At 44.5% G+C, this 70,823-nt stretch overlaps 4 protein-coding genes across 4 annotated transcripts; 2 read left to right on the forward strand and 2 right to left on the reverse strand.

Annotated features, from left to right (window-relative positions):
- Window positions 1-5,402: 5,402 nt before the first annotated feature.
- LOC119623789 (PRAME family member 17-like) lies at window positions 5,403-8,254 on the reverse strand. The gene is made up of 3 exons (XM_073008147.1): window positions 7,955-8,254; window positions 6,989-7,567; window positions 5,403-5,961 (listed from the first exon to the last, which is right to left on the reverse strand). Exons 1-3 carry the CDS (start codon window positions 8,239-8,241, stop codon window positions 5,403-5,405), a joined length of 1,425 nt encoding a protein of 474 aa, XP_072864248.1. The 5' UTR covers window positions 8,242-8,254.
- Window positions 8,255-25,855: 17,601 nt separating this feature from the next.
- LOC103225978 (PRAME family member 17) lies at window positions 25,856-28,712 on the reverse strand. The gene is made up of 3 exons (XM_037995731.2): window positions 28,426-28,712; window positions 27,460-28,038; window positions 25,856-26,433 (listed from the first exon to the last, which is right to left on the reverse strand). Exons 1-3 carry the CDS (start codon window positions 28,710-28,712, stop codon window positions 25,875-25,877), a joined length of 1,425 nt encoding a protein of 474 aa, XP_037851659.2. The 3' UTR covers window positions 25,856-25,874.
- A 25,756-nt stretch (window positions 28,713-54,468) lies between these two features.
- Window positions 54,469-59,991, forward strand: LOC103225576 (PRAME family member 17). Its single transcript, XM_037985444.2, has 4 exons — window positions 54,469-54,523; window positions 56,881-57,192; window positions 57,581-58,159; window positions 59,302-59,991. The coding sequence occupies exons 2-4, from the start codon at window positions 56,906-56,908 to the stop codon at window positions 59,858-59,860; spliced, it is 1,425 nt and encodes a 474-aa protein (XP_037841372.2). The 5' UTR covers window positions 54,469-54,523; window positions 56,881-56,905; the 3' UTR covers window positions 59,861-59,991.
- A 7,256-nt stretch (window positions 59,992-67,247) lies between these two features.
- On the forward strand, window positions 67,248-68,627 carry HNRNPCL1 (heterogeneous nuclear ribonucleoprotein C like 1). The gene has a single exon (XM_037985445.2). It carries the CDS (start codon window positions 67,566-67,568, stop codon window positions 68,463-68,465), a length of 900 nt encoding a protein of 299 aa, XP_037841373.2. The 5' UTR covers window positions 67,248-67,565; the 3' UTR covers window positions 68,466-68,627.
- The last annotated feature ends 2,196 nt before the right edge of the window (window positions 68,628-70,823 follow it).

Genomic DNA, 70,823 nt, shown 5'->3' on the forward strand with positions numbered 1-70,823 from the left:
TTTGCATTCTTTTCTTTCAGCATTGGATATTTTATATTCTAGAACTCTCTTAAAATGTTCACCTATGGTGACCAATTCAGTCATATCAGTAACTGCTTTTTTTTTTTTTTTTGTATGATGGAGTCTCCCTCTGTTGCCCAGGCTGGAGCGCAGCAGCGCAATCTTGGCTCACTGCAAACTCTGCCTCCTGAGTTCAAGGCTTCTCCTGCCTCAGCCTCCCGAGTAGCAGGGACCACAGGTGCGTGCCACCATGTCTGGGCAACTTTTGCATGTTTAGTAGAAATGTGGTTTCACTATGTTGACCAGGCTGCTCTCAAACTCCTGACCTCATGATCCGCCCACCTTGGTCTCCCAAAGTGCTGGGATTACAGACGTGAGCCGCCGTGTCCGGCCTTTTGTATTTTTAGTAGAGTTGGGATTTCACCATGTTAGTCAGGCTGGTTTTGAACTCCTGACCTCAAATGAGCCACCCACCTCAGCCCACCAAAATGCTGGGATTACAGGTGTGACCCACAGTACCTAGCCTGGGAATTTCTTATGTGATTTTTTTTCTTTCTTTCTTTTTTTTTTTTTTTTTTTTTTGAGACGGAGTCTCGCCCTATCGCCCAGGCTGGAGTGCAGTGGCGCGATCTCAGCTCACTGCAAGTTCTGCCTCCCGGGTTCACGCCATTCTCCTGCCTCAGCCTCCCGAGTAGTTGGGACTACAGGCGCCCACCGCCTCGCCCGGCTAGTTTTTTGTATTTTTTAGTAGGGACGGGGTTTCACCGTGTTAGCCAGGATGGTCTCGATCTCCTGACCTCGTGATCCACCCGTCTCGGCCTCCCAAAGTGCTGGGATTACAGGCTTGAGCCACTGCGCCTGGCCTGTGATTTTTTTCTTTTCCTTTTTTTTTTTGAGGTGGTGTCTCACTCTGTCGCCCAGGCTGGAGTGCAGTGGCACGATCTCGGCTCACTGTAACCTCTGCCTCCCGGGCTCAAGCGATTCTGCTGCCTCAGCCTCTGCAATAGCTGGGACTACAGGCGCCCACAACCAGGCCTGGTTAATTTTTTGTATTATTAGTAGAGATGGGGTTTCACCTGTTAGCCAGGATGATCTCGATCACCGGACCTCATGATCCGCCCACCTTGGCCTCCCAAAGTGCTGAGATTACAGGAGTGAGCCACCACGCCCAGCCTATGTTATGTTTTTCAATCAGGTCACCAAGCTGTGGTCGAAGTCCATTAATGAGTAAAGTTGTCCTAGCCCTTCAAGTTCTAGCGGGAAATACTCCCTAGTTATTATTATAAGACCAGAATGTTTTACAAAGGAAATTACCATTCTAGACTTGGAATCAAAAACTGACACATCTGTCTTCTGTTCACATGGTGCAGTCATAAACCACTTGACTGAGCATGGCGACTCAAGAGTAATCCCAGCACTTCTGGAGGCCGAGGCAGGAGGATCGCTTGAGACCAGGAGTTAGAGACCAGCCTAGCCAACAGAGGGAGTCCCCATCTCTATAAAAATGAAACAAATTAGCCAGCTGTGGTTTTGTGCATCTGTGGTCTCAGCTACTCAGGAGGCTGAGGTGGGAGGATTTCTTGAGCCCAGGAGGTTGAGGCTGCAGTGAACTATGATCCACCACAACCCTCCAGCCCAGGTGACAGAGGGAGATCCTGTCTCAGAAAAAATCAATCAATCAACAAATAACAATGGACCAGTCAATCTTATGTGGGAAGGCAGTGGGGATTGTTGTATCTTTTGGGCCATTCCTGGAAGTATCTCTTGAGGGGATGATAATACTTTCTTCAGGCTTTTTTCCACCCTGCTGTAGTCGTTCATTTTTAGGCTTTCCCAGGTCCTAATACATGTGTGTCAACTGATACAAACCAGGTAACCCAGAGTCACAGCCTCCTGCGAGGATTCGAATTTACTCAGTAGATCGGGTGCAGTGACTCACTTCTGTAATCCCAGCACTTTGAGAGGCTGAGGTGGGAGGATCACTTGAGGCCAGAAGTTCAAAACCAACCTGGGCAACATTGCAAGACCCTGTCTCTGAAAAAATAAAAAACCAACAGAAAATAATGCTAAGTAGGCTATGGAGAAATGAGAACCCTGGTACACCGTTGGTAGTTATGTAAATTAGTACAGCTGCTATGAAAAACAGTGTGGAGTTTTCTCCAAAAAATAAAAATAAAATTACTATATGAACCATAAATCCCACTGCTGGATATATATCCTAAAGAAAAAAGAAATATATCTAAGAGATATCTGCACTTCCATATTATTTTTATTTTTCTTTATTTCTTTTTATTTTTGTGAGACTGAGTTTTTACTCTTGTTGCACAGGCTGAAGTGCAGTGGTGTGATCTTAGCTCACTGCAACCTCTACCTTGGTTTAGGTGAGTCTCCTGCCTCAACCTCCCAAGTAGCTGGGATTACAGGCGTGTGCCACCATGCCCGGCTAATTTTGTATTTTTAGTAGAAATGGAGTTTCATCATGTTGGTCAGGCTGGTCTCTAATCCTGACCTCAAGTGATCCACCCGCCTCTGCCTTCCAATGTTCTGGGATTACAGGTGTGAGCCACTGTACCCGGCCTGCACTCCCATATTTATTGCAGCACTATCCACAATAGCCAAAATATGGAATCAACCTAAGTGTCCATCAACAGATGAATGGATCAAGAAAATGTGGTGAATATACACAATAGAATATCATTCAGCCGTAAACATGAATGAAATCCTGTCATCTGCAGCAACATGGATGGAACTGGAGGGTGTTATGTTAAGTGAAGTAAGCCAGATACAGAAAGACAAACATGGCATATTCTCACTCATATTTAGGGACTAAAAGACATGAAACTTAAAAATAGAGAGTAGAATGATGGTTATCAGAAGCTAGGAAGGATAATGGGAAACAAAGGATAAGAAGGGCGTGGTGGCTCACATCTGTATTCCCAGCACTGTGGGAGGCCAAGGCGGGCGGATCATGAGGTCAGAAGATTGGGACCATCCCTGCTAATATGGTGAAACCCTGTCTCTACTAAAAATACAAAAAAATAAATATTTAGCTGGGTGTGGTGGCATGTACCTGTAGTCCCAGCTACTCAGAGGCTGAGGCAGGAGAATGGCGTGAACCTGGGAATCGGAGCTTGCCATAAGCTGAGATTGCACCACTGCACTCCAGCCTGGGTGACAGCCTGGGTGACCTGGGTGACATGGGGCAAGTCCCACATGGGGCAAGTTCCATCTCAAGAAAAAAAAGGGAGGCGGGGGATGGTTCATGGGTACAAAAATGTAGTTAGGAAGGAATAAGATCTAGTGTTCAGTAGCACCATAGGGCAGCTCATGTTGACAATAGTTCATAGTAAATTTCTACATAATTAAAACAATGGAATTGGAATGTTGCTTACACAAAGAAATGATAAATTCTTGAGATGGTGAAAACCCGTGTTACCCTGATTTGAACATTACACATTTTACGCTTGTATCAGAATATCAGGCCAGTTGTGGTGGCTCATGTCTATAATCCCAGCACTTTGGGAGGCCGAAGCGGGTGGATTACCTGAGGTCAGGAGTTCGAGACCAGCCTGGCCAACCTGGTGAAACCTGGTCTCCACTAAAAATAAAAAAATCAGTCAGGTGTGGTGATGGGCTCCTGTAGTCCCAGCTGCTCAGGAAGCTGAGGCAGTAGAATTTCTTGAACCTGAGAGGCGGAGTTTGCAGTGAGCCGAGATTGTGTCATTGTACTCCAGCCTGGGTGACAAAGGGAGACTCCACCTCAAAAAAAAAAAAAAAAAAAAAAGAAAGAAAGAAAGAAAAAAAAGAACATCAGATGTACCCTGTATATATACACAATATTTATACATCCACAACAATTTTAAAATTAAAAAAATAGTAAAACTAGGCACGGTGGCTCATGCTTGTAATTGCAGCACTTTGGGAGGCCAAGATAGGAGGAACACTTGAGTCTAGGAGTTTGAGATCAAGGAGATCAACACAGTGAACTCAGGTTCACCTGAGTGAACCATCAGAGAGCTTCCTGGCCCACATGGGGCAAGTTCCAAAGAGATTCTCAAGGCAGTGCAGGAACACTGCCTACAGGTCAGTGCCCTGGTGTCTCCTGTTTCTTGATAAGGAGAGAAGGGAGATGTTATAGGAAGATATCTCATTGATATGAATTAGCTTTCCAAAAGATGTGTTTTTGTATTAATGTGCACTAGAAATACTTAGAATATGTAATATGCATTTTTCTAAAAGGGAAATTGGACACCTTAATTCAGTGAAACCCACCAGCCACCGTGAGGACAGGCAAGGGTTGGTGATGTTACGAGGCTCCTGCAATACGCGCTATGGCCATTCCCTTCCAGGTCAGGGGGCAGCCCCTGGTGCAGTGAAGCTGTTTCCTGGCATGGCCAGTTTTCAGGAACGGATTCCTCTGGATCTGCCTGTTAGGAGTGAGCAGGGTCTCGGTATCTGGGGAGCAGTGAGGGCCCCTGAGAAGAGGGTAGATTGCAATGGCTCATCATCATTGCCCACACAGAATGTTCCAGGCCCCAAGTGTGCATCTCTTGTGAATGAACCCAGTGAACAGGCATGGGAGAAAGCAAGGAAGAAATAGATGACTGAAGAGGGTAAAAAATGGATGAGAATTAATCAGAATGACCACATTTCAGTTTTGATGCCTTTATTTGCTGTAGCTGAACCTCAATCACAGAAAACTTAGTACCTTTCATCAGCAACTAGAGATTTCTGATGTATAAATAGCTAAAACGGATTGATCAATCATGGAAGACACCAGAAAGTTTCCATTCAGGTTCCATTTATTTTTGACATTTTCAAACAACCATCCTTGCGGGGGTAACTCCTGCATCACTCTAGAACTTCAGGTTCCATTTCTGAGTCTAGGAAACAGGTCCCTGAAGGCCTCATCGATGCCAAGTCAGCATTTTCACCCAGTCCTGCCCCCAGCTGAGTCGCCTTTGTTTTTCCGCTCACAGTCAGCACTTGCCTGAAACCCATGGCTGTGTGCTTCCTTTAAGATGCACCTCACCGGGCACGGCTGCTCTTGCCTGTAAACCCAGCACTATGGAAGGCCAAGGTGGTCAGATCACTTGAGGTCAGGAGTTCGAGGCCAGCCTTTACCAACATCATGAAACCCTGTCTCTACTAAAAATACAAAAATTAGATGGGCGTGGTGGCACACGCCAGTAACGCCAGGTACTAGGGAGACTAAGGCAGGAGAATCACTTGAACCTGGGAGGTGGAGGTTGCAGTGAGATGAGATTGTGCCACTGCATTTCAGCCTGAGGGAGATAGCGAAACTCCATCAAAAAAAAAAAAAAAAAAAGGCACCTATGTCCTAGATTTCAGTGTCCAAGGGTCCAGAAGAAAGCTTATCCATCCCACTAACCAGCTCTTCCCTAGGAGCAAAGATGGAAGTCAACTCTCCCAGATGGCCATGAGCCACAGGAAGGGCAGGGAACGGGACCAAAAAAGATCCTCTTGGGCTGCCTGACTTCCCTGAGCGTCTGCATCAGCTCAGCCCGAATTGGGGCAAGGATCTCCCAGTTGACATGACCCCTGTTGTCAAGACTCTCCAGAGGGGCAGGATACAACTCCAGGCCTAACTTGCTCAGCCCGCCTGTGTGACGCAGCAGGTCTTTCAGAGCATTCGTAGAGGTCTCATTTCCACGAAAGTAGAAGGTGGTGAGCTGGCAGCAGCGGCTCAGGGCAGGCAGGAGGACCCTGAGTTGGGAGTCCTGGATCCGACAGTCCTTTAAGTTGAGGATCTGGAGAGTAGCAGCAACTTTCTCTAGCAGAGCTCCAAGGGGCTCAAGATTGGTGGTCCACATTAGGATATGAATCAGATGCAGCTCCTTTAGCTGACTGAGGCTTGGGTACTGAGACAGACACTGCATGTCCGGATCAGTTAGGTAAGCATGACATAATGCAAAGGTCCCCAAGGGGTTCTTGAGGCACCTAGGGAGAGCAAGAAGTTAGTTTTGGGCAATGGTGCCAGTTAGAGGAGGGGGGTGGGAAACAATCTCAGTGGTAAACTTGAAGTGGGCATTGAGTAATTCTGCACCTTACTACAGCACAGATGTTATGGTAACCTGCAATGGGGAAGCCTGTTTCACCCAAACCCAAGTTTGTTCCCATCATCAGATGATGGTCTGCATGCAAGGTGCTGTCTGATGAAGACTCAGATCATTCAAGGGGAGTTCCATTTTAGGCTCAGTCCTTTTCACCCTTGTTTGTGTGATTGGTTCAAGGCCACAAACTCCTTAAAGCCTCTTTACTTCATCTTTCAGCAGACAACCTCATCTCTGGGCCAGAGGAGCCCAGTGGGAGATGTGCACAAAGAACTCGGCTGAGCAAGGTCTACAGATATCAGCTAGGGGGCTACCTGCCTGCAAAGGTTCCCTGGCATGTCTGTGTCTGTAAACCACCTATCACTTTATACCACTCTCATGCCTACTCCCTCACCTCTGTCCAAGAAGCATGCTTTTCCCATGCCAACTACTTTTCCTGGAGTTCAATAGAACCTTTTAAAGACAGGAAATTAGAGACAGGATCATTGGCATTTACTAAGCTGTGAGGACAGAGCTTCTACTGTGAAACGGACACGTTTGATGCACTTTCCCTTCTTTCACACTCTCCTCTATATGAAGAGTAAGTTTCAACATATTAACTTTAAACACACTTCCTAGAAAGGAATTCACAAATGCACCCTCCTTAGATCTGAACCCCTGACTAACTAGCTCCCTACATGTCTCTCTGTGTCGCAACTACCCCAGGCCATCCCTCTGCCCTTATTTGAGCCGTTCTGTGATACCCACTTCAGGTTATAGAGCACTGAACAGCATAATGTGTTGATATCCTAGCCTCCCATTCCCTGTGACATCACCAGTGGCTGGTACACAGTAGATGCCCACTAGCGTTCACTGTGAAAAAGAACAAAAGTCTGTGGTATGGTCTACAGAGAAAGCTCACCATCCTTTCTTACCTGAGCAGGTGCTCCAGGTGCTCTTTGATATTGCTGATCTTTCTTATATAAAGCATCTGGGGGTAGGACAGGCAGAGGAATGTAGAGTCCAAGTCAGGAATGAACTGCTGGAGGCCGCTCACGTATAACTCACCGTGGTAACCGAAGGCCAAAAAGAGTTTGCGAAGATTGTTCATCCGGCTCAGGTAAGGGGCAAACTTTCCTGTTTTATTTAAAGAGCACTTTCTTCTGACTTCCAACTCCTGGATACTGTCTGGGTATATCCTTTTCAATAGATTTCTGAAACTTGAAGTGGGCATTGAATAATTCTGCACCTTACTACAACACAGGTGCACGAGACCTCTTCTGTAGCGGACCCACCCACAGAGGTAGCTCAGGCATTCATCCAGCGCACTGTCCTTTAGGCAGAGGTCTATGAACACCTTCAAGGGCTGGTGCTCTCCCATCCTTGGACAGTCCTCCACTGTCTGCCTCTTACTCATGGCCTCTGGGGAGCAGAACAGGGCCCGGGCTCCAGACCATACGGTCCAGAAATTCTCATCAACATCCCGCAAATCCAGCACTTGAAGTTTCCATCTCCTGTGAGTAACATGGGGGAAAAGCTCAGAATGAGCAAGGACCCACCCCTGACCTGAACTTCCCCTCCACATTCAGGACATCAGCTGCTTCTGCCCTCAGTGCTCCCACTTCTGTCTCTTCTCCATCCCGTTCCCCCTTGGATTCTCCCTGGCACCCACTTCTAGTACCTTGACCTTCCACTGGGAGGAAGCAGGTTCCCGTTTCCTCGGTGGACCCTGTATGGTGAGCAGTCCTTTCCCAGAGGAGCTGGGCCATGGCCAAGGCCTCTCATGGGCACCATCAGAAGCCTCTGAGCCACCCTAGCTCCCCAACTCCGCCACACCTGAGCCAGCTGTCCCTTCCCTGGATGCCTGGGCCCTTCCCACCAGGCCACCTGAGTCACCTTACCTGGGCCGAACCTTCTGGGCCAGCAGTGTATCAAGTCCCTTCAGCACAGCTCGCAAGGTCTCCAGATGAGGTGTCTTCATCAGGGATCCCAGAGGGAGGCGGAGGAAGGGCCAGGCCTGCACCATCAGCTTCAGGGTCTCATAATGTCTCATGCTGAAGGCCTCCATGAACATCAGGGGGAAGACCTCCCTGGGCAGCTCATCCAGGGTGAAGATGGTCAAGAACCGGTTCCTCAGCAGGCTCTGCCCTGCCAGCTCCAGGAGTCTGGATGGGGACTGGAGGGTCATTCTGACAAACCTGTAAGGAAAATCTCTAGAGGACAATCCAGTGAAAAGGCAAGTTTCTCAGGCCAATCCCCTGCAACCCCCACTTCTAGGGCCAAAGTCATTTCTCCAGCATGTGTGAAAAAGCCCTCAGTTTACTCCAATTCCATTCTGTAATAAGTGACACAGATACCAAGAAGAGTGTGTCCCAACCTCTAAAGAGCAGGCAAGATCTTTCCTAGTCCATGATTATTAGCCACTGCTCCACTGAATTCATAGCACTGTGAAATGTGAAGTTCAGATCTCATGCCCAGCTAATCTTTTATTTGATGACTTTTTGTAAAGACAGTGGGTTTCACTATGTTGTCCCTGCTAGTCTTGAACTCCTAGACTCAAACAATCCACCCCGCTTGGTCTCCCAAAGTGCTGGGATTACAGGCATGACCCTGTGCCCAGCCTCATTATTGAAAACTTCAGTGAGAAGCTTTAAAAGCCATGCGACGGTGTTATGCATCATTCGCAAGACACAGATGTTTCCAATACACACCTCTTACACATCTTAAAAATGAACCACTTTGGCTGAGTGCAGTGACTCACACCTGTAATCCCAGTACTTTGGGAGGCAGAGGAAGGTGGATCATCTTAGGTCAGGAGATCGAGACCAGCATGGCCAACATGGTAAAGCCCTACCTCTACTAAAATTAGGAAAATTAGCCAGGTACAGTGATGTGTGCCTGTAGTCCAAGCTACTAGGGAGGCTGAGGCAGGAGGATCACTTGAACCCGGGAGGCAGACGTTGCAGTGAGCTGACATTTTACCACTGCACTCTAGCCTGGGAAATAGGTTAGATTCACCAAAAAAAAAAAAAAAAAAAAAAAAAAAAGAGAGAGAGAGAGAGAGCGTGCGAGAGAGAATACATTTGATTAGACTTCTTAAGCCCCACCCAGTTAATCCTCGTTGGATTTTTGGCTTTCTTCTAGGTTAACAGATTGAATTAGATATTCATCCACCGAAGTGAAAGATTTAGGGATAAGATGAAAGCCCAGGACTAATTCACTGATTCACTCCACAAACGTGGAGCTTTACTAATATGTGTCCTTCATAGTCTTGAGTGTGAGATAGGGAAGGGTTGAATCTCTTCCTGACATTAGACAGAAAGAAAAAATCTTGAAAACATCTTCGTTGAGGGACCTTGGCCACATCAAATGTATCAAAATATTTCAGAGTTAAAACAGTTTTACAAAGACAGACATGACAGTCCCTAAGAAAACACAGTAGAAATCTTCATGTATCCAATGATCACCTGGGTGGTATAATTTAATATTTGTTGGAGTAGGGGGAGCTGATGCCCAGGCTAGAGTGCAGTTGCACAATCTTGGCTCACTGTAACCTCCAACTTCCAGGTTCAAGCGATTCTCATGCTTCAGCCTTCCACATAGCTGGTATTACAAGCATGCACCCCCACATCCATGTCTCCATTCAGGTGGAAGAGTTACAGTGAGGATGTGATTTGTTTAAAATTAAGGTCAAAGATCGTCTTTGGTTAAGATTTTTTTTTTTTTTGGACAGGATCTTACTCTGTTGCCCAGGCTGGAGTACAGCAGTGGTGTGAGCATGGCACACTGCACCCTCAATCTTCTGGGCTCAAGCGATTCTCCCACCTCAGTCACCCAAATAACTGGGAATACAGATGCATGCCACCACGCTCGGCTAATTTAAAATTTTTTTTTTTTTTTTTTTGTAGAGGCCGACCTCCATTGACTCACGGCTGTAATTCCACCAGTTTGGGCAGCCAAGGCAGGTGGATCACTTGAGGTCAGGAATTCAAGACCAAACTGGCCATCATGGTAAAACCCCACTTCTACTAAAAATACAAAAATTAGCCAGGCATGGTGACAAATGGATGTAATATCAGCTACTCAGGAGACTGAGGCATGGGAATTGCTTGAACCTGGGAGGCGGAGGTTGCAGTGAGTCAAGATCATGTCACTGCACTCCAGCCTTGGCAACAGAGTGAGACTCCATCCCCCCTCAAAAGAAGAATATTTGGTAGAGAAGCATTTTTGCCATGTTTCCCAGGTTGGTCTCAAACCCCTGGGCTCAAATGATCCTCCCACTTTGGCCTCCCAAAGTGTTGGGGTTACAGGCATGAGTCACTGCTCCCATCAAGAATTATGAAATGACATAAACCAAAGCACAATCACATTTTTTGAAATAAAGACAAAACTGCATTTAGAGGGAAAAATTCAAACCTTCAAATTGCTCATATGAGAAAAAAACAACAACAAGATATAACTCTATCCCATCGTAGGCTGCACTGCCACCATCCCAGACGGGCTGACTGTAGGTCAGATGGGAGTGTCCTTACAGAAATTAGGCACTTACCAGATGCGGACTGAGTTTGCAGGGTGCTCAGACCTCAGGAAGAACCAAGCAGTAACTCCAGGCTTGAAGACTTTGGGTCTCTCCTGTGGGTCTTCAGAAGCTTTTATTGACCTTTCTAATCACAGCTCCCACCCACGCCCCTCCACCTATCCACTGCTAGCTTCCAATCAACAAGTGATATCTGACTGGATTTCTGAAGCTCCACCCAGTTAATCGTGATTGTGTTTTTGGCTCTCTTCAGATTAATGGATTGTGTCAGATATCTGTTCATTTCAGATAACCATACTAAATTCATGAATCATGAAATTGACAGTGTTAGGGGTAGGGTAGAAGTCAAGAATTCATTCATTCAAGGCTGGGTGAGGTAGCTGATGCCTGTAATCCCAGCACTTTGGGAGGAAAAGTTGCGTGAATCACCTGAGGTCAGGTGTTCAAGACCAACCATGCCAACATGGTGAAACCCCATCTCTTCAAAAATACAAAAATTAGCCGGGAATGATGGTGGGTGCCTGTAATCCAGCGACTCAGGAGGCTGAGGCAGGACAATTGCTTGAACCCAAGAGGCAATGGTTGCAGGGAGCCAAGATTGCATCACTATGCTCCAGTCTGGGTGACAGAGGGAGACTCTGTTGAAAAATAAAATTTATTCATTCATGAACTCCACAAACTCTGATGGAATTTTACTAATATGTGTCCTGCGTAGTCCTGAGTTGGAGGCAGGGAAGGGATTGATCTGTTCTGGGCATTAGACAGAAAAAATAAAATCTGAAAGTAGTGTTGTCAGGAGTCTTTGGCTACATCAACATTATAAAAATGACTTATAGTTAAAATAGCTTTATAAAAGCAGAGGAGTCGTCCCTACAAAATCAGAAAAAAAAAAAAACCACCAGGTATTGAATGGTCTTGTGGGTTTTATATCACCTAAGGTAGCAGTTTATTCGCTCATGCTGGTGAAAGAGAGGTGCCACTGAGGGTGTGAGTGGTCTCAGGGCTTAGGTTAAGGCTTCTCTGGAAGAAATTGAAACCATACCTATAAACTTTATAAATTTAATCAAAGATGAAGGGAGGGGGAGAAACCAAAATAAACCAAGCTTGCAGCGCATTCAGCATTCATCATGAGGTCAGCTTGCTCTCTGACCTGCTTCCTCATGGTTGCTGGCAGCCTGCTGTCCTAAAATCATGTAGACCTTAGATTACAGTTCCCCTTAACTGCCCTCCAGATAACAATTTAAACATTGTAAAACAGTAACTTTTTCATTTGACATATTCTTTCAGGTTCTGCATGTCAGTGAAACTACTGATGCCAGCTGAACTGAAGGGCCCTGCAAGGCACCAACTCACCAAAGACTGCAGTTTTGACATCCTGATGACTTCATACCTCTTACGGCCACCAAAATATACCAACTTTCCAGCCCCTTGCTATCCATGATCCCCTGAAAACCCCGAGTACTCCTTGGCGAGATGAATTTGAGGATCTCCTCCCAGCTTCTCATTCAGCCACCCTGTGATCATTAAACTCTCTGCTGCAAACCCTGCTGTCTCAGAATATTGGTAAGTTCCTGTGCAGCAGGCATAGAAACCTGATAGTTTTGTAATAAAGTCATGTCAAAATTTCAAAGAGAAGTTAGGGTGGAGGCTGGGCAGGGTTGAGCTGGGTGTTTTAATGGGATCTTGGGAGAGAACGAAGACTTGGTAAACATGTTGGGGGTTATTGAGGGGGTGGAGGAGGAATCTATCCGACATTGCACTGATACTGCTTTGGTTTTGATGCTTATGACCAAGGATGAGTCTTTCAAAACAATTTATGTAATCTTCCTTATTTTTCCTTTCAAAACCTTTGTCTTCCTTTACCTCCTTGGATAATCTCACATTTATTCCCATTGCTTTGCTCATTTCATAATAAAAATCCTTTTTTTTTTTTTTTTTTTTTTTTTTACAGAGTCTCTTTCTCTGTTGAGCAGACCCAATATTTTGTTGCCACACAAGATGAGTAACTTGGTTTCTTGAGAGAAAGGGGCAAAAGGATCCCATTCCTCACCAGCTGGGAGTGATACGAAGGTTATGGTTATTCTTTGTCATATCTGCACCTGCATATTGCCAGTGAAAACCTGCAGGTCACATTGGGCAGGCTTCCAAATTAACCACTTGTGGAAGGTCTTAGGATTGCCTTACATCCTGTCCCTGAGTAAAGAATCTGACCGTGAGTTCATGAGTGCCTCAAACTCTTCAAGTACTGATGAAAACTTCACCTACATACAGTGAGAAGGACATTGATTTGATTCTGATCATGAAGGTTTGCTGGTTGTCTTGCAAGGAAAATGTTTTAGCCTGTTGTGTTGTCATCTAAAGCCAATGATCGTAGCCTCTGTATTATACCTTCCAATGGAAAAAGCAAATTCAAAAAACAACTCTATTTGAGCCTTGCCAGGTCAGTAAAACAAAAACGAAACAAAACACTGATGGGAGGAGTCCCATTCCCATCTTTTAACCTTTCTCACAAAAGCATTCCAACTTGTAACAGATTTTGGGACACACCCACTTTGTGAATGTGTGTCTTTCAGGTCGATCCTCACATTTAGCTTCCAATAAAGATTCATTAATTATTTCTGTCTCAACAGTCTCAGCTTCTATTGACACCAGGTTGCATGGTAATGGTTTGGATTGGGGTGGGAAGAAAAAATATTTCTGTGAACTTTATAAAGTAATCCTCGCATGCCATCTCTATTGAAGAATGAATAGGGGCCAGGCACGGTGGCTCATGCCTGTAATCCCAGCACTTTAGGAGGCCGAGGTGGGTGGATCATGAGGTCAGGAGATGGAGACCATACTGGCCAACATGGTGAAACCCCATCTCTACTAAAAATACAAAAATTAGCTGGGCGTGGTGTTGGGCACCTGTAGTCACAGCTATTTGGGAGGCTGAGGTAGGAGAATTGCTTGAACCCAGGGGGCAGAGGTTGCAGTGGACTGAGATTGTGCCACTGCACTACAGCCTGGATGACAGAGCAAGACGCCATGTAGGGGAAAAAAAAAAAAAAGATTCATTAAGAGTTAACCGGGCCAGGTGTGGTGGCCCACGCCTATAATCCCAGCACTTTGGGAGGGCTAGATGGGTGGATCATGCGGTCAGGAGTTTCAGACCAGCCTGACTAATATAGTGAAACCCCCTCTGTACTAAAAATACAAAAATGAGCCAAGCATGGTGGCGTGTGCCTGTAATCGCAGTTACTCAGGAGGCTGAGGTGGGAGAATCACTTGAATCCAGTAGGCAGAGGTTGCAGTGAGCCAAGATCACGCCACTGCACTTCAGCCTGGGTGAGAGGGAGAAAAAAAAAAAAAAGGCCGGGCGCAATGGCTCGTGCCTGTGATCCCAGCACTTCGGGAGGCCGAGGTTGGTGTATCACCTGAGGTCAGGAGTTCGAGACCAGCCTGACCAAAATGGAGAAACCCCATCTCTACTAAAAACATGACATTAGCTGGGTGTAGTGGCACATGTCTGTAATCCCAGCTACTGGGGATGCTGGGGCAGGCGAATCACTTGAACCTGGGAGGCAGAGGTGGCAGGGAGGTGAGATCGCACCCTTGTACTCCAGCCTGATCAATAAGAGTGAAACTCTGTCTCAAAAAATAAAATAAAATAAAATAAAATAAAATAAAATAAAATAAAATAATTAACTGACAAGGAGATTGGAGACAAGGTCCAAACCTGTCTCCCCAATCTGGGGATGGTGGAGTAAGCTCCAATGACCTTTTCCGCTGCTTTCAGGTGATGCCAATTCATACAGTCTGCCAGGCTGTGTTAACAATTAAGGAGTTAAACCTTTTTCCCATCGGACATGCCTAAACGACTTGGGCTCTGTGTCATCATCCCTAACAACTTAAGCAATGGTTAATCCACTCAAGCTGATCCTCTAGTTACACGATCAGAGCTAAAAAGTGCAGAGGATACTGGAAGTTCTATTATCAAAGGCATAAGTTCTCCAGTAAATACTTTATTATCAGTGCTTCTGATAGTAGTTGGTGAAAAAAATAACTTATAAGGGATCTGTGTTTTCCCACAGCGGTGGTAAAACTTTTGATTAAAGTAATCCAATCTTGCTGGGCGTGGTGGTTCACACCTGTAATCACAGCACTTTGGGAGGCTGAGGCTGGCAGATCACTTGAGACCAGGAGTTGACCATCCTGGCCAACATGGTGAAACCCTGTTTCTACTAAAAATACAAAAATTACCTGGGCGTGGTGGCGGGCACTTGTAATCCCAGCTACTTGGAAGGCTGAGGCATGAGAATCACTTGAACCCAGGAGGCGAGGTGGAGTTTTCAGTGAGCCGAGATAGCAGCACTGTACTGCTGTCTGGGCAAGGGAGACTCTGTCTTTAACAAACAAACAAACAACAAAAAAACACAAAAAACAAAAAAACAAAACAAACAAACAAACAAAAAATTAGTAATCCAGTCTTCTTTGTTAGTTTAGCTAATTTTAGTTTCAAGATGCCACTTGTTCACTCAACCTTTGTAGAATACCAAGGATAACGAAGTTAATGGTAGGGCCATTGGATCTGTAAAACCTTATCTGTGTGATAACCTGCCTAGTAAACTGAGTTCTCCTACCATTGGAGATTTCTCCAGAGATGCCTGAGAAAGGAAACACATTTTATACTCATTTATGAAAAAAAAAAAAGAGAGAGAGAGAGAAAATAAATATAATCATTTATTTGCTATGACTGTGGCATCAGCCTTTCTAAAAAAGGAAGCTATAACCCATCCTGCAAATGGACACACAATCACAAGAATTGTAGCCTTTTTACATGACTCACTGGCATCACTGGTCCATGGCAACCCCCTTTCTTGCAGCTATATGTGTGTATGTCTATCTATTCATATCTATATCTGTATCTATTTCCTTTTGTTACCGTGATTCACTTCCACTCTCCTTTCCATAGGTAGCCATACCACTGTTTGACCTAGCCTTCGATTTGCATGTGACCTCACAGAATATAAATATATGGAAAGTGTATAGAATATATACTTGTGTTTTTTATGTGTATTTATTTTAATTACATATATGCTATAGTGTATGGTGCTACAGAAGAGGGCCTCACAATTAATTGTCCAGTACTGGACACTTTGGAGAGTGAACAGACATGCTGTTATTATTATTATTATTATTATTATTGTGGAGATGGAGTCTCACTCTGTCATCAGGCTGCTGGAGTGCAATGGTGCGATCTCCACTCACTGCAACCTCCAGCTCCCGGGTTCAAATGATTCTCGTGTCTTAGCCTCCCAAGTACCTGGGATTACAGGTACCTGCCACCATGCCTGGTTACTTCTTGTATTTTTAGTACAGATGGTGTTTCGCCATGTTGGCCAGGCTGGTCTCGAACTCCTGACCTCAGATGATCTGCCCACCTCGGCCTCCCAAAGTGCTGGGATTACGGGCATGAGCCACCTCACCCAGCCTTGTTATAATTAAGATTTTCAGAGCAACAGGGTGTATGAAGGCTTATAATCACCTTAACTATAGACCTTGGTTTCTTACCTAAGTTTTTAACTAATACATTTTTCAAATATAATAACAATAAAAATATTATTGCTTGCCCTATGTGAAATCCAGCTTGAAGTACTTAATTAAATTAACTCATAGCACTCTGTGAAGTCAATATTGCAATTATCCCATTTTATGAGTGAGTGAGCTAAGACACAGAAAGGTTATGAAAGTTGGAGATCACACAGCCATTGGCCACTGAGCCAGTTTTGAACCTAAATTAATCAATCTGGATCTGGAGTCTTTACTACTGACCAAAATACCTACGTGTCTCTAAATCCTAAGTTGCTGAGGGTCTTACCTTCTTTCATATCTCAGTAGGAAGGAAGCTAATGTTTATCCATTACATCTGATGTTTAATGCAAGTTTTTTAACATACCACATTTCATTTTCCAAAATATGTTGTTATAAATTTCATTTGATTTTTCTGCAATTCTTTTCTGCATTTTTTAGGAACCTTGCTTTTCCCCCTTTTGGTTGGCCAGTGTGGTGAATTACACTTAGATTTTTCTGTGATTGGCCTTCCCAGAATGGCCATTATATATGACTTTCTAATGACCGTTGCATTTAGCTAGCTGATATTTTATTAAGAACTTTTGCTGGTCAGGCACGGTAGCTCATGCCTACAATCCCCGCACTTAGGGAGGCCGAGGGCGGTGGATCACCTGAGGTCAGGAGTTGGAGACTAACCTGGCCAACAGGGAGAAACTCCGCCTCTACTAAAAATACAACAAGTAGCTGGGTGTGGTGGCATGTGCCTGTAATCCCAGCTACTCGGGAGGCTGAGGCAGGAGAATGGCTCGAATCCTGCAGGTGGAGGTTGCAGTGAGTCAAGATTGTGCCACTGCACTCCAGCCTGGGTGACAAAGTGAAACTCTGTCTCAAAAAAAAAATAGAAAACTTTTTCCAAATAAGTTTTAAATTTACTTTCCTTCTAATATCCTTATTCACTTTTAAAATATAGGTTATAGCTCTCTCATTAAATGAATTAGACAGCTTTCCATATTTGCCTCTCTTTCTGGAACATCTTATGTAAGACAGAAAATACCAACTGGGCACAGTGGCTCAAGCCTGTAATACCAGCACTTTGAGCGACCTAGGCGGGCAGATCACTTCAGGTCAGGAGTTTGAGACCAGCCTAGCCAACAAGGTGAAGCCCTGTCTCTACTAAAAATGCAAAACTTAGCCAGGTGTGGTGGTGGGTGCCTGTAATCTCAGCTACTCAGGAGGCTGAGGCAGGAGAATCGCTTGAGTCTGGGAGGTGGAAGTTGCAGTGAGCAGAGATTGTGCCACTGCACTCTAACGTGGGTGACAGAGCAAGACTCCGTCTCAAAACAAAAACAAAAACAAACAAACAAACAAACAAACATAACTGACAGTGTGGTAAAAATCACATGGAAATTATCTGAGCCTAGAGACTTGAGGGAGTGAGGTCTCTGATTAGAATTTATTTATTTATTTTTTTGAGACAGACTCTCACTCCGTTGCCTAGGCTGGTATGCAGAGGCAGGATCTCGGCTCACTGCAACCTCTGCCTCCTGGATTCAAGCGATTCTCCTGTCTCAGTCTCCCGAGTAGCTGGGATTACAGGCATGAGCCACCGCGCTCAGCCAGTAGACAACGAATTCAAGAAAATGATTTTGTCTGGGCAGAAAGTAAGAGACAAGACTCCAGCAATAAGGGAGGGTCATTCAGGAAGACTCATCTGGAAGGTGATTCATCAGGGGAAATCTGAAGCAAATATGGTAAAATGTTAACAATAAAGCTGGGTGTGAGCAACTTTGTGTTTTATGTATTACTCAGTATACTTTTCTGTGTATTTGGAATATAATGAAAATTATACTGACAATATATGAGAGACTAAGACATCATGATTGGAATGTGCAGAATTCTTTTTTTTTTTTTTTTTTGAGACAGGGTCTCACTTTGTCACCCAGACTGGAGTGCAGTGGCACTATCTCGCCTCACTGCAGCCTTGACCTCCTGGGCTCAAGCCATCCTCCAGTCTCAGCTCCCTAAGTAGCTGGGACTACAGGTGTGCACCACCACACCTGGCGAATTTTTTGTAGAGGCTGATTTTTACCATGTTACCCAGGCTGGTCTTGAACTCCTGAGCTCAAGCAATCTGCCTGCCTTGGCCTCCCAAAGTACTAGCATTACAGGAGTGAGTCACTGTGCCCAGCCCAGAACACGTTAGAGAAATTCTGCTAGAAATGGGAAGAAATGAATGCTAGCTAGAGACTCCTATGGCAGCAAACACAGTTTTTTTCTTTCTTTTCCTTTTGCTTCATTTTCAAAATGAAAGATTGTGAAGAGCCTGGTTATAAGCTGAAGAAAACGATTTATCAGAGACAAGAAAATTGATCCAGAAGAGATGGGATAAATGGAGGGAAAGCTTTGAGAAGCCAAAGAGAAACTTAAGTGTGGACAATGAATTTTAGTACCATACGGTCTGTAATAGTAAAATAAATGTACATCAACAGGCAAAGGTTAAACCGTGCACCATTCGTTTTATAAACTACTGTACGCCAGCTAATTAGAATGAGGACAAATCTTCAAGATTTACACTTAAGTGGAAAAAAGTGAGATGATCAATACCACAGTAAAACACTATTTCTATCAGGAAAGATAAAACCAGACATCATCCGGCTGAGTGCAGTGGCTCTACTAAAAATATGAAATTAGCTGGGAGTGGTGGTGCACGCCTATAATCCCAGCTACTCGAGAGGCTGAGGCAGGAGAATTGTTTGAACCCTGGAGGTGGAGGTTGCAGTGAGCCGAGATCTCACCATTGCACTCCAGCCAGGGCAACAAGAGCGAAACTCTGTCTCAAAAACAAACAAACAAACAAACGAAAACAAAAAACAAAAAACCCAGACACCTCTATGTGCACATAGGGATGTTTAAGAATTCATAGAAGAGTCTGGAAGAAGGCACACTGAACTGAACTATCTGGAGGCGGGTAGGGATGTAGGGAAAGTTCAGAGGAGACATTTGCTGTCTGTATTATTGGATTGTCTTATGTTGAGAATCCTGTCTGTATTAATTGCAGGAATGAGGGATGTATGAGAAACAAATGAAGTTGCCCGCATGTACTTCTTCTGATTGCTGGACTTCACGATACACAGGGAGCGATCACAGCGTCACCAAGACCATGGCAAGACCGTGGGCACAGCAGAAAGCCCAGTGGCTGCCAGGGACTGGGGTACAGTGGGATGAATAGGCAGAGCTGAGAGGCTTTTTAGGAAGTGAAACTACTCTGCATGATGCTATAATGGTGGAAACGTGTCATTATCCATTTGTTAAAACCCATAGAATGGGCCCAGTGTGGTGGCTCACACCTATAATCTCAGCAGTCTGGGAGGCCGAGGCAGGAGGATCACCTGAGGTCAGGAGTTCAAGACTAGCCTGGCCAGCATGGTAAAGCCACATCTCTGCTAAAAATTAAACATTAGCCAGGCGTGGCGGTGTGAGCCTATAATCCCAGCTGAAACTCCACTAAAAAAAAAAAAAAAGAAAAAAGAAAAATATTTTTACAAGTGTTACTACATGCCTCTATGGGTTTCATAGTTAGATAAAAGGGAATACGATGTCTTTACTGGTGAGAGCTAGTTTGATTCAGCAAGGGCCGCTCCCCACCATGAGGACAGGCATGGGTTGGTGATGCCCTGAGGCTCCTGCTCATGCGCACTGTGGGCCTCCCCTTCCAGGGCAGGGGCCACGCCTTTTGCAGTAAAGTCCTCTCCTGGCACAGGTAACAGTCAGAAGTTGAGGGTTCTGGATCCACCCATCAAGAGTGAGCAGGGTCTCAGCATCTGGATTGAAGTGAGGGCCCCCAAGAAGAAGGGTTAATTTCAGGGGCTCATGCCCACTGGTCACTTAGAATAATCCAGGCCCTGTGTGTCCACCTGGTATTGCATGTTAACCGTCTGAACACCCACATACAGAAGCAAGGTGGTAACACACACCCAGAGGGAAGTAAAGAATAGGAGGAGCTCATCACCATGATTTCATTCTCATGCCATGAGTTCCTGGGGCCAAACCTCATTGATCAGACAACTCACTGCCTTTTTCTCTTCATAAAAGCAACTGTAGATTACTCAGGTTTACAGTGAAGAAAAATTGAGACTGGGTGTGGTGATATATGGCTATAATCCCAGCTACTGGTTGAGGTGGGAGAATTGCTCTATCCCGGGAGGTGGAGGTTGCAGTGAGACGAGACGGTGCCACTGTACTCCAGCCTGGGCGACAGAGCGAGACACCGTCTCAAAAAAAAAAAAAAAAAAAAAAAAATAACAGCAACAAAAAAAAGAGTGGCTACATGGCTACGTTTTGAATAGAGGATCTTAGAGGATGTTTGATTTGAGAAGGAAAAATTCCTATGAAAATAGAAGTATAAACTGGAACCTTTTGTGTTAATGCAAGGCAATAGCAAGTCCATGGAAGGAAGTCACATGGAGTCTTATTCTGTCATTTTGGGAAAGCGATTTCCTAACACCGTCTACCTCTCGAAGAGGATTTCCCATGGAAATCCTTAAATGTAACTCATGTGATAGAATCCCTTCAAATGAGGCTCAAGGACAGTTTTTCTCTGGTTTTGTTTCTAAAAGCCATTAGCTCCAGGTTCCGGGTCATGGAAGGTCTGATCATTATCCGTCGATAGTTCATGGAAAGTCTTCTTGCCTGGATGACAGAGTGAGACTCAGTCTCAAAAAAAAAAAAAAAAAAAAAAAGGAAGGAAAAAGAAATGTCCTCTAATGCGAACAGTGTCTGGGTCAAAAGGGTTCGGTTCAGTAGAGACCTGGTGCGAGAGTGGACAATCTTCATTCCAAACAGTCTGACGGTTTCAAAGGTGGCAGGCAACTGGAGCAGAGTTTCTTTGTTTACAACAAAGTGAGTTTGAGTTTTAATAGTAAGGGGAGCTCCCCTTGCTCTTATCCTTTCAGCTGTTTTAGCTGCAAAGACTTTATTATCCTTTGCATTCTTTTCTTTCAGCATTGGATATTTTATATTCTAGAACTCTCTTAAAATGTTCACCTATGGTGACCAATTCAGTCATATCAGTAACTGCTTTTTTTTTTCTTTGTATGATGGAGTCTCCCTCTGTTGCCCAGGCTGGAGCGCAGCAGCGCAATCTTGGCTCACTGCAAACTCTGCCTCCTGAGTTCAAGGCTTCTCCTGCCTCAGCCTCCCGAGTAGCAGGGACCACAGGTGCGTGCCACCATGTCTGGGCAACTTTTGCATGTTTAGTAGAAATGTGGTTTCACTATGTTGACTAGGCTGCTCTCAAACTCCTGACCTCGTGATCCACCCACCTTGGTCTCCCAAAGTGCTGGGATTACAGACGTGAGCCGCCGTGTCTGGCCTTTTGTATTTTTGGTAGAGTTGGGATTTCACCATGTTAGTCAGGCTGGTTTTGAACTCCTGACCTCAAATGAGCCACCCACCTCAGCCCACCAAAATGCTGGGATTACAGGTGTGACCCACAGTACCTAGCCTGGGAATTTCTTATGTGATTTTTTTTCTTTCTTTTTTTTTTTTTTTTTTTGAGACGGAGTCTCGCTCTATCGCCCAGGCTGGAGTGCAGTGGCACCATCTCAGCTCACTGCAAGTTCTGCCTCCCGGGTTCACGCCATTCTCCTGCCTCAGCCTCCCAAGTAGTTGGGACTACAGGCGCCCGCCGCCTCGCCCGGCTAGTTTTTTGTATTTTTTAGTAGGGACGGGGTTTCACCGTGTTAGCCAGGATGGTCTCGATCTCCTGACCTCGTGATCCACCCGTCTCGGCCTCCCAAAGTGCTGGATTACAGGCTTGAGCCACTGCGCCTGGCCTGTGATTTTTTTCTTTTCCTTTTTTTTTTTGAGGTGGTGTCTCACTCTGTCGCCCAGGCTGGAGTGCAGTGGCACGATCTCGGCTCACTGTAACCTCTGCCTCCCGGGCTCAAGCGATTCTGCTGCCTCAGCCTCTGCAATAGCTGGGACTACGGGCGCCCACAACCAGGTCTGGTTAATTTTTTGTATTATTAGTAGAGACGGGGTTTCACCTGTTAGCCAGGATGATCTCGATCACCTGACCTCATGATCCGCCCACCTTGGCCTCCCAAAGTGCTGAGATTACAGGCGTGAGCCACTGCGCCTGGCCTATGTTATGTTTTTCAATCAGGTCACCAAGCTGTGGTCGAAGTCCATTAATGAGTAAAGTTGTCCTAGCCCTTCAAGTTCTAGCGGGAAATACTCCCTAGTTATTATTATAAGACCAGTATGTTTTACAAAGGAAATTACCATTCTAGACTTGGAATCAAAAACTGACACATCTGTCTTCTGTTCACATGGTGCAGTCATAAACCACTTGGCTTAGCATGGCGACTCAAGAGTAATCACAGCACTTCTGGAGGCCGAGGCAGGAGGATCGCTTGAGGCCAGAAGTTCAAAACCAACCTGGGCAGCATTGCAAGACCCTGTCTCTGAAAAAATAAAAAACCAACACAGAAAATAATGCTAAGTAGGCTATGGAGAAATGAGAACCCTGGTACACCGTTGGTAGTTATGTAAATTAGTACAGCTGCTATGAAAAACAGTGTGGAGTTTTCTCCAAAAAATAAAAATAAAATTACTATATGAACCATAAATCCCACTGCTGGATATATATCCTAAAGAAAAAAGAAATATATCTAAGAGATACCTGCACTTCCATGTTATTTTTATTTTTCTTTATTTCTTTTTATTTTTGTGAGACTGAGTTTTTACTCTTGTTGCACAGGCTGGAGTGCAGTGGTGTGATCTTAGCTCACTGCAACCTCTACCTTGGTTTAGGTGAGTCTCCTGCCTCAACCTCCCAAGTAGCTGGGATTACAGGCGTGTGCCACCATGCCCGGCTAATTTTGTATTTTTAGTAGAAGTGGAGTTTCACCATGTTGGTCAGGCTGGTCTCTAATCCTGACCTCAAGTGATCCACCCGCCTCGGCCTCCCAATGTTCTGGGATTACAGGTGTGAGCCACTGTACCCGGCCTGCACTCCCATATTTATTGCAGCACTATCCATAATAGCCAAAATATGGAATCAACCTAAGTGTCCATCAACAGATGAATGGATCAAGAAAATGTGGTGAATATACACAATAGAATATCATTCAGCCATAAACATGAATGAAATCCTGTCATCTGCAGCAACATGGATGGAACTGAAGGGTGTTATGTTAAGTGAAGTAAGCCAGATACAGAAAGACAAACATGGCATATTCTCACTCATATTTAGGAACGAAAAAACATGAAACTTAAAAATAGAGAGTAGAATGATGGTTATCAGAAGCTAAGAAGGATAATGGGAAACAAAGGATAAGAAGGGCGCGGTGGCTCACATCTGTATTCCCAGCACTGTGGGAGGCCAAGGCGGGCGGATCATGAGGTCAGAAGATTGGGACCATCCTGGCTAATACGGTGAAACCCTGTCTCTACTAAAAATACAAAAAAAAAAAAAATATTTAGCTGGGTGTGGTGGCACGTACCTGTAGTCCCAGCTACTCAGAGGCTGAGGCAGGAGAATGGCATGAACCTGGGAATCAGAGCTTGCGGTAAGCTGAGATTGTACCACTGCACTCCAGCCTGGGTGACAGAGCAAGACTCCATCTCAAGAAAAAAAAGGAGGGCGGGGGATGGTTCATGGGTACAAAAACGTAGTTAGGAAGGAATAAGATCTAGGGTTCAGTAGCACCATAGGGCAGCTCATGTTGACCATAGTTTGTAGTAAATTTCTACATAATTAAAACAATGGAATTGGAATGTTGCTTACACAAAGAAATGATAAATTCTTGAGATGGTGAAAACCCGCATTACCCTGATTTGAGCATTACACATTTTACACTTGTATCAGAATATCAGGCCAGTTGTGGTGGCTCATGTCTATAATCCCAGCACTGTGGGAGGCCGAAGCGGGTGGATTACCTGAGACCAGCCTGGCCAACCTGGTGTAACCTGGTCTCCACTAAAAATAAAAAAATCAGTCAGGTGTGGTGATGGGCTCCTGTAGTCCCAGCTACTCAGGAAGCTGAGGCAGTAGAATTTCTTGAACCTGAGAGGCGGAGTTTGCAGTGAGCCGAGATTGTGTCATTGTACTCCAGCCTGGGTGAAAGAGGGAGACTCCACCTCAAAAGAAAAGAAAAGAAAAGAAAGAAAAAAAAGAACATCAGATGTACCCTGTAAATATGCACGATATTTATACATCCATAACAATTTTAAAATTAAAAAAATAGTAAAACTAGGCACGGTGGCTCATGCTTGTAATCCCAGCACTTTGGGAGGCCAAGATAGGAGGAACACTTGAGTCTAGGAGTTTGAGATCAAGGAGGTCAACACAGTGAACTTAGGTTCACCTGAGTGAACCATCAGAGAGCTTCCTGGCCCACATGGGGCAAGTTCCAAAGAGATTCTCAAGGCAGTGCAGGAATGAGAAGGGAGATGTTATAGGAAGACATCTCACTGATATGAATTTAGCTTTCCAAAAGATGTGCTTTTGTATTAATGTGCACTAGAAATACTTAGAATATGTAATATGCATTTTTCTAAAAGGGAAATTGGACACCTTAATTCAGTGAAACCCACCAGCCACCGTGAGGACAGGCAAGGGTTGGTGATGTTACGAGGCTCCTGCAATACGCGCTATGGCCATTCCCTTCCAGGTCAGGGGGCAGCCCCTGGTGCAGTGAAGCTGTTTCCTGGCATGGCCAGTTTTCAGGAACGGATTCCTCTGGATCTGCCCATTAGGAGTGAGCAGGGTCTCGGTATCTGGGGAGCAGTGAGGGCCCCTGAGAAGAGGGTAGATTTCAGTGGCTCATCATCATTGCCCACACAGAATGTTCCAGGCCCCAAGTGTGCATCTCTTGTGAATGAACCCAGTGAACAGGCATGGGAGAAAGCAAGGAAGAAACAGATGACTGAAGAGGGTAAAAAATGGATGAGAATTAATCAGAATGACCACATTTCAGTTTTGATGCCTTTATTTGCTGTAGCTGAACCTCAATCACAGAAAACTTAGTACCTTTCATCAGCAACTAGAGATTTCTGATGTATAAATAGCTAAAACGGATTGATCAATCATGGAAGACACCAGAAAGTTTCCATTCAGGTTCCATTTATTTTTGACATTTTCAAACAACCATCCTTGCGGGGGTAACTCCTGCATCACTCTAGAACTTCAGGTTCCATTTCTGAGTCTAGGAAACAGGTCCCTGAAGGCCTCATCGATGCCAAGTCAGCATTTTCACCCAGTCCTGCCCCCAGCTGAGTCGCCTTTGTTTTTCCGCTCACAGTCAGCACTTGCCTGAAACCCACGGCTGTGTGCTTCCTTTAAGATGCACCTCACCGGGCACGGCTGCTCTTGCCTGTAAACCCAGCACTATGGAAGGCCAAGGTGGTCAGATCACTTGAGGTCAGGAGTTCGAGGCCAGCCTTTACCAACATCATGAAACCCTGTCTCTACTAAAAATACAAAAATTAGATGGGCGTGGTGGCACACGCCAGTAACACCAGCTACTAGGGAGGCTAAGGCAGGAGAATCACTTGAACCTGGGAGGTGGAGGTTGCAGTGAGATGAGATTGTGCCACTGCATTTCAGCCTGAGGGAGAGAGCGAAACTCCATCAAAAAAAAAAAAAAAAAAAGGCACCTATGTCCTAGATTTCAGTGTCCAAGGGTCCAGAAGAAAGCTTATCCATCCCACTAACCAGCTCTTCCCTAGGAGCAAAGATGGAAGTCCACTTTCTCAGATGGCCATGAGCCACAGGAAGGGCAGGGAACGGGACCAAAAAAGATCCTCTTGGGCTGCCTGACTTCCCTGAGCGTCTGCATCAGCTCAGCCCGAATTGGGGCGAGGATCTCCCAGTTGACATGACCCCTGTTGTCAAGACTCTCCAGAGGGGCAGGATACAACTCCAGGCCTAACTTGCTCAGCCCGCCTGTGTGACGCAGCAGGTCTTTCAGAGCATTCGTGGAGGTCTCATTTCCACCAAAGTAGAAGGTGGTGAGCTGGGAGCAGCGGCTCAGGGCAGGGAGGAGGACCCTGAGTTGGGAGTCCTGGATCCTACAGTCCTTTAAGGTGAGGATCTCGAGAGTAGCAGCAACTTTCTCTAGCAGAGCTCCAAGGGGCTCAAGATTGGTGGTCCACATTAGGATATAAATCAGATGCAGCTCCTTTAGCTGACTGAGGCTTGGGTACTGAGACAGACACTCCATGTCCCGATCAGCTAGGTAAGCATTACAGAATATGAAGGCCCGCAAGGGGTTCTTGAGGCACCTAGGGAGAGCAAGAAGTTAGTTTTGGGCAATGGTGCCAGTTACAGGAGGGGGGTGGGAAATAATGTCAACAGTAAATTTGAAGTGGGCATTGAGTAATTCTGCACTTTCCTACAACACAGGTGTTATGGTAACCTGCAATGGGGAAGCCTGTTTCACCCAAATACAAGTTTGTTCCCATCATCAGATGATGGTCTGCATGGAAGGTGCTGCCTGATGAAGACTCAGATCATTCAAGGGCAGTTCCATTTTAGGCTCATTCCTTTCACCCTTGTTTGTGTGATTGGTTCAAGGCCACAAACTCTTAAAAGCCTCTTTACTTCATCTTTCAGCAGACAACCTCATCTCTGGGCCAGAGGAACCCAGTGGGAGATGTGCACAAAGAACTCGGCTGAGCAAGGTCTACAGATATCAGCTAGGGGGCTACCTGCCTGCAAAGGTTCCCTGACATGTCTGTGTCTGTAAACCACCTATCACTTTATACCACTCTCATGCCTACTCCCTCACCTCTGTCCAAGAAGCACGCTTTTCCCATGCCAACTACTTTTCCTGGGGTTCAATAGAACCTTTTAAAGACAGGGAATTAGAGACAGGATCAGTGGCATTTACTAAGCTGTGAGCACAGGGCTTCTACTGTGAAACGGACACGTTTGATGCACTTTCCCTTCTTTCACACTCTCCTCTATATGAAGAGTAAGTTTCAACATATTAACTTTAAACACACTTCCTAGAAAGGAATTCACAAATGCACCCTCCTTAGATCTGAACCCCTGACTAACTAGCTCCCTACATGTCTCTCTGTGTCGCAACTACCCCAGGCCATCCCTCTGCCCTTATTTGAGTGGTCTTGTGATACCCACTTCAGGTTATAGAGCACTGAACAGCATAATGTGTTGATATTCTAACCTCCCTTTCCCTGTGACATCACCAGTGGCTGGCACACAGTAGATGCCCACTAGCGTTCACTGTGAAAAAGAACAAAAGTCTGTGGTATGGTCTACAGAGAAAGCTCACCATCCTTTCTTACCTGAGCAGGTGCTCCAGGTGCTCTTTGATATTATTGACCTTTCTTATATAAAGCATCTGGGGGTAGGACAGGCAGAGGAATGGAGAGTCCAAGTCAGGAATGAACTGCTGCAGGCCGCTCACGTATAACTCATCGTCATAACCAAAGGCTAAAAAGAGTTTGCGAAGATTGTTCATCCGGCTCAGGTAAGGGGCAAACTTTCCTGTTTGATTCAGAGAGCACTTTCTTCTGACTTCCAACTCCTGGATACTGTCTGGGTATATCCTTTCCAATAGATTTCTGAAACTTGAAGTGGGCATTGAATAATTCTGCACCTTACTACAACACAGGTGCACGAGACCTCTTCTGTAGTGGACCCACCCACAGAGGTAGCTCAGGCATTCATCCAGCGCACTGTCCTTTAGGCAGAGGTCTATGAACACCTTCAAGGGCTGGCACTCTCCCATCCTTGGACAGTCCTCTACTGTCTGCCTCTTACTCATGGCCTCTGGGGAGCAGGACAGGGCCCGGGCTCCAGACCATATGGTCCAGAAATTCTCATCAACATCCCGCAAATCCAGCGCTTGAAGTTTCCACCTCCTGTGAGTAACATGGGGGAAAAGCTCAGAATGAGCAAGGACCCACCCCTGACCTGAACTTTCCCTCCACATTCAGGACATCAGCTGCTTCTGCCCTCAGTGCTCCCACTTCTGTCTCTTCTCCATCCCGTTCCCCCTTGGATTCTCCCTGGCACCCACTTCTAGTACCTTGACCTTCCACTGGGAGGAAGCAGGTTCCCGTTTCCTCGGTGGACCCTGTATGGTGAGCAGTCCTTTCCCAGAGGAGCTGGGCCATGGCCAAGGCCTCTCATGGGCACCATCAGAAGCCTCTGAGCCACCCTAGCTCCCCAACTCCGCCACGCCTGAGCCAGCTGTCCCTTCCCTGGATGCCTGGGCCCTTCCCACCAGGCCACCTGAGTCATCTCACCTGGGCCGAACCTTCTGGGCCAGCAGTGTATCAAGTCCCTTCAGCGCAGCTCGCAAGGTCTCCAGATGAGGTGTCTTCATCAGGGATCCCAGAGGGAGGCGGAGGAAGGGCCAGGCCTGCACCATCAGCTTCAGGGCCTCATAGTGTCTCATGCTGAAGGCCTCCATGAACATCAGGGGGAAGACCTCCCTGGGCAGCTCATCCAGGGTGAAGATGGTCAGGGACCGGTTCCTCAGCAGGCTCTGCCCTGCCAGCTCCAGGAGTCTGGATGGGGACTGGAGGCTCATTCTGACAAACCTGTAAGGAAAATCTCTAGAGGACGATTCAGCAAAAAGGCAAGTTTCTCAGGCCAATCCCCTGCAACCCCCACTTCTAGGGCCAAAGTCATTTCTCCAGCATGTGTGAAAAAGCCCTCAGTTTACTCCAATTTCATTGTGTAATAAGTGACCACAGAGACACAGTTCTACCCTTCTGATACCAAGAAGAGTGTGTCCCAACCTCTAAAGAGCAGGCAAGATCTTTCCTAGTCCACGATTATTAGCCACTGCTCCACTAAACTCATAGCACTGGGAAATGTGAAGTTCAGATTTCATGCCCAGCTAATCTTTTATTTGATGACTTTTTGTAAAGACGGTGGGTTTCACAATGTTGTCCATGCTAGTCTTGAACTCCTAGACTCAAACAATCCACCCCGCTTGGCCTCCCAAAGTGCTGGGATTACAGGCATGACCCTGTGCCCAGCCTCATTATTGAAAACTTCAGTGAGAAGCTTTGAAAGCTATGTGACGGTGTTATGCATCATTCCCAAGACACAGATGTTTCCAATACACACCTCTTACACATCTTAAAAATGAACCACTTTGGCTGGGTGCAGTGACTCACACCTGTAATCCCAGCACTTTGGGAGGCAGAGGAAGGTGGATCATCTTAGGTCAGGAGATCGAGACCAGCATGGCCAACATGGTAAAGCCCTACCTCTACTAAATTTACGAAAATTAGCTAGGTGCAGTGATGTGTGCCTGTAGTCCAAGCTACTAGGGAGGCTGAGGCAGGAGGATCGCTTGAACCCAGGAGGCAGAGGTTGCAGTGAGTTGAGATTATACCACTGTACTCCAACCTGGGAAATAGGCTAGATTTAAAAAAAGAGAGAGAGAGAGAATTCCATTTGACTAGACTTCTTACGCCTCACCCAGATAATCCTGATTGGATTTTTCGCTTTCTTCCAGATAAACCGATGGAATTAGATATTCATCCACCAAAATGAAAGGTTTAGGGATAAGGTGAAAGTCCCAGACTCATTCACTGATTCACTCCACAAACATGGAGTTTTACTAATGTGTCCTTCATTGTCCTAAGTGTGAGATAGAGAAGGGTCAAATCTCTTCCTGACATTAGACAGAAAAAAAAAAATCTGAAAGTATATTTGTTGAGAGATCCTTGGCCACATCACATTTATCAAAATATTTCAGAGTTAAAATAGTTTTACAAAGACAGACATGACAGTCCCTAAGGAAATACAGTAGAAATCTTCATGTATCCAATGATCACCTGGGTGGTATAATTTAATTTTTTTTTTGGTGTCGGAGAGCTGAGTCTCACTTTGTCACCCAGGCTGGAGTGCAGTGGCACCATTTTGGCTCACTGTAACCTCCGCCTCCCAGGTTCAAGCGATTCTCATACTTCAGTCTTCCAAGTAGGTGGGATTACAGGTGTGCACCCCCACACCCATGTCTCCATTCAGGTGAAAGAGTTACAGTGAGGATGTAATTGCTTTAAAATTAAGGCCAAAGATCCTCTTTTGTTGAGATTTTTTTTTTTTTTTAAACAGGGTCTCAATCTGTTGCCTAGGCTAGAATATAGCAGTGGTGTGAGCATGGCTCACTGCAGCTTCAATCTTCCGGGCTCAAGTGATTCTCCCACCTCAGCCATCCAAATAACTGGGAATACAGATGCATGCCACCATGCCTGGCTAATTAAAAAAAAAAAAAAAAAAAAAATTGTAGAGGCAGAGCACCACTGACTCACAGCAGTAATTGTAGCACTTTAGGAGGCCGAGTCAGGTGGATCACTTGAGGTCAGGAGTTCGAGACCAACCTGGCCAGCATGGTGAAACCCCACCTCTACTAAAAATACAAAAATTAGCAAGGCAGGGTGGCAGATGGATGTAATACCAGCTACTCAAGAAGCTGAGGCATGAGAATTGCTTGAGCCTGAGAGGTGGAGGTTGCAGTGAGTCGAGATCGTGCCATTACACTCCAGCCTTGGCAACAGAGTGAGACTCCATTTGCCCCCTCCAAAAAATAATATTTTGTAGAGATGGGTTTTTGCCATGTTGCCCAGTTAGGTCCCAAATGCCTGGGCTCAAAAGATCCCCCCCACTTTGGCCTCCCAAATGTTGAGGTAACAGGCATGAGTCACTGCTCCCATCAAGAATTATGAAATGACATAAACCAAAGCACAATCACATTTTTTGAAATAAAGACAAAACTGCATTTAGAAGAAAAAATTCAAAGTTTCGAATTGTTCATATGAAAAAAAAAAGATAGATATTTCTCTATGCCATCGTAGGCTGCACTGCCACCATCCCAGACGGGCTGACTGTAGGTCAGATGGGAGTGTCCTTACAGAAATTAGGGACTTACCAGATGTGGACTGAGTTTGCAGGGTGCTCAGACCTCAGGAAGAACCAAGCAGTAACTCCAGACTTGAAGACTTTGGGTCTTTCCTCTGGGTCTTTAGAAGCTTTTATTGACCTTTCTCATCACAACTCCCACCCACGCCTCTCCACTTATCCACTGCTAACTTCCAATCAAAACGTGATATCTGATTGCATTTCTGAAGCTCCACCCAGTTAATCCTGATTGCGTTTTTGGCTTTCCCCAGATTAATGGATTGAATCAGACATCCATTCATATCAGATATCCATATTAATTTCAGGAATCAAGAAATTGACAGTGTTAGGAATAGGGTGGAAGTCAAGAATTCATTCATTCCAGGCCAGGCAAGGTGGCTCATGCCTGTAATCCCAGCATTTTGGAAGGACAAGGCAGGTAGAACACCCGAGGTCAGGAGTTCAAGACCAGCCAGGTCAGAAAGGTGAAACCCCGTCTCTACAAAAATACAAAAACTAGCCGGGCATGATGGCAGGTGCCTGAAACCCAGTTACTCGGGAGGCTGAGGTGAGAGGATCACTTGTACCCGGAAAGCAATGGTTGCAAAATTGTGCCACTGCACTCCAGTCTGGGAGACCGAGGGAGATTCTGTCAAAAAAAAAAAAAAAAAAAAAAATCATTCATTCATGAACTCCACAAACACTGATGGACTTTTACTAATATGTGACCTTCATAGTCCTGAGTGTGAGGCAGGGAAGGATTTCATCTGCTCCGGACATTAGACAGAAAAATAAAATCTGAAAGTAGTGTTGTTGGGAGATCTTTGGCCACGTCAAAATTATAAAAACGCTTTATACTTAAAAAAGCTTTATAAAAACAGAGGAGTCCTCCCTACAAAATCAGAATAAAACTTTCCATGTATCAAATGGTCATATGGGTTTTATATCACCTAAGGAAGCAGTTTATTCACTCGTGCTGGTGGAAGAGAGGTGCCACTGAGGGTGTGAGTGGTCTCAGGGCTTAGGTTAAGGCTTCTCTGGAAGAAATGGAAACCTTACCTATAAACTTTATAAATGTAATCGGTGAAGAAGGGAGGGGAAGAAACCAAAATAAACCAAGCTTGCAGTGCATTCAGCATTCATCAGGCGGTCAGCTTGCTCTCTGACCTGCTTCCTCATGGTTGCTGGCAGCCTGCTGTCCCCAAATCATGTAGACCTTAGATTATAGTTTCCCTTGACTGCCACATAAGGCTCACTTCAACTTCCGCCTCCTCGGTTCAAGCGATCCTCCTGCCTCAGCCTCCGGAGGAGCTGGGATTACAGGCACACGCCACCATGCTGGGCTAATTTTTGTATTTTTAGTAGAAATGGGGTTTCACCGTGTTGGTCAGGCTGGTCTCGAACTCCTGACCTCAGAACACACAGATATTTTTATTCTGTCTTTTAGGGCTGACATCACTGTCTTCTTCAAACTGTTTTAACCCAGAAACGTTTTGAGACTTTTGAGGTGGCCAAAGGTCCCCCGATAAAAATACCCTATTTTTTTTTTCTAATGTCACGAACAGATTAAACCCTTCCCTGTATCACTATGGCAGTCACATATTAGTCAAACTTTACAGTGTTTGTGGAATAAATGAATAAAAAGTTTTAGACTTTCACCCTATTATTAATTCTTTCACTTTCATAAATGCCTATCTAACTTAATCACTCAAGAAGAAGAAAGTAGAAAACTCAATCAGTATTAACTGAGTGGAACTTCAGGATCTAGTGGGATGTCATTTTCGGATTGGAAGTTGGTAATTGGGAAGGGGGTTGCGGTGAGAAAGATCAATGAAAGCTCTAGAAGATGCTCCAGCACCTGGAGTACTGCCTAGTTCTCGGAGAGGTCCCAACACCCTGCAAAGTGAGTCCAGATCTGGTAAGCCACCCGCTTCTTAGGGGCATGCCCGTCTGATCTCCAGCCAGCCAGTCTGGGGGTCGGTGACGTGCTGCGCAAGCTGACCCAGAGAAACTTCTTGTCTGTTCTTTTAGATGAACAGTTGTAGGCTTTTATTTTTCTTCTAAACGTAGTTTTGTCTTCATCCCTTGAATTTTGATTTTTGCTTGGCTTTTGTCCTTTCAAAATTCTCAAGAAAGCAGTTAAAAAAATGATTTTAAAAACTTACAATTGGTTAAATTTTTATTTCTTGATATTTGAAATTATTGGTTTCTGTGTCCTTACATTAGAGTTCAGAGACTGGTGGAATTGCAATGTACAAGTTAGGCTTTTGTTTTTACCAAAACTTTAAAGATATTCCAGGCCAGGCATGGTGGCTCACGCCTGTAATCCCAGCACTCTGGGAGGCCGAGGCGGGCGGATCACGAGGTCAGGAGATTGAGACCATCCTGGCTAACACCGTGAAACCCCGTCTCTACTAAAAATACAAAAAAAATTAGCCGGGCGTGGTGGCGGGCACCTGTAATCCCAGCTACTCGGGAAGCTGAGGCAGGAGAATGGTGTGAACCCAGGAGGCGGAGCTTGCAGTGAGCCAAGATCGCGCCACCGCACTCCTGCCTGGGTGACAGAGCGAGACTCTGTCTCAAAATAAATAAATAAATAAATAAATAAATAAATAAGATACTCCCTAGACCATTCTCAAGCATGGAGTCTTTGTTCTGAACATGGGATCCGTTTCTTTCCTGAGACTGCATCCCAAAGTGGGTAATTGTGAGTCTGTGTAAGAGATCTGCACTGCAATCTTCATTCGTGTTTTTATCCCTAACTTCCAAAAGCTCTAGAAGACTGTCATAGAGCTTTTGCAATTTCTTGTTAAAATTTTTCAAAATTAAAAACAGTGGCATCAATGTTACGAAGTCCCTAAAGTCTACCGAAGCATTGTAATTGTGGGAACTGAGAATGTAGTCTTTGTGGGGCCACATGACGGTCTCATTCTTATTGTTTCAGGGTCTTCAGTGACAAGAAATGTTCCCTCAAGAAAGTGGAGCATAGCTTTCAGGATCCTTAGTGACACTTCCCAGTGGTACTGAGATTTTGTATAGCAAGAGATGAAAATTAATGAGCCAGTGGTCACCTTGCCCCCTCCTCAGTGTTTGAAAGACATTCTGGTAAGAGCAGGAGCGGAATAGTGGATGCGTGTCCACCAAGTGCAGAGTGGAATTGGGGCGAGGTAAGGACTTTTCCACTTCCACCAGAGCATTGGCATCGGCCCTGGGAGCTGATGAAGTGATGTGATTGCCATTTCTCTGGGTTCGTCCTCCAGATTTTTTTTTTTTTTTTTTTTTCTGCATGTCCATCAAGATGAGCTTCTGGGTCTACCAAGACACCTATAGCTGGCGGGGCAGGCCTTGGCCATCTCAGCCCTGCAGTAGCTGCTCAGGGAGCTCTTCCCCCTACTGGTCATGGAGGTCTTCACCAGGAGACGCTGCGAGACCCTGAAAATGATGGTGCAGGCCTGGCCGTTAACCTGCCTTCCTCTGGGATCGCTGATGAAGACAATTCACCTGAAGACATTGTGAGCGATTCTGGATGGGCCAGATGCACTGCTGGCTGGGAAGGTTCACTCCAGATGAGGTGACCCAGGCGGAGGGCACAGGTGTCAAAGAAAGTGACAGCTGGGTAAGGAGGAGAAGGGGGCCTATGGGTGGCCCAGAGGCTTCTGATGGTGCTGAAGAGAAAGCTCAGGGATGCCTTGGGCATTACCCGGCACCTCAGGGAAAGGACTACTCATTATGCAGGGTCCACTGAGGCAACAGGACCTTCTCTCCTAGTGACACTGAGTACCAGGCAGAATCCAAGGGGTAAGGAGGATGAAGTAAAGTCAGAGAGAGGGGGAAGCAGAAAGGAGGGTAGAACCTAATGTCTGGAATGTAGATAAAACTTCAGATCTGATGGGTGTGGTGGCTCACGCCTGTAACCCCAGCACTTCGGGAGGCTGAGGTGGGTGAATCGCTTGAGGTCAAGAGTTCGAGACCAGCCTGGCCAACATGGTGAAACCCCATCTCTACCAAAAATACAAAAATCAGTTAGGTGTGGTAGTGAGCGTCTGTAATCCCAGCAACTCAGGAGGCAGAGGTGGGAGAATCACTTGAACCTGGGAGACTGATGCTCCAGTAAGCCAAAATCACGCCACTGCATTCCAGGCTGAGTGACAGTTCAAGGCCCCATCTCAAATAAATAAATAAATACATAAATACATAAATAAACTCAATCTAGACAAAAGACTTTCAGTCCTGACGTCTAGATACTCACAAAATAACCACCATGTCTTCTATTGTCTTGGTTCCCTTCCACGGTCCCGTTAGAACACGTAGTCCCATTCTGCTCAGTCCCCCCCTCACTTTGTCATTTTGTCCTGATTTCCTTCACTGAAGCCTTGACTTAGTCTTGAGATTGATCACACCCTCAGTGGTTCTTTTTTTCTACCTGAATGTGCGTATGATCTGCTATGTCAGATAGCACAAAACCCAGGTGACCATTCAATTTATACAGCTTTTTATTAGGCTTTCTTAGGAATGACATCACTATCTTCCTCAAGCTGTTTTCATTCTGAAACATTTTGATAATTTTTGATAATCCAGAGTGGAATAAAGAAGAAGAAATTCATATTCAGATAAACTATGTGAAATTTCGGACAATGACCCCCTCCCCCAAAAAAAAAGTCTTAAGTGTGCCAGATAGAACAAGCAAATGTCCTATGATGGAATAACCTTATGACTAACAGTTGACTTCTCAACCTCAGCAATGGAAGTCCCAATCACATGAAATCATAATATCAAATTTCCAACCATATTTTTGAAATTCTTCAATTCCAAATTTAGCAAAAGTCCTTCAAGAATGAGGTAGAAAAAAAGACTTTCATGGTAATGATTGAGAGAGTCCATAAATTTTAGTGCCATTAAAAAAGTCACATGATCAAAAAGATCTGAGATTTCAAAAGGAACAGTAAGTAAAGAAATTAGAAATATGTTGCTATTGTAACCAATCTTCAACTCTATAAAAGAGAAATCATAATGACAGACCGGGCATGGTGGCTCACGCCTCTAATCTCAGCACTTTGTGAGGCTGAGTTGGGTGGGTGTCTTGAGGTCAGGAGTTCGAGACCAGCCTGGCCAATGTGGTGAAACCCCATCTCTACTAAACATAAAAAAAATTAGCTGGGTGTGGTGGTATGTGCCTGTAATCCTGGCTACTTGGGAGGCTGAGGCAAGAGAAGTGCTTGAACCCAGGAGGCAGAGGTTGCCATGAGCTGAGACCACACTGCTGCTCTCCAGCCTGGCACACACCTGTAGTCCCAGCTATTGGGGAGGCTGAGGTGGGAGGATCACTTGAGTCCAGGAGTCGGAGGTTGCAGTGAGCTACACATGGCCTCTTTTTAAAATCTAAATAAATCAACATACAGAAATCTCAAAAATAAAATCATATCCCAAGGAAACATTGAAGAAGATTATGTAAAAAATGGCATTTAGGTAAAATTTACCAACATCCAATATAGTATCTGTCAATTAGGGACACATGTTTGAAGAATATCATTAAAACGTGCTTGGTAAAGTTATATAATTAATTCAAGAAAGTGGTTACCCATGAGCCAGAGGGAGCATCAAGGCTTCAGCAATGGGAGGAGGGTTGGTTACCCTGGAGGAATCACGTGTATCTATAAAGTTGTAATAGGTTTAAAAATATCTAAAAATAATATGGAAAATGTTACTATTGTATATGTAATGCTATGTGTGAGTACCTGTGTATTTTTGCTGTCACTCAGTAGAGTGTGGTTGATACATGGTAACAAATGTGCCAGGTTCCTGTGAGATGTTGCTCCGGGGGGAGACGGTGTGTGGGATCAGGAAGAAAGTGGAAACTGTCTGCTTTCTGTTCAATTTTACTATGAATTTAACACTGTTGTAACAAAATCAATCGTATTTTATTTAAAAACCTGTACTACTTCCTCTCAGCTCTAAAAGTTTATTAATTTAAATTTAATGATTTTTATTTTTATTTGTTTCATAGACCATACATGAGACTTAGTTTAAATATTTTTAAAATAAAAACCATTATTAAGCTGGGAGCAGCAGCTCATGCCTGTAATCCTGACACTTTGGAAGGCCGGGATGAGAGGATCACTTGCGCCTGGGAGTTTGAGATTAGCCTGGGCAACACAGTGAAACCACAAATGTACATGAAATTTTAAAAAATTAGCCAGATATTAGCTGGGTGTGGTGGTGTGCTCCTGTAGTTAAAGCTACTTGGGAGGCTGAGGCAGGAAAATAGCTTGAACTCCAGAGGCAGAGGTTGCAGTGAGCCGAGATCGCGCCACTGCACTCCAGCCTGGGAGAAAGAGTCAGGCTCTGACGCAAAATAAATAAATAAATAAATAAATAAATAAATAAATAAAATTAGCTGGGCATTGTGTCACATGCCTGAGATCTCGGCTATTTAGGAGGCTGATTTGGAAGGATCACTTGAGCCCAAGAGGTTGAGGCTGCAGTGAAGTGTAATCACACAACCACATTCCACCTAGGCAACAGAGTGAGACCCTTTCTCAAAAAAAACAAAAACAAAAACAAAACAACAACAATAACAAAAACAAAACTCAAAACAATACAACAAACGATAACAACAATTCTTATTTATTTGTATTTAGAATTAGTTTTGAAAGTATCATTTATTTTGAGACTTCAAACCACATTAGATATTTTTAAAATGTTACATTGCATACTTTAAATACTAAATTCCCTCAATAATTTAAAATTTCAATTTATATCTTGAAATGTATATAAATTACAATTGACTATTTGTACATTAAAAGAATAGATTTTCTTAATTAAATACCGTTACAATATAGTCCTGTTTACAACACTAACTGATGCCACATGGGCTGATCCACCAGAAGGTGGCACCCGAGGCCCATGGGGTGGGAATTTTCTCCGCTACAAGGAGAGATGAACTCAGGCTTGTACTTCCCATTGCGCCCCCTGCTGGCTGCCGAGGGTCCACCGTCTGGGGGAATCCTGATGAAATGGTGGCCGCCTGTAGAAGCTGAGTCCTATTGTGTGCCCTGGGTTCCTGTTTCCTCCCTGTTATCAGGAATGGAAGGTAAAATTAAAGGATGAAGAATTGCTGGGACTTAGGCTAGAAGGGAAATAGAAAAACAAGATGCAGTTATTAAACTTTTATTGTATGCTAAGGGAAATCAAAGATAAAAGTTAATTTTTATGCCGGGCGCGGTGGCTCACGCCTGTAATCCCAGCACTTTGGGAGGCTGAGACAGGCGGATCACCAGGTCAGGAGATTGAGACCACCCTGGCTAACACGATGAAACCCCGTCTCTACTAAAAATACAAAAAAACTAGCCGGGCGTAGTGGCAGGCGCCTGTAGTCCCAGCTACTCGGGAGCTGAGGCAGGAAAATGGCGAGAACCCAGGAGGCGGAGCTTGCAGTGAGCCGAGATTGCGCCACCGCACTCCAGCCTGGGCGACAGAGCAAGACTCTGTCTCAAAAAAAAAAAAAAAAAGAAAAGCCGGGCGCGGTGGTTCACGCCTGTAATCCCAGCACTTTGGGAGGCCGAGGTGGGCAGATCACGAGGTCAGGAGATCAAGACCATCCTGGCTAACACTGTGAAACCACGTCTCTACTAAAAATACAAAAAATTAGCCGGGCGTAGTGGCGGGCGCCTGTAGTCGCAGTTACTTGGGAGACTGAGGCAGGAGAATGGCGTGAACCCGGGAGGCGGAACTTGCAGTGAGCCGAGATTGCGCCACCGCACTCCAGCCTGGGCGACAGGGCGAGACTCCATCTCAAAAAAAAAAAAAGAAAAGAAAAAAAAAAAAAAGTTCGTATTTATTAAGTGCACCATCATTCAAAACACTGAGAATCCAACTGCTTTATTTCTTTTGAAAAACTCACTAAGAGTGGCTTAAACAGTGACCGTCTTCCCCACAGCACAGCACAGAAGAGGTAACCCGCATCTTCCAGGCCTTGGGGCACTGTTCTGTATTTTTTTTTTTTTTTTTTTTTTTTTGAGACAGAGTCTTGCTCAGTCGCCCAGGCTGGAGTGCAGTGGCGCGATCTCGGCTCACCGCAAGCTCCGCCTCCCAGGTTCACGCCATTCTCCTGCCTCAGCCTCCTGAGTAGCTGGGACTACAGGCGCCCGCCACCGCGACCGGCTAATTTTTTTGTATTTTTGATAGAGATGGGATTTCACCGTGTTAGCCAGGATGGTCTCGATCTCCTGACCCGGTGATGCACCCATCTCGGCCTCCCAAAGTGCTGGGATTACAGGCGTGAGCCACCGCGCCTGGCCCTTTTTTTTTTTTTTTTTTAGACTGAGTCTTGCTCTGTCACCCAGGCTGGAGTGCAGTGGTGCGATCTTGGATCACTGCAACCTCTCTCTCCTGGGTTCAAGCAATTCTCCTGCCTCAGCCTTCCAAGTAGCTGGGACTACAGGCACACGCCACCACACCCAGCTAATTTTTGTATTTTTACTAGACATGGGGTTTCACCATATTGGCCAGGCTGGTCTCAAACTCCTAACCTTGTGATCCACCAACCTCGGCCTCCCAAAGTCCTGGGATTACAGATGTGAACCACCGAGCCCAGCCATCCTGCTTCTTTCTAAGTGGGGATCCTATCCCTACACATTCTCCTTTGTGCTCCTCAGGCCATGAATTTCTCTGAGGTCCCTGAGTGTGAGGTCTCTTGCTGGTGGTGTTCCTTCCTGTCTCTCAGGACTTTTTTTTTCATTGGTGCACCTCTGGGACATAAGGAATGTGAGCCTGTGAAGAACAGTCTGGACTCTGCATCAGGACACAGAGGTCCTGGAGGGGCAGACAGTGGACCAAGCAAGGGCTGAATTTACCTGGTTTTTACCCAAAGGAGGCCCCTTACCACTGTCTCCATTGACACAGTGGCTCCAATAAAAACAAAATAGGTGATGACTCCACACATTTCCTGGAGCAGCTAGAAAAAAAATCTCTGTTGGTATTCGTATTAGTACAGTACTTTTGTTAGTGTTAGTACTTGTATTAGCAGTAGTACAAGTATTGGTGTTAATACTTGCATTAGTGTTAGTAGTGGTATTGTTTAGCTGATGAAAGCTTGTTTCTCTCTCCTTCTGGGATAAAAACTCAAGACACTCTGGAGATCTCAAGTGCATGAACCAGGAAGTCTGAAGGCATTTGTTCTTTGGATATGAATCCATAGGAAGTGGGTGTATATTCTGTGGCCAAACTCACTGGCTTCTTTGATTAGAGGAGACAGAGGGGGCCAGGACCAACCCCCCAGCCTGTGCTTCCAGGAACACTTCTCTCTCTTTCCATGTGCATGCCTGAGAGGGTTCCTGGTCCTCACCCATCTCCATTGGCTCTTCCACAGATGATACATCTACTGTACACCTACAGGTCATCCAGTGTAGAAAGAAATTCAAGAACCCACATGGGGCCACATAGAGTGAGGCTGCCTCCACACAGGCACAGGAACCCCGAGCCTCTTAGCCACTGCCAGAGCCTGAGACTGGGGCACTCACATGGAGACAAATGCATGAGGTTTTAGAAGAGGCTGGGTTGGAGGGAGCAGAGGAAGGCACGGATGGAAAGCAGGGGTCCGTGGAAGCTTCAGGGCCAGAGGCACTTGGGAGGGGAGAAGGTATCATGGAGACAAAGGTCAGGGCTCCTTCTGTGCCCTGAGGTCACAGCGGGTTTCCCTCTCTCCCAGCTCTCCCTGGGCTCTTGTGTTGGGGGGTCAGGGCTGGCTCAGCTGGGGATCTTTGGTGAGTGGGAAGGACATAGGGCACTCAAGGTCTCAAGTTCAACTTTTAACATGATCCTCAAATGAGGGGTTTCACCCAGTGGCCTCCAGTCCACAGATCCCATGTCTTCTTGCTGGACTCCTGGGGGAGCTGCCCAGCCAGGGACGTGAGATGTTTCACTTTTCTCTGCCAAATGAAAAACCATCTTAATCTATGTGAGGCCAGCTCCATCCTGGAGAGCTGTGACTTTCTAAGTGCTCCCACCACACACACATATATGTACATACCATGAGGTCATTGCAGTGATGCCCCCTGGGCCTGGGGTCCTCTCATAGAACCCAGCCGATAAAAGCCTCCCTTCTACTCACCTCAGACCTAGAGACATCAGTTGCCCCCTGCCCCATTCACCCAGCATTTTTGCTAGAGTGGAAACCAACTGAGAACCCAAATAAATGAACACAGTCTCTAACTCATGGGCTTAGGGAGAACACAGAGAGAATGAGAAGACCAGTGTTGAAAGTGGCATGTCATGAAGTGGCACAGGCAGATGAGGCTGGAGAGGTGCAGCCAGAGGCAAGGGTGGCCCAGGGGTCATTCATAGTTTTGGACTAGGGTGGTGAGGCTGCCTGAGGCCTGTTTTCCAGTTCCCCGTGTTGGCCATGAGGACTGTGATCCTTGGGGGAGTGAATCAGGAGGCAGGTGCACCTATCAGATGACCATTGCAGTGCCTAGGCAGGGGGGTCTTGACATCATCTGGAGTGGTGGTAGACAGCTTGGGGACATCCTGGAAGTAGAGTCAACGTGACTTGCTCTTATGGTTTCCGGAGTGGACATGAGGCCTGAGGAAAAACGATGACTTGACAGCACCTCCTAGAGTTTGGTCTTGACTCAGTGAAGTTGAAAACAATGAGTGAAGAGCCAGCGTGAAGACAACGACTCAAGCTCTTTGTAGGACATTTTAAATTCAAGATGTTTACGTTGTTCAGTGAAAAACCTCAAGAACAGAATAACACTCATGAAATAACCGTGTCCAATAAAATAATAAATGTGTATACAATCTATTCATTCTTAGGACTCACTCGATAGTTGTTCTCAGGTGCTTCCCATGGGCTATATATTCTGGCAGTGCAGGTGGGAGTGGAGTAAGAGCCAGGATTCCAGTCCCAGCAGCTTTCAAAACCCAGATCTTTAACTCAGGTCCGGAAGAGAAAAGAGGAGCAGTTTCTTTTCTAATTCCATCAGGATCATTCTGGGTGTGGCCACAGGGCACGCTGCACTGTTCTCTCATCGCAGGGGAGAGGGTGGCATCCCAAAAGCCAAATGTGTCTAGATGTGTGTTGGCACAATGTTTTCAGAAAGAATCAGAGTTCCAGTTAGAAAGGAGGAGAAAGTTGGATATCTATAGCATAGTAGGGTGCCTATAGTTAGTACTAATATATTGTATAATTGAAATTATGAGGACAGTTAATTTTAAATGTCTCCCCTCAAAGAAAGTAAGAATGTGAAGTGCTAGGGATGCCAGTTAGCTTTATTTCACTATTCCACATTGTACAGTGTGAATATATCAAAACATCATATTGTACCCCATGAACAGATACAACATTTATTTATTAATAAAATGTTTACAAAATAGAAGAAAAAATGTTATGGGCCTGAGACAGGAATAGCAGTGGTTGGTCTCAGGAAGATGGAAAATCACAAACAACAGTTAAAAAAAGAAACTAAGAAAAGGAACACAAGATACCAGGAACCCAATATAAGAACCAGAAAATGGCAAAAGTCCCAGTCAGGGTGACATGTCCAAGACTCTTCCAAGGAAACCTAAAGAAGGAAGAAAAGGGTGGTAACTGCCAGACTCTGAAATCCTCTGTTTCCTGGAATATCTAATGACTATTCTACCTCCTAATTAAAGAAACACCCCTGTCAATATTAGACAAATCAATGAGACAGAAAATTAACAAGGATATTCAGGACTTGAACTTAGCTCTGGACCAAGCTGACCTAATAGACATCTACAGAACTCTCCACCCCAAATCAACAGAATATACATTCTTCACAGAACCACATTGCACTTATTCTAAAATTGACCACGTAATTGAAAGCAAAACATTCCTCAGCAAATGAAAAAGAACAGAAATCATAACAATATCTCAGACCAAAGTGCAATCAAATTAGTACTCAGGATTAAGAAACTTACTCAAAATTGCACAACTACACGGAAAGTGAACAATCTGCTCCTGAGTGTCTACTGGGTAGATAACAAAATTAAAACAGAAATAAACAAGTTCTTTGAAACCAATGAGAACAAGGACACAATGTACCAGAATCTCGGGGACATAGCTAAAGCAGTATTTAGAGGGAAATTTATAGCACTAAATGCCCACAGGAGAAAGCAGGAAAGATCTAAAATCAACACCCTAACATCACAATAAAAAGAACTAGAGAAGCAAGAGCAAACAAATTCAAAAGCTAGCAGAAGACAAGAAATAACTAAGATTAGAGCAGAACTAAAAGAGATACAAACATGAAAAATCCTCCCAAAAATCAATGAATCCTGGAGCTGGTTTTTTGAAAAGATTAACAAGATAGATAGACAACTAGCTAGACTAATAAAGAAGAAAAGAGAGAAGAATCAAATAGACATGATAAAAATGATAAAGGGGATATTACCACTGATCCCACAGAAATACAAACTACCATCTGAGAATAGTATAAACACCTCTATGCAAACAAACTAGAAAATCTAGAAGAAATGGATAAATTCTGGGAGAAAAACACCCTCCCAAGACTAAACCAGGAAGAAATCGAATCCCTGAATAGACCAATAAGAAGTTCTGAAATTGAGGCAATAATTAATAGCCTATCAACCAGAAAAAAAAAGCCCAGGACCAGAGGGATTCACATCCAAATTCTACTGGAGGTACAAAGAAGAGCTGGTACCATTCCTTCTGAAACTATTCCAAACAGTAGAAAAAGAGGGAATCCTCCCTGACTCATATTATAAGTTAATCTATTTAAGTACTTCAAGCTGGATTTGATATAGGGCAAGCAATATTTTTATTCTTATTATATTTGAAAATTATATTAGTTAAAAATTTAGATAAGAGACCAAGGTCTATACTTAAGGTGACTATAAGCCTTCATTCACCCCATTGTTCTGAAAAGTCTTAATTATAAAAATGCTGGGCAAGATGGCTCATGCCTGTAATACCAGTACTTTGGGAGGCTGAGGCAGGTGGATCACCTGAGGTCAGGAGTTCAAGACCAGCCTGGCCAATATGGTAAAACGCAATCTCTAATAAAATTACAAAAAATAGTAACCACGTGTGGTGCAGGCACCTGTAATCCCAGGTACTCAGGAGGCCGAGGCAAGAGAATCACTCGAACCCAGGAGGTAGAGGTTGCAGTGAATCGAGATCATGTCATTGCACTTCAGCAGCCTGGCAACAGAGCAAGACTCCATCTCCAAAAAAAAAAAAAAAAAAAAATTAACTATAACAGCATGTCCATTCACTCTCCAAAGTGTCCAGGACTGGACAATTAATTGTCAGGCCCTCTTCCATAGCACCATACTCTATAGCATACATGTGGATTAAAATAAATACACATATAAAATGCAAGTATATATTCTGTATACTTTCCATACACTTATATTCTATAATGTCACATGCAAATTCAAGGTTAGGTCAAAGAGTAGATTGGAAACATTGCTGTCTGACAACTTTGAAGACAGTAGTGGTTCTCCCAGCATGGACTTTGAGATCTGAGAATGGACAGACTGCCTCCTCAAGTGGGTCCCTGACCCTGAAGTAGCCTAACTGGGAGACACCTCCCAGTAGGGGTTGACCAACACCTCATACAGCTGGGTGCCCCTCTGAGACGAAGCTTCCAGAGGAAGGATAAGGCAGCAATATTTGCCTTTCTGCAATATTTGCTGTCCTGCAGCCTCCACTGGTGATACCCAGGCAAACAGGGTCTGGAATGGACCTCCAGCACACTCCAACAGACCTGCAGCTGAGGGTCCTGACTGTTAGAAGGAAAACTAACAAACAGAAAGGATGTCCACACCACAATCACATCTGTATGTCACCATCATCAAAGACCATAGGTAGATAAAACCACAAAGATGGGGAGAAACCAGAGCAGAAAAGCTGAAAATTCTAAAAATCAGAGCACCTCTTCTCTTCCAAAGGAATGCAGCTCCTCACTAGCAATAGAAAAGTTGGATGGAGAATGACTTTGAAGAGTTGAGAGAAGAAGGCTGCAGACAATCAGTAATAACAAACTTCTCCAAGCTAAATGATGATGTTCGAACCCATCGCAAAGAAGCTAAAAACCTTGAAAAAAGATTAGATGAATTGGCGAACTAGAATAAACAGCATAGAGAAGACCTTAAATGACCTGATGGAGCTGAAAACTATGGCACAAGAACCACATGACATATGCACAAGCTTCAGCAGCCAATTAAATCAAGTAGAAGAAAGGATATAAGTGATTGAAAATCAAATGAAAGAAATGAAGTTAGAAGAGAAGTTTAGAGAAAAAAGAGTAAAAAGAAATGAACAAAGCCTCCAAGAAATATGGGACTATGTGAAAAGAACAAATCTATGTCTAATTGGTGTACCTGAAAGTGATGGGGAGAATAGAACCAAGTTGGAAAACACTTCAGGATATTATCCAGGAGAACTTCCCCAACCTAGTAAGGCAGGCCCAAATTCAAATTCAGGAAATACAGAGAATGCCACAAAGATACTCCTCGAGAATAGCAACTCCAAGACACATAATTGTCAGATTCACCAAAGTTGGAATGAAGGAGAAAATATTAAGGGCAGCCAGAGAGAAAGGTCGGGTTACCCACAAAGGGAAGCCCATCAGACTAACAGTGGATCTCTCAGCAGAAACTCTACAAGCCAGAAGAGAGTGGAGACCAATATTCAACATTCTTAAAGAAAAGAATAGTCATCACAGAATTTCATATCCAGCCAAACTAAGCTTCATAAGTGAAGGAGAAATAAAATCCTTTACAGACAAGCAAATACTGAGTGATTTTGTCACCACCAGGCCTGCCTTACAAGAGCTCCTGAAAGAAGGACAAAACATGGAAAGGAAAAAACGGTACCAGCCACTGCAAAAACATGCCAAACTGTAAAGACCATCGATGCTAGGAAGAAACTGCATAAACTAACAAGCAAAATAACCAGCCAACATCATAATTACAGGATCAAGTTCACACACAACAATATTAGCCTTAAATGTAAATGGGCTAAATGCTTTAATTAAAAGACACAGACTGGCAAATTGGACAAAGAGTCAAGACCCATCAGTGTACTGTATTCAGGAGACCCATCTCACGTGCAGAGACACACATAGGCTCAAAATAAAGGGATGGAGGAAGATCTACCAAGCAAATGGAAAACAAAACAAAACAAAACAAAAGCAGGGGTTGCAATCCTAGTCTCTGATAAAACAGACTTTAAACCAACAAAGATCAACAGAGACAAAGAAGGCCATTACATAATGGTAAAGGGATCAATTCAACAAGAAGAGCTAACTATCCTAAATACATATGCACCCAATACAGGAGCACCCAGATTCATAAAGCAAGTCCTTAGAGACCTACAAAGAGACTTAGACTCCCACACAATAATAGAGACTTTAACATCACTGTCAACATTGGACAGTTCAACAAGACAGAAAGTTAACAAGGATATCCAGGAATTGAACTCAGCTCTGCACTAAGCAGACTTAATAGACATCTACAGAACTCTCCACCCCAGATCAACAGAATATACATTCTTCTCAGCACCACATCACACTTATTCCAAAATTGACCACATAGTTGGAAGTAAAGCACTCCTCAGGAAATGTAAAATAACAGAAATTATAACAAACTGTCTCTCAGACCACAGTGCAATCAAACTGGATCTCAGGATTAAGAAACTCAATCAAAACTGCTCAACTACATGAAACTGAACAGCCTGCTCCTGAACGACTACTGGGTACACAACAAAATGAAGGCAGAAATAAAGATGTTCCATGAAACCAAAGAAACAAAGACACAACATACCAGAATCTCTGGGACACATTTAAAGCAGTGTGTAGAGGGAAATGTATAGCACTAAATGCCCACAAGAGAAAACAGGAAAGATCTAAAATTGACGTGCTAACATCACAATTAAAAGAACTACAGAAGCAAGAGCAAACACATTCAAAAGCTAGCCAAAGGCAAGAAATAACTAAGATCAGGGCAGAATTGAAGGAGACAGACACACAAAAAACCCTTCCAAAAAATCAATGAATCCAGGAGCTGTTGTTTTTGAAAAGATCAACAAAATTGATAGACCACTAGCAAGAATAATAAAGATGAAAAGAGAGAAGAATCAAACAGATGCAATAAAAAATGATAAAGGGGATATCACTACCAATCCCACAGAAATACAAATTACCATCAGAGAATACTATAAACACCTCTATGCAAATAAACTAGAAAATCTAGAAGAAATGGATAAATTCCTGGACACATGCATCCTCCCAAGACTAAACCAGGAAGAAGTTGAATCCCTGAATAGATCAATAACAGGTTCTGAAATTGAGGCAATAATTAATAGCCTACCAACCAAAAAAAGTCCAAGACGAGACAGATTCACAACCGAATTCTACCAGAGGTACAAAGAGGAGCTGGTACCATTCCTTCTGAAACCAGCAATAGAAAAAGAGAGAATCCTCCCTAACTCATTTTATGAGGACAGCATCATCCTGATACCAAAGCCTGGCAGAGACACAACAAAAAAAGAATTTTAGACCAATATCTCTGATGAACATTGATGCAAAAATCCTCAATAAAATACTGGCAAACAGAATCCAACAGCAAATCAGTAAATGTAATCCACCATATAAACAGAACCAAAGACAAAAACCACACGATTATCTCAATAGAGGCAGAAAAAGCCTTTGACAAAATTCAGCAGCCCTTCATGCTGAAAACTTTCAATAAACTAGGTATTGATAGGACATATCTGAAAATAACAAGAGCAATTGATGACAAACCCACAGCCAATATCATGCTGAATGGGAAAAAACTGGAATCATTCCCTTTGAAAACTGGCACAAGACAGGGATGCCCTCTCTCACCACTCCTATTCAACATAGTGTTGGAAGTTCTGGCCAGGGCAATCAGGCAGGAGAAAGAAATAAAGGGTATTCAATCAGGAAAAGAGGAAGTCAAATCGTCCCTGTTTGCAGATGACATGATTGTATATTTAGAAAACCCCATCGTCTCAGCCCAAAATCTCCTTAAGCTGATAGCAACTTCAGCAAAGTCTCAGGATACAAAATCAATGTGCAAAAATCACAAGCATTCCTATATACCAATAAGAGACAAACAGAGAGCCAAATCATGATTCAACTCCCATTCACAATTGCTTCAAAGAGAATAAAATACCTAGGAATCCAACTTACAAGCGATGTGAAGGACCTCTTCAAGGAGAACTACAAACCACTGCTCAACGAAATGAAAAAGGACACAAACAAATGGAAGAACATTCCTTGCTCATGGATAGGAAGAATCAATATTGTGAAAATGGCTATACTGCCCAAGGTAATTTATAGATTCAATGTCATCCCCATCAAGCTACTAATGACTTTCTTCACAGAATTGGAAAAAACTACTTTAAAGTTCATATGGAACCAAAAAAGAACCCGCATTGCCAAGACAATCCTAAGCCAAAAGAACAAAACGGGAGGGATCACACTACCTGACTTCAAACTATACTACAAGGCTACAGTAGCCAAAACAGCATGGTACTGGTACCAAAACAGAGATGTACACTAATGGAACAGAACGGAGCCCTCAGAAATAATACCACACATCTACAGCCATCTGATCTTTTTTGTCAGCCATGACAAACCTGACAAAAACAAGAAATGGGGAAAGGATTCCTTGTTTAATAAATGGTGCTGGGAAAACTGGCTAGCCATATGTAGAAAGCTGAAACTGGATCCCTTCCTTACACCTTATACAAAAATTAATTCAAGATGGATTACAGACATAAATGTTAGACCTAAAACCATAAAAACCCTAGAAGAAAACCTAGGTAATACCATTCAGGATATAGGCATGAGCAAGGACTTCATGACTAAAACACCAAAAGCAATGGCAACAAAAGCCAAATAGACAATTGGGATCTAATTAAACTAAAGAGCTTCTGCACAGCAAAAGAAACTAACATAAGAGTGAACAGACAACCTACACAATGGAAGAAAATGTTTACAATCTACCCATCTGACAAAGGGTGAATATCCGGAATCTACAAAGAACATAAATTTACAAGAAAAAAACAAACAATCCCATCAAAAAGTGGGCAAAGGATATGAACAGATAGTTCTCAAAAGAAGATATTTATGCAGCCAACAGACATATGAAAAAATGCTCATCATCACTGGCCATCAGAGAAATGCAAATCAAAACCACAATGAGATACCATCTCACACCAGTTAGAATAGTGATTATTAAAAAGTCAGGAAACAACAGGTGCTGGAGAGGATGTGGAGAAATAGGAACACTTTTACACTATTGGTGGGACTGTAAACTAGTTCAACCATTGTGGAAGACAGTGTGGCAGTTCCTGAAGGATCTAGAACTAGAAATACCATTTGACTGAGCCATCCTATTACTGGGTATACACCCAAAGGATTATAAATCATGCTGCTATAAAGACACATGCACACATGTTTATTGAGGCACTATTCACAATAGCAAAGACTTGGAACCAACCCAAATGTCCATCAATAATAGACTGGATTAAGAAAATGTGGCACACATACACCATGGAATACTGTGCAGCCATAAAAAAGGATGAGTTCATGTCCTTTGTAGGGACATGAATGAAGCTGGAAACCATAATTCTGAGCAAACCATCAAAAGGACAGAAAACCAAACACTGCATGTTGTCACTCGTGGGTTGGAACTGAACAATGAGAACACTTGATCACAGGGTGGGGAACATCACACACTGGGACATGGCTTGGGGTGGGGCAGAGGGGAGGGATAGCATTAGGAGATATACCTAATGTTAAAGACGGGTTAACAGGTGCAGCACACCAACATGGCACATGTATACATATGTTACAAACCTGCACGTTGTGCACATGTACCCTAGAACTTAAAGTATAATAAAAAAAAGAGTACAGTGTCTATGGAAAGGAGAGTGGAAGTGAATCATGGTAAAAAAAAGGAAATATATATAGATATAGATATGAATAGATAGACATACACACATCTAGCTGCAAGAAAGAGGAATGTCATGGACCAATGATGACAGTGAGCCATGTAAAATGGCTACAATTCTTGCGATTGTGTGTCCGTTTTCAGGATGGGTTGTAGGTTGCCTTTTCAGAAAGGCTGATGCTACAGTCATAGCAAATAAGTGATTATAAAATGTGTTTCCTTTCTGGGGCATCTCTGGAGAAATCTCCAATGGTACAAGAACTCACTTTACTAGGCAGGTGATCACATAGGTAAAATTTTACAGATCCAATGGCACTACCATTAACTTCATTATCCTTGGTATTCTACAAAGGTTGAGGGAACAAATGGTATCTTGAAACTAAAATTAGCTAAACTAACAAAGAAAATTGGATTATTATTATTATTATTATTATTATTATTATTATTTTGAGACAGAGTCTCTGTTGCTCAGGCTGGAGTACATTAGTGCTATGTCAGCTCACAACAACATCCGCCTCCCAGGTTCAAGAGATTCTCCTGCCTCAGCCTCCTGAGTAGCTGGGATTACAGGCGCATGCCACCCCACCCAGCCAATTTTTGTATTTTCAGCAGAAACGGGGTTTCACCGTGTTTGCCAGGCTGGTCTCAAACCCCTGATCTCGTGATCTGCCCACCTCAGCCTCCTAAAATGCTGGGATTACAGGCATACGCCACAATGCCTGGCCTAATTTTTTTTTCTTTTCTCAAAAGATGGTGTCATAGTATTGGGTTCTATGCACTTAGGAGAGTGAGCCCATCTTTCAGTAACAATAGGACTCAATACTGCAAGAATTTGATGCAGTATTTCAAAGACTATTTCCAGTAGATGAAGGAGGCTTTCAGTGATGTTTAGACCTTTGGGGCCCTAGTATTTGGAGACTGCATCCTTTAGAAAGGACGCCAAGGAAAATCTGCCCATGAGCAGCACTGGATGGGACCGTACCAGGTGACTTAAAATTAAGGATATCCAAGGAAAAGCCTTCCCTAGAAGCAGACATCATCACGTGGTAGACAGCTTTTCCAAGACAATGGAACAAGACTCCATTTGATCTTCTTCCATTCATTGAGTTTTGGTTTTGTTTTGCATTAACACAAAATGCTCAAACCTATATTTTATGTCGTTAGATACTTTCACCACTCAAAGCAAACACTTTCTAAAGTCTCCTGTTCAAAATGTAGCCACTTTCACTAACCAATGCAATTGCTGGCTATGGAGTCATTTAGATGAAAGGGAAGGATCACAACTAAATAGTAGAACCTGCTCTCATATACAGTTGGGTAGCAATTGAGGATGCTAACTTCATGATAAGGTTTGTTATCCTTCCTTTGGAAGGTTGGTTAATATTTATAATTAAATGATTTGGCACTGAGAAGAAGCCATGGGTGCAAATGGGTGGCCTATGACTGTTATTGATGTCATTATTGGCAATTGATCTCTATGCCTAGAAAACATTAGTGCAACTGGCTCTAGTCTAGATAGCGTCCCAGACTCCCCCTAGAATCAATCTCTTTGGTCTGACATGCATTATGAAGACTGGAATGCTATAGGCATCAACATAGACATAGAATCAGAACATGACCATGTTACTCTCTGCCATATAATCAGACGACTTACTGAAACTTGATGTTGGTTCACTGGAAACTCTATAGACAAATAGAAAGCATATATAACTCTACTATATGAAATAAATAATAGTTTCATTTATTGGATGCATCAGTACTCAGGACATATTAGGAAAGGAACCTATTCATTCTTCAATGGAGATGGCATGCAAGGATTACTTTATAAAACTCAGAGAAATAGTATTTCTACCTGCCTAAATTCAAACCATTACTATGCAACCTGGTGTCAGTGGAAGATAAGGCTCCTGAGGTAGAAATAATTAAAGAAAGCTTCACTGGAATGTAAATGTCAGGATCGACCTGGAAGACACACGCTGACAAAGTGGGTGTTTTCCAAAGTCTGTTACAAGTTGGAACTCTTTTGTAAGACAGGTTAAAAGAAGGGAATGGGACTCTTCCGATCAGTTTGTTTTGTAATTTTCTTTTGTTTTATTGACCTGGCAAGGCTCAAATAGAGTTGAGGTTTTGTTTTGTTTTTTTCTATTGGAAGGTACAATACAGTGGTTACAATCATTGGCTTTAGATGACAACACAACAGGCTAAAACATTTTCCTTGCAAGGAAACCAACAAAACTTCATGATCAGAATCAAATCAGTGTCCTTCTCACTGTCAGTGGGTGAAGCCTTCATCAATACTTGTAGAGTTTGAGGCACTCATGAACTCCCGGTCAAATTCTTTACTCAGGGACAGGATGTAAGGCCATCATAAGACCTTCCACAGGTGGTTAATTTGGAAGCCTGCCCAATGTGACATGCAAGTTTTCACTGGCAATATGCAGGCGCAGATATGACAAAGAATAATCATGACCTTCATATCACCCCAGCCGTTGAGGAATGGGATCCTTTTGACCCATTCTCTCCATAAAACCAGGTTACTCACCTTCTGTGGCAACAAAATATATGGTCTGCTTTACAGAGAAGGAGACTCTGAAAAAAAAAGATGCTTATTATGAAATAAGCAAAGGGATGGGAATAGATCTGAGATTATTCGGGGAGATAAAGGAAGATGGAAAGTTTTGAAATGAAAAATAAGGAGGATTATATATATTGTTTTGAAAGACTCATCCTTAGTCATAAGGATCAAAACCAAAGGGACATCAGTGCAATATTGGATCGATTCCTCCTCCACCCACTCAGTAACCCCCAACATGTTTACCAAGTCTTGGTTCACTCCCAGGATCCCATTAAAAACCCAACTCAACCCTGACCAGCCTCGACCCTCACTTTCATTTGTAATTTTGACAAGACTTTATTACAGGACCATCAGGCTCCTATGCCTGCAGCACAGTAGCTCACCAATATTCTGAGACAGCAGGGTTTGCAGGAGTTTAATGATCACAGGGTGTCTGAATGAGAAGCTAGGAGGAGATCCTCGAATTCATCTCCCCTAGAAGTACTGAGGGTTTCCAGTGGATCCTGGATAGCAAGGGGCTGGAAAGTGAGTGTAGTGGTAAGAGGGATGAAGTCATCAGGATGTAGAAACTACATTCTTTGGTGAGTTGGTGCCTTGCAGGGCCCTTCATATCAGCTGGCATCAGTAGTTTCACTGACAGCAGAACCTGAAGGAATATCTCAGATGAAAAAGTTAATGTTTTACAATGCTTAAATTGTTGTCTGCAGGGCAGTTAAGGGGAACATGTAATCTAAGGTCTACATGATTTTGGGACAGCAGGCTGCCGGCAACCATAAAGAAGTAGGTCAGAGAGCAAGCTGACCTCATGATGAATGCTGAATATGCAGCAAGCTTGGTTTATTTTTGTTTCTCCCCCTCCCTTCTTCATCGATCAAATTTATAAAGTTTATAGGTATGCTTTCAATTTCTTCCAGAGAAGACTTAACCTAAGCCCTGAGACTACTCATGCCCTCCATGGCACCTCTCTTCCATGAGAACGAGAGTATAATCTGCTACCTTAGGTGATATAAAACCTACAAGACCATTCGACACATGGAGATTTTTATTTTGATTTTGTAGGGATGACTCCTCTGTTTTTATAAAGCTTTTTGTAAGTATACAGCATTTTTATAATTTTGATGTGGCCAAAGATCTCCCAACAACACTACTTTCAGATTTTATTTTTCTGTCTAATGTCCAGAACAGATCAAACTCTTCCCTGCCTCACACTCAGGACTATAAAGGTCACATATTAGTAAAAGTCCATCAGTGTTTGTGGAGTTCATGAATGAATGAATTCTTGTTTATTTTGTTTGTTTGTTTTGTTTTGTTTTTTGACAGAGTCTCCCTCTGTCACCAAGACTGGAGTGCAATGGCACAATTTTGGCTCACTGAAACTATTGCCTACTGGGTTCAAGTGATTATCCTGCTTCAGCCTCCCAAGTAGCTGGGTTACAGGCACCTGCCATCATGCCCGGCTAATTTTTGAAGTTTTGTAGGTACAGGGTTTCACGTTGTTGGCCTGGCTGGTCTTGAACACCTGAACTCAGGTGATCTACCCTCCTTGTCCTTCCAAAGAGTTGGGATTATAGGTGTGAGCCACCTCTCCCAGCCTTGAATGAATGAATTCTTGACTTCCACCCTATACCTAACACTGTCAATTTCTTGATTCATGAAATTAATATGGACATCTGATATGAACGGATATCTGATTCAATCCATTAATCTAGGGAGAGCCACAAACCCAATCAGGATTAACTGGGTGGAGCTTCAGAAATGCAATCAGGTATCACTTTTTGATTGGAAGCTAGCAGTGGATACGTGGAGGGGTGTGGGTGGGAGTTGTGATTAGAAAGGTCAATAAAAGCTTCTAAAGACCCAGAGGAGAGACTCAAAGTCTTCAAGTCTGGAGTTACTGCTTGGTTCTTCCTGAGGTCTGAGCACCCTGCAAACTCAGTCCAGATCTGGTAAGTGCCTAATTTCTGTAATGACACTCCCATCTAACCTACAGTCAGGCGGACTGGGATGGTGCCAGTGCAGCCTACGATGGCACAGAGATATATCTTGTCTTTTTTTTTTTTCATATGAACAACTAGAAGCTTTGAGTTTTTTCCTCCAATTGCAGTTGTGTCTTTATTTCAAAAAAATTGGATGGTGCTTTGCATTATGTCATTTAAAACTTCTTGATGGGAGCAGTGACTCATGCCTATAACCCCAACAATTTGGGAGGCCAAGGTGGGAGGATCATTTCAGCCCAGGGGTTTGAGATCAGCCTGAGAAAAATGCCAGAAACCCATCTCTACAAAATGTTCCTTTTTGAGAGGGGGGATGGAGTCTCACTCTGTTGCCCAGACTGGAGAGCAGTGGCATCATCTCAACTCACTGCAACCTCTGCCTCCGAGGTTCAGGCAATTCTCATGCCTCAGCCTTCCTTCTGAGTAGCTGGTATTACGGCCATCTGCCACCATGCTCAGAAAAGTTTTGTATTTTTAGTAGAGGTGGGTTTTCACCATGTTGGCCAGGTTGGTCTCGAACTCCTGACCTCAAGTGATCCACCTACCTCAGCCTCCCAAAGTGCTGGGATTACAGCCATGAGCTGCTAGTGCTCGGCCTCCACAAAATATCTGTATATTTTTTAATTAGCCAGGCATGGTGGCATGCATCTGTAGTCCCAGCTATTTGAGTCGCTTACGAGGGAGAATCACTTGAGACCAGAAGATTGAGGCTGCAGTGAGCCATGCTCACACCACTGCTGTACTCCAGCCTGGGCAACAGAGTGAGACCCTGTCCAAAACAAACAAAAAAACCCCAAAATCTTAACCAAAGAGGATCTTTGACCCTAATTTTAAATCAATCAGATCCTCATTGTAACTCTTCCACCCAAATGGCGACATGGGTGTGGGGGTGTACACCTTTAATCCCAGCTATGTGGAAGGCTGAAGCATGAGAATTGCTTGAATCTCTAAGGCAGAGGTTACAGTGAGTCAAGTTGGTGTCACTGCACTCCAGCCTGGGTGCCAAAGTGAGACTCAGCTCTCCCAACACCAAAAAATATTAAACTATATTACCCAGGTGATCATTGGATACATGAAGATTTCTATTGTGTTTTCTTAGGGACTGTCATGTCTGTCTTTGTAAAACTGTTTTAACTCTGCAATATTTTGATACATTTGATGTGGCCAAGGATCTGTCAACAAAGATACTTTCAAGCTTTTTTCTTTCTGTCTAATGTCAGGAAGAGATTCAACCCTTCCCTATCTCACACTCAGGACTATGGACACATTAGTAAAGCTCCATGTTTGTGGAGTGAATCAGTGAATGAGTCCTGGACTTTCACCTCATCCCTCATTCTTTCACTTTGATGGATGAATATCTAATTCCATCGGTTAATCTGGAAGAAAGCCAAAAATCCAATCAGGATTAACTGGGTGGAGCTTAAGAAGTCTAATCAAATGTAGTTCTCTCTCTCTCTCTCTTTTCTTTGAATCTAGCCTGTTTCCCAGGTTGGAGTGCAGTGGTACAATCTCAGCTCACTGCAACCTCTGCCTCCTGGGTTCAAGCGATCCTACTGCCTCAGTCTCCCTAGTAGCTTCGACAATAGACACAGGCCACTGCCCCAGGCTAATTTTTGTAATTTTAGTAGAGGCAGGGTTTTACCATGTTGGCCAGGCTACTCTCGAGCTCCTGACCTCAGATGATCCACCTTCCTCTGCCTCCCAAAGTGCTGGGATTACAGGTGTGAGTCACTGCACCCAGCCAAAGTGGTTCATTTTTAAGATGTGTAAGAGGTGTGCATTGGAAACATCTGTGTCTTGCGAATGATGCATAACACCGTCACATAGCTTTTAAAGCTTCTCACTGAAATTTTCAATAAAGAGGCCGGGGCAGAGGCTCACGCTTGTAATCCCAGCACTTTGGGAGGCCAAGGCAGGTGGATTGCTTGAGTCTAGGAGTACGAGACCAGCCTGGACAACATAGTGAAACCCACTGTCTTTACAAAAAGTCAAAAAATAAAATATTACCTGGGCATGAGATCTGAGCTTCAGAGATCCTCGGTAACATTTCCCAGTGCTATGAGTTCAGTGGAGCAGAGGCTAATAATTCATGGACTAAGAGTGATCTTGCCGACTCTTTAGAGGTTGGGACACACTCTTCATAGTAACAGAAGGGTAGAACTATGTCTCTGTGGTCACTTATTACAGAATGGAATTGGAGTAAACTGAGGGCTTTTTCACACATGATGGAGAAATGACTTTGGCCCTAGAAGTGGGGGTTGCAGGGGATTGGCCTGAGAAACTTGCCTTTTCACTGGATTGTCCTCTAGAGATTTTCCTTGCAGGTTTGTCAGAATGAGCCTCCAGTCCCCATCCAGACTCCTGGAGCTGGCAGGGCAGAGCCTGCTGAGGAACCGGTCCCTGACCATCTTCACCTTGGATGAGCTGCCCCGGGAGGTCTTCCCTCTGATGTTCATGGAGGCCTTCAGCATGAGACATTATGAGGCCCTGAAGCTGATGGTGCAGGCCTGGCCCTTCCTCCGCCTCCCTCTGGGATCCCTGATGAAGACACCTCATCTGGAGACCTTGCAAGCTGTGCTGAAGGGACTTGATACACTGCTGGCCCAGAAGGTTCGGCCCAGGTGAGGTGACTCAGGTGGCCTGGTGGGAAGGGCCCAGGCATCCAGGGAAGGGGACAGCTGGCTCAGGCGTGGCGGGGTTGGGGGGCTAGGGTGGCTCAGAGGCTTCTGATGGTGCCCATGAGAGGCCTTGGCCATGGCCCAGCTCCTCTGGGAAAGGACTGCTCACCATACAGGGTCCACCGAGGAAACAGGAACCTGCTTCCTCCCAATGGAAGCTCAAGGTACTAGAAGTGGGTGCCAGGGAGAATCCAAGGGGGAATGGGATGGAGAAGAGACAGAAGTGGGAGCACTGAGGGCAGAAGCAGCTGATGTCCTGAATGTGGAGGGAAAGTTCAGGTCAGGGGTGGGTCCTTGCTCATTCTGAGGTTTTTCCCCATGTTACTCACAGGAGGTGGAAACTTCAAGCGCTGGATTTGCGGGATGTTGATGAGAATTTCTGGACCATATGGTCTGGAGCCCAGGCCCTGTCCTGCTCCCCAGAGGCCATGAGTAAGAGGCAGACAGTGGAGGACTGTCCAAGGATGGGAGAGCACCAGCCCTTGAAGGTGTTCATAGACCTCTGCCTAAAGGACAGTGCGCTGGATGAATGCCTGAGCTACCTCTGTGGGTGGGTCCACTACAGAAGAGGTCTCGTGCACCTGTGTTGTAGTAAGGTGCAGAATTACTCAATGCCCACTTCAAGTTTCAGAAATCTATTGGAAAGGATATACCCAGACAGTATCCAGGAGTTGGAAGTCAGGAGAAAGTGCTCTCTGAATCAAACAGGAAAGTTTGCCCCTTACCTGAGCCGGATGAACAATCTTCGCAAACTCTTTTTAGCCTTCGGTTACGACTGTGAGTTATACGTGAGCGGCCTCCAGCAGTTCATTCCTGACTTGGACTCTCCATTCCTCTGCCTGTCCTACCCCCAGAAGCTTTATATAAGAAAGATCAGCAATATCAAAGAGCACCTGGAGCACCTGCTCAGGTAAGAAAGGATGGTGAGCTTTCTCTGTAGACCACACCACAGACTTTTGTTCTTTTTCACAGTAAACGCTAGTGGGCATCTACTGTGTACCAGCCACTGGTGATGTCACAGGGAATGGGAGGCTAGAATATCAATGCATTACGCTCTTCAGTGCTCCATAACCTGAAGTGGGTATCACAAGACCACTCAAACAAGGGCAGAGGGATGGCCTGGGGTAGATGCTACAGAGAGACATGGAGGGAGCTGGTTAGTTGGGGGTTCAGATCTAGTGAGGGTGCATTTGTGAATTCCTTGTTAGGAAGTGTGTATAAAGTGAATATGATGGAAATGTATTCTTTAAACAGAGGAGGGTATGAAGAAGGGAAAGTGTGGCCGGGCGCAGTGTCTCACGCCTGTAATCCCAGCATTTTGGGAGGCCGAGGTGGGCAGATCACAAGGTTAGAAGTTCGAGACCAACCTGGCCTCAAGACCAGTGAATCCCCGTCTCTATTAAAAAAAAAAAAAAAAAAAAAAATTAGCCGGGCATGGTGATGGGCACCAGTAATCCCAGCTACTTGGGAGGCTGAGGCAAGGGAAGCAGAGGTTGCAGTGAGCTGAGATTGTGCCACTGCACTTCAGCCCAGGTTACAGTGTGAGACCTTGTCTCAAAAAAAAGAAAAAAAAAAAGAAGGGAAAGTGCATCAAACCTGTGCATTTCACAGTAGAAACTCTGTCCTCAGAAGCTTTAGTAAACACCAATGATCCTGTCTCTAATTCGCTGTCTGTAAAATGTTGTTTAGAACCCCAGGAGAGGTAATTGATATGGGAAATGCATGCTTCTGGGATGGAGGGTGAGGGAGTAGGCCTCAGAGTGGTATCAATCACACAAGCAAGGGTGAAAGGACTGAGCCTAAAGTGGAGCTGCCCCTGAATGATCTGAGTCTTCATCAGGCAGCACCTTGCATGCGGACCATCATCTGATGATGGGAACAAACTTGGGTTTGGGTGAAACAGGCTTCCCCATTGCAGGTTACCATAACACCTGTGTTGTAGTAAGGTGCAGAATTGTGCAATGCCCACTTCAAGTTTACCATTGACATTATTTCCCACCTCCCTCCTCTAACTGTCACCGTTGGCCATAACTAACTTCTTGCTCTCCCCAGGTACCTCAAGAACCCCTTGGAGGCCTTTACATTCTGTAATGCTTACCTAGCTGATCGGGACATGGAGTGTCTGTCTCAGTACCCAAGCCTCAGTCAGCTAAAGGAGCTGCGTCTGATTCATATCCTAATGTGGACCACCAATCTTGAGCCCCTTGGAGCTCTGCTAGAGAAAGCTGCTGCTACTCTCAAGACCCTCGTCTTAGAGGACTGTCGGATCCAGGACCCCCAACTCAGGGTCGTGTTGCCTGCGCTGAGCCGCTGCTCCCAGCTCACCACCTTCTGCTTTCGTGGAAATGAGACCTCTACGAATGCTCTGAAAGACCTGCTGCGTCACACAGGCGGGCTGAGCAAGTTAGGCCTGGAGTTGTATCCTGCCCCTCTGGAGAGTCTTGACAACAGGGGTCATGTCAACTGGGAGATCTTTGCCCCAATTCGGGCTGAGCTGATGCGGACGCTCAGGGAAGTCAGGCAGCCCAAGAGGATCTTTTTTGGTCCCGTTCCCTGCCCTTCCTGTGGCTCATGGCCATCTGAGAACGTGGACTTCCATCTTTGTTCCTAGGGAAGAGCTGGTTAGTGGGATGGATAAGCTTTCTTCTGGACCCTTGGACACTGAAATCTAGGATATAGGTGCCATTTTTTTTTTTTTTTTTTTTTTTTGATGGAATTTTTCTCTCTCCTCAGGCTGAATTACAGTGGCACAATCTCATCTCACTGCAACCTCCACCTCCCAGGTTCAAGTGATTCTCCTGCCTCAGTCTCCCTAGTAGCTGGTGTTACTGGCGTGTGCCACCATGCCCATCCAATTTTTGTATTTTTAGTAGATGCGGACGCTCAGGGAAGTTAGGCAGCCCAAGAGGGTCTTCTTTGGTCCCGCCCCCTGCCCTTCCTGTGGCTCATGGCCATCTGAGAAACTGGACTTCCATCTTTGCTCCTAGGGAAGGCCTGATTAGTGGGATGGATAAGCTTTCTTCTGGACACTTAGGAACCAAAATATTGTACATGGGTGCATTTTTTATTTCAATTTTATTTTTTATATATTATTTTATTTTATTTTATTTTTTGAGACAGAGTCTCACTCTGTCCCTCAGGATGAAGTGCAGTGGCACAATCTCAGCTCACTGCAACCTCCACCACCTGGGTTCAAGTGATTCTCCTGCCTCAGCCTCCTAAGTAGCTGGTGTTATGGGTGTGCGCCCCCATGCCCGGCTAATTTTTGTATTTTTAGTAGAGACAGGGTTTCACGATGTTGGCGCAGGCTGGTCTCCAACTCCTGACCTCAAGTGATCTGACTGCCTTGGCCTTCCACAGTGCCTGGTTTACCGGTGTGAGCAGCCAGGCCCGGTCAGGCACTTCTTAAAGGAAGTACATAGCCATGTGTTTCAGGCAAGTGCTCACTGTGAGATTGTGAGTGGAAAAACAAAGGCGACTCAGCCGGGGGCAGGACTGGGTGAAAACACTGACTTGGCATCGATGAGGCCTTTAGGGACCTGTTTCCTAGACTCAGAAATGGAACCTGAAGTTCTGGAGTGATGCAGGAGTTACCCCTGCAAGGATGGTTATTTAAAAATGTCATAAATAAATGGAACCTGAATGGAAACTTTCTGGTGTCTTCCATGATTGATCAACCTGTTTTAGACATTTATACATCAGAAGTCTCTAGAAATCTGCTTCTTGGGTTCAAGCAATTCTCCTGCCTCAGCCTCCCGAGTAACTGGGACTACAGGGACCCGCCATCACGCCTGTCTAATTTTTGTATTTTTAGTAGAAAGGGGCTTTCACCATGTCGGCCAGGCTGGTCTCAAACTCCTGACGTCAGGCAAACCACCCGCCTCAACTACCCAAAGTGCTGGGATTCTAGACATGAGCCACTGCACTTGGCCTGATATTCTGATACAAGCATAAAATGTGTAATGTTCAAATCATGGTAATGGGGATATCCAACATCTCAAGAATTTATCATTTCTTTGTGCTAGCAATATTCTAATTCCACTGCTTTAATTTTCTAGAAATTTACTATAAACTATTGTCAACATCAGTTGCCCTATTGTGCTACTGAACCCTAGATCTTATTCCTATCTGTGTTTTTGTTCCCATTAACCATCCCCTTCTTACTCTCCATTTCCCGTCACCCTTCCTAGCTTCTGATAACCGTCATTTTACTATTTATAAGTTTCATGGCTTTTAATTCCCAAATATGAGAGAGAACATGCCATGTTTGTCTTTCTGTATCTGGCTTACTTCACTTACCACACCCTCCAGTTCCATCCATGTTGTTGCAGATGACAGGATTTCATTCATGTTTATGGCTATTGTGATACTTACCACATTTTCTTGATCCATTCATCTGTTGGTGGACACTTAGGTTGATTCCATATTTTGGCTATTGTGGATAGTGTTGCAATAAATATGGGAGTGCAGGCCGGGTACAGTGGCTCACACCTGTAATCCCAGAACATTGGAAGGCAGAGGCGGGTGGATCACTTGAGGTCAGGATTAGAGACCAGCCTGACCAACATGATGAAACTCCATTTCTACTAAAAATACAAAATTAGCCGGGCATGGTGGCACACGCCTATAATCCCAGCTACTTGGGAGGTTGAGGCAGGAGACTCACCTAAACCAAGGTAGAGGTTGCAGTGAGCTAAGATCACACCACTGCACTTCAGCCTGTGCAACAAGAGTAAAAACTCAGTCTCACAAAAATAAAAAGAAATAAAGAAAAATAAAAATAATATGGAAGTGCAGATATCTCTTAGATATATTTCTTTTTTCTTTAGGATATATATCCAGCAGTGGGATTTATGGTTCATATAGTAATTTTATTTTTATTTTTTGGAGAAAACTCCACACTGTTTTTCATAGCAGCTGTACTAATTTACATAACTACCAACGGTGTACCAGGGTTCTCATTTCTCCATAGCCTACTTAGCATTATTTTCTGTTGGTTTTTTATTTTTTCAGAGACAGGGTCTTGCAATGTTGCCCAGGTTGGTTTTGAACTTCTGGCCTCAAGTGATCCTCCCACCTCAGCCTCTCAAAGTGCTGGGATTACAGAAGTGAGTCACTGCACCCGATCTACTGAGTAAATTCGAATCCTCGCAGGAGGCTGTGACTCTGGGTTACCTGGTTTGTATCAGTTGACACACATGTATTAGGACCTGGGAAAGCCTAAAAATGAACGACTACAGCAGGGTGGAAAAAAGCCTGAAGAAAGTATTATCATCCCCTCAAGAGATACTTCCAGGAATGGCTCAAAATATACAACAATCCCCACTGCCTTCCCACATAAGATTGACTGGTCCATTGTTATTTGTTGATTGATTGATTTTTTCTGAGACAGGATCTCCCTCTGTCACCTGGGCTGGAGGGTTGTGGTGGATCATAGTTCACTGCAGCCTCAGCCTCCTGGGCTCAAGCAATCCTCCCACCTCAGCCTCCTGAGTAGCTGAGACCACAGATGCACACCACCACAGCTGGCTAAATTTCTGTGTTTTTATAGAGATGGGGCCTCACTCTGTTGGTTAGGCTGGTCTCTAACTCCTGGCTCAAGTGATCCTCCTGCCTCGGCCTCCAAAAGTGCTGGGATTAGTCTTGAGTCACCACATTCGGCCAACTGGTTTATTATTGAATCATGTGAACAGAAGACAGATGTGTCAGTTTTTGATTCCAAGTCTAGAATGGTAATTTCCTTTGTAAAACATTCTGGTCTTATAATAGTAGCTAGGGACTACTAGAACTTGAAGGGCTCAGAAAACTTTACTCATTAATGGATTTCGACCACAGCTTGGTGACCTGATTGAAAAACATAAGAAGTTACCAGGTCGGGAGCAGGGGCTCACACCTGTAGTCCCAGCAGTTTGGTGGGCCGAGGTGGGTGGCTCATTTGAGGTCAGGAGTTCCAGACCAGCCTGACTAACACGGTGAAATCCCATCTCTACTAAAAATACAAAAGGCCGGGCATGGTGGCTCACGCCTCTAGTCCCAGCACCTTGGGAGGCCGAAGCCGGTGGATGAGGTCAGGAGTTGAAGAGCAGCCTGGTCAACATAGTGAAACTCCATCTCTAATAAAAATACAAAAAATACAAAAAATAGCTGGGCATGGTGGCACATGCCTGTACTTCCAGCTACTTGCAAGGCTGAAGCAGGAGAATCGCTTGAACTCAGGAGGCAGAGGTTGCAGTGAGCCAAGATCATGCTACTGCACTCTAGCCTGGGCAATAGAGGGAGACTCTGCCTCCAAAAAAAAAAAAAGTTACTAATATGGCTGAATTGGTCACCATAGGTGAACATTTTAAGAAAGTTCTAGAACATAATTCAACGCTGAAAAAAAAGAATGCAAAGGATAATAAAGTGTTTGCAGCTAAACAGCTGAAGGGACAAGAGCAAGGGGAGCTCCCCTCACTATTAAAACTCAAATTCAGTTGGTCGTAAACAGGGAAACCCTTCTCAAGTTGCCTGTCACCTTTGAAACAGGCCATTGGAATGAAAATTGTCCAAATTTGCACCAGGTCTCTACTGGACCTAACCCTTTTGGCCCAGACATTGTTTGCATTAGAGGACTTTTTAAAATTTTTTTTATTTTTTGAGATGGTGTTTCACTCTTGTTGCCCAGGCTGGAGTGCAATGGCACGATCTCGGTTCATTGCAACCTCCACCTCCTGGGTTCAAGTGATTCTCCTGTCTCAGCCTCCCAAGTAGCTGGGATTACAGGCATGTGACACTACGGTCTGCAAATTTTGGATTTTTAGTAGAGACAGGGTTTCTTCATGTTGGTCAGGTTGGTCTTGAACACCCAACCTCAGGTTATCCCCCCCACTTCGGACTCCCAAAGTGATTGGATTACAGGCATGAGCCACCGCACCTGGATTCAGGACATTTCTGATGGCTCCAAATTGATGGAACTTCAACTAATTCTCTGGTAAATTATTTTCTATAATATCCTTAAGTAAAAACGGAGAAGCTGAAATCCAGATCAATACAGACTTAGGTACAGAGTTGGTGGATACCAGGGCTGCCATATCCAGTTAACGCCCCAACCCAATATATCAGCAAATCCCTGGGAGTAAGGAAAATATTTCTAAGGAGGAGTTTCACATGAAGTTCAGAAAATTCCTGTGTTTGAAGCAGTCCAAATGACATTTGGACCATTTTTAGGAAAGTACGCCTTTTTACTAAGCGACAACGCGGGAATGAGATTTGCTTTCTAAGTTGAGGTGATGCGTAAAGCTTTCTTTGGAGGGAGAGAAACCCCTGGAGTTTCCTGACCTTCCTTAACCTGAACTGTTTGGTTCCCTAGAAGCAGAAATTCATCATATTGGAACCCAAACTTAAATCAACCTTGACCATCGTGAAGCACTCAAGTGTTTCTGCTCTTCCTCCTCATGTGATGTAGAAGGTATTAAAATTGATGAGTTTAGGCTGGGCACGGTGGTTCACGCCTGTAATCCCGGTACTTTCAGAGGCCGAGGTGGGTGGATCATCTGTGGTCAGGAGTTCCAGACCAGCCTGGGCAACATGGTGAAACTCTCTCTCTACTAAAAATACAAAAATTAGCTGTGTGTGGTGGCCTGCGCCTGTAATTGCAGCTAACCGGGAGACTGAGGCAGGAGAATCACTTGAACCAGGAGGCAGAGGTTGCAGTGAGCCGAGATCACGCCATTGCACTCCAGCCTGGAAAACAAGAATGAAACTTTATGTCAAAAAAAAAAAAAATTAATAAATAAATACATTATAAATAAATAAATAAAGGCTTTCAAGAAAAAAGAAATAAATTTTACCTACAAGTTTCATATGCAATTGAATACCTATTAAATTTTGATGCCAACAGGCCAGGCATGGTGGCTCACGCCTATAATCCCAGCACTTTGGGAGGCCAAGGTAGGCAGATCACGAGGTCAGGGGATTGAGATCATCCTAGCTATCACGGTGAAACCCTGTCTCTACTAAAACTACAAAAAAATAGCCGGATGTAGCGGTATGAGCCTGTAGTCCCAGCTATTCAGGAGGCTAAGGCAGGAAAATCGCTTGAACCGGGGAGGCAGAGGTTGCAGTGAGCCGAGATCGTGCCACCGCACTCCAGCCTGGTGACAGAGTGAGACTCGGTCTCAAAAAATAAATAAATAAATAAATAAATAAAATGAATGAATAAATAAAATTATTGTGACGTGAACCAACATTTTTCAACTTGTAGACTGATGTCTTACAAAATCCTTTTCTTGTCACCTTCATATCTCCATTTCAAATGCTACACTCTGCATAATTCTACCACTTTGTGGCCGTTTACTGATGATGGAGAAGACCACACATGTGTGTGTGTCATCAGAACTACTGACTCCTCCTATTGATGTTTAAGATATTCCATTACACAAACCTGAGTTCATACTTTTTGTTGATAGATCTTATGCCAAAAATGTAGGAGAAAAATGCCAAGCAGGAAATGCTATCACTTCTGAAGATGAATTCATAGAGATGGAAATTGAGAATTTATTTTTCTGCCTTTGTTTTTTTGTTTCTTGTTTGTTTGTTTTGAGACGGAGTCTCACTCTGTCACCAGGCTGGAGTGCAGCGACGTGATCTTGGCTCACTGCAACCTCCTCCACCTGGGTTCAAGCGATTCTCCTGCCTCAGCCTCTCGAATAGCTAGGACTATGGGTGGACGCCACCATGCCCAGCTAATTTTTGTATTTTTAGTAGAGACGGGGTTTCACCATGTTGGCTAGGATGGTCTCAATTTTTTGACGTTGTGACCTGCTTGCCTTGGCCTCCCAAAGAGTGCTGGGATTACAGGAGTGAGCCACCACTGCACCTGGCCTTTTTTTTTTTTTTTTTTTTTTTGAGATGGAGTCTCACTCTATTTCCCCGGCTGGAGTGCAGGGAGGAGATCTCAGCTCACTGCAACCTCCGACCCCCTAGTTCAAGTGATTCTCCTGTCTCAGCCTCCTGAGTGACTGGGATTACAGGCCTGTGCCACCATACCTGGCTAATTTTTATATTTTTAGTAGAGATGGGGTTTCACTATGTTGGTCAAGATGTTCTCCGTCTTCTGACTTCGTGATCTGCCCGCCTTGGCCTCCCAGAGTGCTGGATTGCAGACATGAGCCACCATACCCAGCCGACTTTTCCTGTTTTAAAAGTTGGTTAATACTTTTGTGTTTATTTTAGAGTTTATATCAGAACAATTTACAGTAACATACACTCCTACTAAAGCTTGTCATATAGTCAAAGACAAAGTAGTTAATACAAATAGTAGATATGCCTTTGGAGTGATTGATAATTTTAAAATATTATGCAAACTACGAGAATTTCTCACTTCTAGTGGAAGCACATTAAATATAGACCATGAGTGAACAAGGTTTTGTCCTCAAAGGTTTTTTGTTTTGTCTGTGTGTGTGTGTGTTTGTGGAGACAGGGTTACACCATGTGGGCCAGGCTGGTCTTGAACTCCTGACCTCAGGTGATGCACTCGACTTGGACTCTCCAAGTGCTGGGGTTACAGGCGTGAGCCACTTCACCTGGCCTTGAAGCAATGAATTCTTGACTTCCACTCTATCCCTAACACTCAATTTCTTGATTCATGAAATGAATATGGATATGTGATAAGAATGGATATCTGGTTCAATCCATTAATCTTCGAGAGCCAAAAACCCAATCAGGATTAACTGGGTGGAACTTCAGAAATGCAATCAGATATCACTTTTTGATTGGAAGCTAGCAGTGGATAAGTGGAGAGGCGTGGGTGGGAGTTGTGATTAGAAAGGTCAATAAAAGCTTCTAAAGACCCACAGGAGACACCCAAGGTCTTCAAGTCTGGAGTTAATGCTTGGTTCTTCCTGAGGTCTGAGCACCTTCTAAACTACATCTGGATCTGGTAAGTTCCTAACTTCTGTATCGACACTCCCATCTGACCTATAGTCAGCCGGTCTGGGATGGTGACAGTGCAGCCTGTGATGGCACAGAGCTATCTATACCCTGTCTCTTTTCTTTTTTTCATATGAACAGTTGGAAGCTTTGATATTTTTTCCTCTAAATGCAATTTTGTCTTTATTTCAAAAATTGTGATTGTGCTTTTTTTATGTCGTTTCAGAATTCTTGTTGGGGGCCGTTTTGTGAAGAGACGAAGACTGAGCGGTTGTGGCCGCATTTCCGACGTTGAGCCGCAGTTGGCTTCTCCACGTAGAACCCGGGAGGAGGAGACTTGGAATCGAAGCTCTTCTCCCTCTTGCCTCCTGTTTTTGGCTTTTTGAGAAACCTTCTCATCAAACACAATGGCCAGCAACGTTACCAACAAGACAGATCCTCACTCCGTGAACTCCCGTGTGTTCATTGGGAATCTCAACACTCTCGTCATCAAGAAATCCGATGTGGAGGCCATCTTTTCCAAGTATGGCAGAGTCGCGGGCTGCTCTGTTCATAAGGGCTTTGCCTTCGTTCAATACGCTAAGGAGAAAAACGCCCGCGCCGCTGTGGCGGGAGAGGACGGCAGAATGGTTGCCGGCCAGGCTGTGGACATTAACCTGGCTGCGGAGCCAAAAGCGAACCAGCGAAAAGCAGGCGGGAAACGATCAGCAGCGGAGACGTCCGGCTCCTCCTTCGACTCGGACTATGACTTCCAACGGGATTATTACGGTCGGATGTACCGTTTCCCAGCACGGATGCCTCCTCCTCCTCCTGTTGCTCTGGCTGGAGGGCCCTCGAAACGTCCGCGCGTATCAGGAAGCACCTCAGGAAGGCGCACAAGTGGCTTCAGTTCCAAGAGTGGACAGAGGGGATCTCACAAGTCTGGAAAGTTGAAAGGAGATGACCTTCAGGCCATCAAGCAGGAGTTGACCCAGATAAAAGAGAAAGTGGCTTCTCTCCTGCAAAACCTGGAAAACATTGAAAAGGAGCAGAGCAAAGAAGGAGTAGAGGTGAAGAACGCTACGTCAGAAGAGGAGCAGAGCGGCAGCTCCGTGAAGAAAGGGGAGGCTCACGTGAAGATGGAGTCTGAGGGGGGCGCAGATGGCTCTGCTGACGAGCGGCCCCTACTGGACGATGCTGATAATGAAGATCGGGCGGATGAGCAGCTGGAGTTGATCAAGGATGATGAAAAAGAGCCTGAGGAAGGAGAGGATAAGAGAGATGGCGCCAATGGCCAGGATGACTCTGAAGCACATAGTGGGATTTAGAAATCTTAACCCATTATTTGTTTACCTGTATCTTCAGCACATGCTTACTGTTCTCCCCATCCTTGTCCTTCCCATATTCATTAATTCATTTTTCTTGCCCTGCACCTAGTCCCATTTTCACTTCCCTTGATGCTCCTAGTAGTTTTCTTAAGTCTTACCCTGCAATATTTTCTTGTAATTTAGATGCCTCTTTATGACTTAACAGTAAAAAGGATGTATGGTTATCAACTGTCTCCAAAATAATCTCTTTTTTTTGTAGGGAATACAATTCTTTTCATTCATACGTAAGTTCAGTAGTTGCTTCCCTAACTGCAAAGGCAATCTCATTGAGTTGAGTAGCTCCTGAAAGCAGCTTGGAGTTAGAATTATGTGTGTTACACCTCCATGTTAGTGTGCTGTGTGGGGCACTTCAACAAAAATCTAACGATATATTTTTGTGAATGAGACTTGGCATGTCAAATGCATCCTCAGGAAAATAATTAGTGTTATAATCTTAAAACTTGTTTTCTAAAGTTGGTACTGTGGGTTATTTTTGTGAACAGCTTGATGTTTGGGACCTTTTTTCCTCAAAATAAACAAGTCCTTATTCAACCAGGAATTTAAAGAAAGAAAATTCTTGGTGGGAGCAGTGACTCCTGCCTGTAACTCCAACACTTTGGGAGGCCAAGGCGGGAGGATCATTTCAGCCCAGGGGTTCGAGACCAACCTGGACAACATGGCAAAACCCTATCTCTACAAAACATTTGGCCCCTGCCCTAGAAGGAGAGGCCCGCAGTGCGCATGAGCAGGAGCCTCAGGGCATCGCCAGCCCGTGCCTGTCCTCACGGTGGGCAGCGGCCCTTGCTGAATTAAACTAGCTCTCACCAATAAAGACGTCATATTCCCTTTTATCTAACTATGAAACTCATAGAGGCATATAACACTTGTAAAATGTTTCTTTCTTTTTTTTTTTTTTTTTTTAGTGGAGTTTCAGTTGGGATTATAGGCGCACACCACCATGCCTGGCTAATGCTTTATTTTTAGCAGAGACGTGGTTTCACCATGCTGGCCCCAGGCTGGTCTTGAACTCCTGACTTCAGGTGATCCTCCTGTCTCAGTCTCCCAAAGTGCTGAGATTATAGGTGTGAGCTACCAACCTGGGCCCATTCTATGGGTTTTGACAAATGGATAATGACGTTTCCACCATTATAGCATCATGCAGAGTAGTTTCACTTCCTAGAAAGCCTCTCAGCTCTGCCTATTCATCCCACTGTACCCTAGTCCCTGGCAGCCACTGGGCTTTCTGCTGTGCCCACAGTCTTGCCTTTTCCAGATTGTCTCACAGGATGTCATCTTTTCACATTGACTTCGTTTAGCTTGTACCATAACATGCATTTAGGGATCCTCCATGTCGCTTCAGGGCTTAATAATCTATTGATTGGATGAGTCACTATTTTTATCCATTCACTATTGAAGGGCATCTTGGTTGCTTCCAAGTTTTGGCAATTATGAATAAAGCTGGTACAAACATCTGTGGGCAGGTTTACTCATTTAGGTAAATATCGGCTATGATGATTACTGGCTAGTGCACTGTGGGTATTTTAGAATTTTTTTCCTGGACAATCTCATCTGCTAGACAGACACTGCCTCTTAAAGGTTAGGGACTAGGCTGGGAGCAGTGACTCACACCTGTAATACCAGCACTTTGGGAGACCAAGGCAGGAGAATCACCTGAGGTAGGAGTTCGAGACCAGCATGGCCAACATGTTGAAACCCCATTTCTTTTTTTTTTCTCTTCTTTTTTTTTTTTAGACGGAGTCTTGCTCTCACCCAGGCTGGAGTGCCGTAGTGTGATCTTAGCTCATTGCAACCTGTGCCTCCCGGGTTCAAGTGATTCTTCTGCCTCAGCCTCCTGAGTAGCTGAGATTACAGGCACGTACCACCACACCCGGCTAATTTTTGTGTTTTTAGTAGAGATAGGGTTTCACTATCTTGACCAGGCTGGTCTTGAACTCCTGACCTCGTGACCATCCGCCTTAGTCTCCCAAAGTACTGGGATTACAGGCGTGAGAAACCACGATTGGCCTGGCGAAACCTCGTTTCTACTAAAAATACAAAAATTAGCCGGATGTGGTGGTATGTTCCTGTAATCCCTGCTCCTTGGGAGGCTGAGGCAGGAGAATCACTTGAACCTGGGAGGTGGAGGTTGCAGTGAGCCAAGATCGTGCCATCCAGCCTGGGCGACAAAAGCAAAACTTCATCTCAAAAAAGAAATAAAAGGGTAGGGACTCTGTCTCTGTCACCCTGTGGTCCTACAGGTGAGCATGGCGCCTGACGTGTGCTAGCAAATGCTGTTGACCACATGGCGCATAGAACACT

This window comes from Chlorocebus sabaeus, chromosome 20, assembly GCF_047675955.1.
Source record: "Chlorocebus sabaeus isolate Y175 chromosome 20, mChlSab1.0.hap1, whole genome shotgun sequence".
In the NCBI taxonomy this organism is placed as follows: Eukaryota; Metazoa; Chordata; class Mammalia; order Primates; family Cercopithecidae; genus Chlorocebus; species Chlorocebus sabaeus.

What these genes read in the sequence shown, in the direction of transcription:
- LOC119623789 (XM_073008147.1), bottom strand. Translation starts at nt 8,241, where the DNA reads ATGACCCTCCAGTCCCCATCCAGACTCCTGGAGCTGGCAGGGCAGAGC. An exon ending in GCCCAGAAGGTTCGGCCCAG is followed by an intron (nt 7,568 to 7,954) that starts GTAAGGTGACTC and finishes TGTTACTCACAG; the next exon opens with GAGATGGAAACTTCAAGTGC. An exon ending in CACCTGGAGCACCTGCTCAG is followed by an intron (nt 5,962 to 6,988) that starts GTAAGAAAGGAT and finishes TGCTCTCCCTAG; the next exon opens with GTGCCTCAAGAACCCCTTGG.
- LOC103225978 (XM_037995731.2), bottom strand. Translation starts at nt 28,712, where the DNA reads ATGAGCCTCCAGTCCCCATCCAGACTCCTGGAGCTGGCAGGGCAGAGC. An exon ending in GCCCAGAAGGTTCGGCCCAG is followed by an intron (nt 28,039 to 28,425) that starts GTGAGATGACTC and finishes TGTTACTCACAG; the next exon opens with GAGGTGGAAACTTCAAGCGC. An exon ending in CACCTGGAGCACCTGCTCAG is followed by an intron (nt 26,434 to 27,459) that starts GTAAGAAAGGAT and finishes TGCTCTCCCTAG; the next exon opens with GTGCCTCAAGAACCCCTTGC.
- LOC103225576 (XM_037985444.2), top strand. Translation starts at nt 56,906, where the DNA reads ATGAGCCTCCAGTCCCCATCCAGACTCCTGGAGCTGGCAGGGCAGAGC. An exon ending in GCCCAGAAGGTTCGGCCCAG is followed by an intron (nt 57,193 to 57,580) that starts GTGAGGTGACTC and finishes TGTTACTCACAG; the next exon opens with GAGGTGGAAACTTCAAGCGC. An exon ending in CACCTGGAGCACCTGCTCAG is followed by an intron (nt 58,160 to 59,301) that starts GTAAGAAAGGAT and finishes TGCTCTCCCCAG; the next exon opens with GTACCTCAAGAACCCCTTGG.
- HNRNPCL1 (XM_037985445.2), top strand. Translation starts at nt 67,566, where the DNA reads ATGGCCAGCAACGTTACCAACAAGACAGATCCTCACTCCGTGAACTCC.